At 36.7% G+C, this 72,089-nt stretch overlaps 1 protein-coding gene across 1 annotated transcript; it reads right to left on the reverse strand.

The window, feature by feature from the left end:
* Positions 1-297: 297 nt before the first annotated feature.
* TGM7 (transglutaminase 7) lies at positions 298-35,824 on the reverse strand. Its single transcript, XM_051973657.1, is given in 14 exon segments — positions 298-610; positions 1,410-1,543; positions 3,092-3,252; positions 4,620-4,856; positions 4,859-4,945; positions 10,117-10,359; positions 11,512-11,615; positions 14,144-14,282; positions 17,049-17,226; positions 17,335-17,463; positions 22,674-22,792; positions 23,569-23,814; positions 28,727-28,903; positions 35,722-35,824. Coding segments are annotated over 14 exon segments (2,217 nt in total). The 3' UTR covers positions 298-450.
* Between the last annotated feature and the right edge of the window lie 36,265 nt (positions 35,825-72,089).

Raw genomic sequence — 72,089 nt, forward strand, 5'->3', positions numbered from 1 at the left:
CTAGGCTACAGGCTGAATTGAATTAAAGTGAAATAAGACAGAAAGTTTGTCTCCCATAAGGAGACAGATAGAAAGTAGGAGGAAGATTTTTAAAAACTTATCTTACTTTGGCCAATGGAGGTGAAGAGTGAGGGGGTTGATAGAGAGGTGATTGTATTTTCTATGTTGTTGTTTTTTCTTTCTGCTGGGATCTTTGAGTGAATAGGAGAGTAGGGAGAGGCAGATTAGGTGGTTGGCATGGCCCCCAAATGATCAGCCAATAGCAACAGGCAAGTCATCAGCACACATGGGAAAGCATTTGGATTAAAAATAAATAAATCTTTATTGCCCACTCCCAAGAGAGCAGAGCGTCTGACAGGAATCTCATTCCATACCAGAGAAAAGAAAGGGGAGGGAGGACAGGGTGGGGCCAATGGGAGCAGACAAAAGGGACCCAGGGGAGAAGAGGGCTCAGGCTGAGCTGGCTGAGGCCACAAAGATGTCCTTGTAGCCTTTGATCTCCTTGACCTCGGTACAACTGACCAGCACTTGAAGTTGCCTGGCTCCCTCTTTGGTGGGGATTAGCTCTACTTCGGCTTGCATGGTATCTCCAGACTGTAAGGTGCCCAGCCTAAAATTCAGAAAGGGAAGCAGAGGCTGCCAGTTAGTGTTTTTTAAAAAAAATTCCTCGTCCCTGCTAGTGCTTTCCTTCTGGGATTACCTCCTATTTACTCTCTATCTTCCCTGGATATAATTGTTTGCATGTTGTCTCCCTCATTAGATTGGAAGCTCTCTGAGGAGGAACAGTTTTTGCCTTTTTTTATCTTCTTCCCTTAGCACAGTGCCTGATGTGCCTGATAAATATGTTTTGACTTGTTTAGTTATTTTTTTTTTCAACGAATGAGCATTTGTTTTCTTTCTTCTACCTTCCTCCCAGTTGGTGTCTTAAAGATAGGTAGAGCATGTAGTGTCCCCCTCTCTGAAGCTAGGAGAATCCCATTGGCTCCACCTGAAGTATATCTATAGTCTCAGATGTTGAGACTGAAAATAAAACAGTGGAGGAGGAACTATTCCAGAAAAAAAGCTAAAACACTTTCTCCATTTGAGAACAAAAGGAAAAAATCGCAGGGAGGAACCCAAGGAAAAATCCCAAGATAAATACCTGGATTGTCGAGCCTGCTGCTCTCTCTATTTATACATGAAGAAAGTGAAATGGGCAGATTTGAACCCAGGCCTTCTGACCACAAATTCCCATTCAGTTGTAAGCTCCTTGAGGACAAGTATTGTCTTTTGCCTCTTTTTGTACTCCCAGCATTCCACACAGTGCTTGGCACTTAATAAATGCTTAATAATTGATTGGTTGCTCTTTCCCCTTTAATCCACTGACTCCCAAAAGAAACCCAGCTGGCTTCCTGCCCAGCTTTACTTACTCAACTGTCTTTTGTCCTTCGATCAAGCCGCTCCCTTCCAGCATCAAAACACAATTCCTAAGTGGTTCATCCTGAGTATTGGTGAAGCTGATGGAGACTCTGAGTTTCTTGCCCACCGCTGCCTGCCCAAAAACCTATAGAAGTAGAATTTGGAATTGTTTGTGGCCATTTTTCTTTCTGCAAATCTTATACTTAACACACCATCTACCTCTCCTTACTTACACATCTTGCCACATCCAGGCTGTGTTACTTAAAAGAATAAATATTGACTTTAGGGAAAATCTGGAACTGAATGAATCTTTTTTTGTATTTAGAGTAAACAAATGTGTCCTCTTTGGGATACAAAAATAATGCTATGGCCCAGCACCAGTAGGACAAAAATCCAGGCAGAGGTGTACATTAAGTGTTCGTTTTTACTGGAATGGAAAAATCAAAGCCTTTTTTTGTGTACAAATGAGACAGAATCAGATCTAAAACCCCAAAGAACTTTTTGGAACCCAGAATCATCCACAAATCACCACAAATCACCCACAAAATGCCAAATGAATTGTTGACTGGAAGTAAAGGTTATTTGCATTATAATAAATATCTCATGATAAGGTTCTGTGGTTGTTGCATAATGGTCTTGGCGCTGGAGTTAGTGCTGAGGACCCTGCCCACTCTTCCTCAGATCATGATCATTTGGCCTGGTCACCTCATTCTGCCACATTAGAAATTGTATCAGGGCGGCCAAATGATTTAAAGTGCTGGGGAACTGTCCAAGTAAAAAATGTATGACCTCAGCGAAAGTGGAGACTTGACATGTGTTGAATGATTTGCTAATAAAAGAGCCAAGTTTGATTACATAAAGCTGAATTAGACAGTCTTATGAAATTTATAGAATGCAATGGCATGGAAAAAGCGAAGTAAGAAGGGTATTTTCAGGGGAAGAGAAGGAAAGAAAAATCTCCATAAAAAATAATATATGGAGTGCGAGTGAGAGATGATTTGTCTGGATTCTATTCCAATCAGTATTAATCAATATGATAGAATCACATCAAAGTTCTATGTAAGGCCCCAGATCTGTGAGTTGTAAATTCCAATTCATTTGCTTAACTACAGGAAATTAACTAAAGACCCTCCACCCTAGTTTGCCTTGTCATGGTGACCAAGCCCAATGTAACAAAGATCACAACTACGTGGAAATTCCCCCAAACATTTTTGTATCTCCAGACCAATCCCTTATCCACCAGGCACAGGCTGCCTTCTGATGACACTTGGGTCATTAGTGTGATAGCTTCTACCATTTCTTCCTGCCCAAATTAAAGAGAAGCCTGTCCATCTTGTGTGGAGATTTTCCTTACTTCACCCAACTTGTGATCCTGCTGAGAGTTTATTTTAGAAATGTCAGTCAAAGAAATTATTCTGTATTTGGTATAGTTGTTCCAGAATAATTGGAAATCTAGCCCTATAAAAGTAGGGCCCTGGAAAGAGGAAACATCTCAGATTGTGAGGAAGATCTGAGGTCCATTTCATTGGAGGGGATCGTGGACCCTTTAATAATAACCCTCTGAGCCATCTGCTCAGAGTTCTGCCTCAGTCTCTTTTATCGTACATAGGTGGGAAAATATTAATCTCCACAGAAGGAAGGGGGGGATCCCTGTTTTGCCTCAAGAGCTACCCCTCCAGGCCCTGAATCTCACCTCAATGGTCAAGTGGGGCAACTCCAAGGAGATATCTTTGATCACCAGCAGCTTCCTCCTGGTCTGCTCGATTTCCACAACCCCCGACAAGCGGATCAGTTTTTCGTCACTTATCTGGTCCTTGTAGTGGGTGAAGGGCAAGGTTATCGGCAACTCTTTCTCTGTATACAAGACCCAAAAGCCACAGTTGAGGAAAATCTTGAGACTTGGCAGTGTGTGTCTCAGCACAAATGAGCTGTGTGTTTATCTCGAGTTTGCCATAATATGCAGTTAACTAGATTGTAAGTGTGCTGAGGGAAAGAACCATGTTTTATTCATTTTTGCATCTCTCCTAGTAGTGCATTTCACATCATAAACACCTATTAAATGCTTATTGAATGAATGAATAGAACAGGCTATCTGTTTTAAACAGTTATACTTTATATACTCATACCACGTGTATACTGGCAATCCCATTTCTATCATATATAGACTAGCAACCTAAAATCAGAGAATTTTGGAGCTAAAAGAGACCTTAATGGCCATCTACTTTCAACCCATACTTGAAAAAGAACCCCCATCATTGCAAAGCAAGTGGTCATCCAACTTTTCCTTGAAGATTTCCAAGAAGGGCCTTCTATCTCCCAAGGCTGCTAATCCCACTTTTGGATAGCTCTAATGGATAGAAGTCTTGTTTGGTTTTTGTTTTTTTAACTCCAATCTTACATTTGCTTTTCTGCAACTTCCACTCTCCTGCTTTTACTCCTTGAAGTCAAACAGAACCAGGGCCATCCCTCTTATGGCAGCTCCTAAAATACTTGACCATCACTATCATGCATCCCAAGTCAAACATCCCTATTCCTCATAAGGTTTAGACATAGGGCACTGGGGATGGCTCAGTGGATAGAGTGCTGGGTTGGAGTCAGGAAACTCTGGGTTCAAATCTGGCCTCAGACACTAGAAGTATGACCCTGGCCAAGTCACTTAACCCTGTTTGCCTCAGTTTCCACATCTATAAAATGAGCTGAAGAAGGAAATGATCAACCAGTCCAAGAAAACTCCAAATGGGGAACTGGACACAACTCAACCATAATGACAACTGCAACAATTGTATCTTGGCTGCGCTTCAATGAAATATTTTCCAGTCAGAATCTTCCTATATTATGGAACCCAGAATTGAACAAATATTCTAGGTGTGTCTAATCTGGGTAGAAAACAGAAAAACTACCATTTCTTTATCCCTGAAACTAGGTTTCTCTTCGTGCAGCCTGAGGTAAAGTGGGGTGTTTTGGGTGTCACATCACATCCCTGGGGATATGTCAGAAAGCCTTTCTGCAGAAAGATCTGCAGATTCTGTATCTCTCATTTAGGTGCCTTTGTGCAAGTCCCCATATGTCACCTGTTCATATGGTTCCAGGGTACAACCATGTAGATTTGGGTATAACCTCCCAGGGGAAACAGTCACTCTTAGTTTTATCTTGGGAGCTCCACCTCTCAGACCCTTCTGTCCCACACAAGTGGACCCTTTCTGGGCTGTCCCCTTACTCACCCTCCCCTTGGACCAAACTGAAGCTCAACTGATCTCTCCAGAGTGGGGCTTGGGCATTGCCTCCGTGGAAAACCGCCTGGGCACTAAGCCACACGTGCAGCAGAAGCTGCTTAATTCCCATCTCTGAGCCCTGAAGTCTCCTGGCCCTCAGCAAAAATGCTAAGTCCTGACCCCACTCAGGGGTCTTGGCTAGCTTGAGCTGCAGCTTGACTGGTTTTTCCTGAACCAGGCCGTCCGCATCCGTTCCATGTAGGGATAAGAAGACCCAGTTGAGCCAAATAATATTCGAGAAGCCTTCATGAACACAGACCGTTCTTCTGCTGATCCTGTAAGAAAGAGAGAAAGAGGTTGTGATGGAAACTGTGCTAAGGACCCAAGAGTCTGGGTTCTCCCCTTCTTTCCCTATTATAGGACCCTAGTACCTCTCTTTCCTCCCCCCTGCCTCAGAGACTGTCTGAAACCCCAGTAGTCCCTGAAAATCTAGCACACGCCCAATCCTTTTCAACAGTCTTCCCATCTCAGAATTTGGGGACTTCAGAGAGTTGGGTGCCAGGGAATATTTAACAAACATCTCTTCAGGGAAAAATATATGTTTGACACACTTTCAAGTTTATTCTATATTATTAATATTTTCTTCATCACTCTCTTCAAGTCTAGATAATTAACAAAGAAATACCTTTTGCATGGCTATACGTGTATAAATATATCAAATTGCTTGCTTTCTCAATGAGAGAGGTGAAGAGTGGGAGTAAGGAAGAGAATTTAGAACTCAAAATTAAAATAAAAAGAATGTTAAGATTGTTTTGTTTGTAATTGGGGGAAATATTAAGTCATTGAAAAAACAAAACAATAAATCAAGCCTTGATTTGTAGAATTGGCCAATTTCCAAGATATAAATGCTCACGTGAGTGATTGGAAAGAGCTGGCTCCAATGTATTCTTAACTTCATCCTTTCTTCCTTGGGTTCATTCAGTATACAAATCCTAACCTCTAGTCACTTTCCTTGTATCCCTGGTATAAATCTAATTTAATTATAAGGAATGATTTAAAAAATAATTTACTATCGTCTATGAGAACTTCAACATTCATTTCTCTCTAATTTTGATGATTTCCTCTTTTCTTTTTACTTTGGCTTTCTTAATTGACATTCTAATTTTCTAAATGGTTATTCAAAAAATAAAAATTAAATAAGAGTGAGAGGAAAAACCCTGTTTATGTAGACGTTTCATTTAAAACAAATAAGAAATATAAACTATATGTCTAATGACTACAGAATAGTTGAATTAAATTTTGATTTATATTAATATAAGGGAATATTACAAGATTTATAATTCTACCTATTTCCTAAACTGACACATTTGCTTTCTTTGTGTTGCCATTGTGCCTCTCCCAAAAAAAAACTACAAACTAATCAAATTATGAATATGGGGTCTGTGATTTCCTCTTCAAAAACTGATTTTATATCAAGTTATAACCTTATAGAAAGGAGCTTGCCAGAATGCATTGTCAATTGCTGACTGGCACTGATAATGCCGTTCATATCAGTTCAAGCAACAAGAAAAAATAGCCCTAAAAAGAGATTTAATAACAAAATTTGAAATGATGAGTATATCAAAGAAGAAGTCTTAGAAATGATTAATAACTATATAAAAACAAATAACAGACACTAACAAAATTTCAGGGAAGCAGACAAAACAGTCTATAATGTAATAACTGTACGTCTTCTGTTACTAATGAAATAGAGGATTTATTCTGCAAAGAAGTACCAAACGCAACAGGAAGGAAGGACTGCATGGCTCCTTCCTCTCTTCCTCTTTTTTCCCTCCTCCTGAGACTTACTGAGTAGAACTGGGCAAATTTTAACTCAAGTGAAGCACCCTGAAAGGCCTCTAAGTTCAGCCTGGTGAGAGAGGCTGAGTCTGGATGGAAGCGAAGAAAAGTGAGAGGGGAGAATGTTGAACAAAACACTAGATGGTGTAGATAGGAGAGAACTAGCAGCCTCACAGTAAGAAGACCTAAATTCAGTTCTCACCTGTGAAATAGGGACTGTGTGACCCTCAATTTTAATCTGTCAGCCCCTGTCAAGTCCCTCAAAGATTCTGAACTGCAGAAAAGGTACTGATCTGCATTGATAAAGGTTCTTCATTAGAAAGTCCCTATATACAACTCTGGTGAAAAATTATAAATGATTATTTTATAAATATGATTATAAATATAATTATATATAATGTATGACAACTATAAGCCATCTATTATATAAAATTAATATATGATAAATATTATAATTGTACATTTTTATATCATAAATTACAAATATAAATTGCTCCATGTAGAATAACTTATATAGAAATCCTTTCTCACTCTATCCTGCCCCCCAAAAAATTCCATTTCTAGTTTCCAACCCCAATACTTTTAAAAAGAATTTAACAAGAAGTCCCTATTTTCCTTTAACCATGTTCTTCTTTCCATCTGATCATTATCAATGAACTATTTTAAAACTGAAAAATATGTTAAAGTCACAGTAGTAATTTGATAATAAGGATCATGGGATAATAGTGCTTTGTTCCAGTGCATTGGTAAATTCATCTCTGTTTGCCTCAGTTTCCTCAATTATATAATTAGGATAATAATAGCACCTACCTCCCAGATTGTTGTTAGGATCAAATAAAATCATATGAGATTTATAAAAGCATTTAGCATAGTGCCTGGAATTTGGTAGGAGTTTTATAAATAGTTATCCCTCTAATTCCCTTCCACATTTGTTTTCTTTCTTGAAAAGGGCAGGTCCTAGTTGGTTGACCACAGGTCTATTACTCTCCTTCAATCATTTCAAATATGTCTGCCTCTTTGTGAACCCATTTAGGATTTTCTTGACACAGATACTTAAGTGGTTTGCTACTTTCTTCTCCAATTATATCCTCTTTAACTAATATAAAAGAATTATTGGATGAACTGACAATTCTGAAATTGAACTTTGCCCAAAATGAAAAGAAGCTAGACCCACAAAATTTTGCAAGGTCAATCTATATTATAATTTCCAGAACAGAATGTGTCAGAATATGATCTAAATTGGCCCTAACAACTTCTCTTCTTCTGTATTCCATGCACCACTTTCACAGTATATTAGGCTGATCTTGAAGAAGATATCTGAGAGATCTTTAATAACATTTTATGCATTTGTCTAAATTGTATATGTAGATGTTATATTGGCAAGGACAGACTGAAAAAGGAAGAGACAAAAAAAAATCTTTTAAGATAGCTAGCTGGGAAAGTAAGGGGTGATAATGATATCTATTTATTTTTGTATATTGACCACTATCTATATCTAAGCATATACCTATATAGGTACTCATGTATGTATACAAAGACAAAAATAATGAAACAATCCTTACTCTCAAGAAATTTCTGTACACACACACACACACACACACACACACACACTCAGTTCTTCCTGTTCCAAGCATAACTGTAACTGTCTCATCACTAGCTGCCTATCAGAAGTTGTTAAAGGAAAGTTCCTAATACAAAATAATTATCTGCTTGAGCTTATTCTCATTGGAATGAACAATATTTGCTTTTGAGCTAAATAGTCCCCTGTGTACTTTCTCTATTTTAATTCTGTGTATTTACTTTTTTGAGGGGAAAGCTTTTTATTTTCAAAACATATGCATGGATAATTTTTCAACATTGATCCTTGCATAGCCTTTTGTTCCAATTTTTTCCCTTCATCTCCCCACCCCCTCCCTAGATGGCAAGCAATACAATACATGTTATACATGTCAAAATATATGTTAAATACAATCTATGTAAACATTTATACAATTATCTTGCTGCATAAGAAAAATCAGATCATAAAGGAAAGAAAATGAGTATGAAAACAAAATTCAAATGAACAACCACAAAAAACGTGAGAATGTTATGGTGTGTTTGTGTATTTACTGTCAAAGAAAGACCAGAAGGAAGCAAGTTATAACTTTTGGGTTTTATCTGCTCACACATTAATACCAAGTCAAAAAAAATCCCCAAGTTCAAAAGAGTCATGGAATAAATATGTAGAAAAGAAATGTATGTCCAGGAGGAGAGTTACAAACCCTGCTTAGGAAAGCAAGCAAATTTCCTGAATGAGGTATCTCTCTGCTCTTCTCTCCACGGTAAGAGGAAGCATTTAATAAATGTTTATTGACTAGACACATTTAACATTGTGACATTTAACAAATTCATTGTAACATTTAACAAATTTATCTGACTTCCAAATTTCTTAATTGGTTTCTAAATTCAAAGAAAATTTGTGGAGTTTTAAAGTAAACCTATCCTGACCCTGATTCCCTCCCATTTAATCTTTTCCAGTGGACTGCAATGCTCTCTCATTTTCTGAATATTAAAAGTTCACCTTCACTCCCAGCAGTGGTAAACCCTGTGGACAAAGTGACATCATTCTATCCACCATAAAACAATACCATAGATCTATAGCCGGTCTGACCAAGTCACTCATTTACTTAAAAAGCTCTAGGATTTCCCCATTGCCTCTAGAATAAAATAAATTCCTCTATTGGCATTTAAAGCCTCTCACATTCTGGCTCCAGTCTACCTTTGAAGACTTATTATTCCCTTTTATGTTTTCTATAACCCAGCCAGACTAACCCCTTGCTGCTCTTTACAAGTGACATTCCCTTTCCTACTTCTGGGGCTTTCCCCAGACATGAAATTCATTATCCTTGTTTGGAATGCCAGAGGAGTCACAGAGCTAGAGCTGGAGGGATCTCAGAGACCATCTAAACTGTACCCCAGTATTATTCTCCCAGCCTCTATTTATTAAAATCTTTTGCTTCCTTCAAAGCTCAGCTCAAGGATCAGCTCCTACCTGAGATGTTTCCTAATCCACCCCCTATCCAGTAGCTGGTGGTTACACCTCACTCAAATTACCTAACACTTATTTCGTGTTTTGTACTTATTTCTATGGGGTCTTGAAGAGTCAGATATGACTGAACAACTGAACAACAACAAATACTTGTGCTTTCCTACCAGCTGCCTTCAAGAAAATGTAAGCCTCTTACGGGCAGGAGCTCTCGGTTTTTTCCTTTGATAACTCAGGACTGAGCAGCACAGTGCTTCACACAACAGTAGACACTTAATAAATGCTTGCTGATTAACTGAGAAATCCCAACTTGTTGTTGTTCAGTCATTTTAGCCATGTACAACTCTTTGTGACCCATTAGGGATTTTCTTGGCAACTACTCCCACTCCTACTAGTAATGTAGTTTATCAATTCCCTCTCCAGCTCTTTTGACAGAAGAGAAAACTGAGATAAACAGAATTAAGTCACTGCCCAGGGTCATATAGCTAGCAACTGCCTGAGGCTGAACTTGAACTCAGATCTTCCTGACTCCAAGCCTCATTCTATCCACTGGGGTACACAGGTAAGGAATTCCATGAGGGATGGCATAAAGTAAGAGAGCTAAGTGAACCCACTTCCCCAGTTCCCAGGGGCCCCACATACCTTCAGGGTACTTGTAGAAGTTGGTGATGTCCTGGCGTTTGTCAGAGCCCACCATCTTGGTGCTTATTTTTTTCCCAATGGCGCTAGTGTTGTGGGAAAGGATCTCCGTCACTTGACCATAGTCTTGGAGCCAGATGACTTCATCCGCATTCACCTCAGCAAACACGAACGGTGTGTCATAGGCTAGTTGGATGTCCCCTTCTTTGATAGCTTTGACAGAGGCTGGTCCACAGCAGAATATTCCTAAGGAAGATTGGAGTTGGGGAGAGACACAGGAAAGGTGCCATGCTCTCCAACTGGGGGAAGTGAGTATGATAGAGGGAAAGAATAGAAAGAAAATGACCCCCAAAGAATTGGAAGAACAAACTGATAATGGGGCCATATGGGGGACTCAGTGATAGAGCCAGAGCTAGAGTGGGGGATCACAGCCTGAGGCAGGCATTTCAATTCTGTTTCCTCTGTTTTTTCCATCTGTAAAATGGGGGAAATACTTGTATTACCCACCTCATATCATTACAGCGAGGAAAACATTTTAAAATTATAGCTATTTATTTAGTTAAGTTTAAACATAAAGAAAATTTTCATATATAAATCAAAACATGCCTTCCCCAAATAGGAATTCTACTTCATACCACTTGCTTTAAATATATAATTCTACTTTTACCTCGAAGCAATTTTGCTTGTCATGTTACTAGCTGAATAAGTGAACTTTCCTTAGGCGAATTTAAAATATTACAATGGCCCTTTAAAACATCACCATCATCATCATCATATATTTTAAATTAACTCCACCTTCCATTAACTTCCCTTTCTTCTTCCCAATTAAAAACACAAAGGGTTAGGGGTTGAAGGAGTTTTACACAATTAAAATTAATCCACACAGTGACCATATTTGAAAATCTATGTTACCTTTGAGAAAAATATTTTATTAACTGTAAGGAACCACATAAATGGGAATCATCAGAAAAGTTGTATGTGGTTGAGGAGGTAGAATATTGGACTTGGGGTCAAAAAGGCTTGATGTTAAATTCCCTTTGTTATGTGACCACTGGACTAACCATTTCAGCATTTTAAGCTCTGAGTGACTCTGAAAATATAAATTAAGTGATCTTTTACTTTTACATGACTCTCCCTCCAAGATCTGCCACATAACTTTTACCTCAATTCCTCCCTCACTTTTCTAGCCACCTGCCTTGATGTCCTTCTCTGTTTTTCCATCAAGGAAAAAAAGTAGATATTGGTAGAGAGAGGTGAGGAGGGAAGGGGGATGAAGGAGTGAAGGAGAGAATGAAAGGGAGAGTTGGAGAAGCTGTTATTTTTTTTTCTGAAGAATCTTTTCTTTTGGTCCCAATGGGATTGACATTTGAGTTCCTCTTAGAGTGATACCTTACTTACCTCTACTAGTTTCCTGGGGAGTTGGATCTAGGACCTGCCATCCATCATATCCCGGTGGGAGATCTTTTCTGGTCATCCAGCATTCATTCCAAACATGGAAATTCCTGTGGAAGAATATTGATTCTTCAGGATTGAAATTCAACAAAATAAGAAGGTGGTTACAAAGACTCACATGGATCCATCAGGGCCCATTGTCTATGGAGAAGGAAGACATGCCAGGTGTATTTCCCACCATCACCTCACTGGGATGTTGATGACCATGGCTTGTGAGTAGGAAGAGGGCAAAGGGCTAATCTTGAATGTTATCAAGGAATAACAGCCAAGTTCAAAGTTTATTCTCTTTGACATAGAGTCATCAAGAAACTCCCTAGCATTGAAGTCTTAAAACCTGAGTTCAAATCTCAGCTCTGTTACTACTTGGGAGATTGAAGTCAAATCAGCCTTTTGGGGTCTCAGTTTTCTCATCTGTAAAATGAAGGGGTGAGAACTTGAAGATTCCTTCCAGCGCTAGATTTTTTTTTTATTCCAAATGTAGGATGGTGTCACAGAATAAGCAAGGGAACTTAGGCTTGAATCCTGCCTTTGCCCTGCATTATCTGCATGATACTGGGCAAGTTACTTTACCTTTCAACCTCAATTTTCTCAACTGTAGAATGGGGAGAGATGTACTAGATGGCTATGATTCTAAGAGGTCTCCTTTTACTATAATGGAACAAACCATAGGCTGATTTGGAAGCAAAGGAGATAGGAAATAGATCAAGTTAATGATAGGAATAAGGGAGAGGGACTAGAGTTGTGATTTCATCCATAGGAAACTCCCACGGGAAGAAACTCTCTCCATTATTCCAAGTTGACACCTTTTCTTCAACTTAACTCTTAGAGTATTTAGAAGTTAAATGACTTGGTAAGGTCACACAGAGATAGATATTGAACTCAGATCTTCCTTACTTCAAAGACAGCTTTCTATACATTAAGCTGCAAATTAGCAATAGACTAATAAATATTTGTTGAATTGAAATTGCTGCCTTAGGGGGTAGCTCGATGCCATGCAGTGGAAGACCAGAATTCAAATCCAGCCTTAGCTGTGTGACCCTTGGTCACACAAGTTATATATCTCTCATAGCTTTCCCCTCCCCAAGGAAAAAAGAAAGGAAGGAAGGAAGGAAGAAATTTTTGCCTTTTACTCAAGATTCAGAATAAGATGTACTTTTCAGATGTGGCCAATATGAGAACATGTTTTGTTTGACTATGCATATTTATTATAAGGATTTTGCTCTTCTTTTGTCTTCTTTTATTGGAATGGAGCAGTTGGAGAGAAAAAATATTATGGATATAATAAACTCATCCCCTCCAAAAAAGAGAAAAATAAAAGGAGGTCATTAAAACTTTTAAAAAAATGTACAGAAGGTAGCATAGAAAGAATTATAGGCAAGAAAATCAGCTCGGAAAGTTCTATGTTGAATTTATTAACTATTATTATTATGGCACTGTACCTGGAGTCAAGAGAAATGTGGCCTCCCAGTGGGCAAGTCACTTAACTTTTGTTTTCCTCAGTTTTGTCAGTAATAAAATAGGGCTAATAATAACACCTGCTTCTCAGGATTATTGGGAAGATAATTCCTGCAAAGCAGTTTGCAAATCTTTAAGATATCTATCTGTGTATGTATCTGACTACCTTTCTTTATATCTATCTATGTATACACACACACACACACACACACACACACACACACACACACACTTTTTTTTTTAATTGGGAAAAATAAGCAAAAGCATATAATATTTAGGCTTCACGTACAATCTTTTTTTTCTGTTCTTCCATGTGTATAGAAATGCTAATTTTGCTTGACATTTGTTATTCAGAATTTTTTCAGAAAGAAATTCAATTTTAAAAGAAATTGCTGCTTTATAATGCTGTGGGACATCTATCCTGACCCTATCCTATTAAATGGTTTAGAACGTGAACCAACACCGCCCTCTGCTGCCAAACAAAGAGAATTGTTTCTTCCGGCACAATAAATTCATCTAGAAACGATCTATATTCTTAGTTTACCCAATATTCTTTATCTTCGTTTCCTCTGGAATATAAATGAATATCGCTTCATCCAAAGATTCATTATTGTCAATGTATTTTTATTCTAAGAAAAAAGCCAAAAAGGCGCTTATGTCTCTGGCTATTAATCCTTGTCTAAGAGAAAAACAACCAAAAGAAAGGATTGAACAAAAAGTCAATCAAACAAGATATTTACAGATATCACACTAAAGAAAACTATTCTGATAATGCAAAATAAGATTATAAATTTAGAGTTGGAGGGGACTATAAAGGCCACTGAGGCAGCCCTCTTATTTTAAATATGAAGAAACTGAGGCTGGGAGAAGTTGTGACTTTCCAATGTCACTCAGCTAGTAGGTTTTGCTTCTCATTTATAACTTTATTCTTTTGGAATTAATTATGGGTCATAATCTCAACAGGGATTTCCAGTAATTTTTATGAAGGCATCCCCACATGCTGGACCAATTCCATAGTCCAATCAAGAAATTAAAGTAAAAAAAACAACAACCAAAAGCCAGGGATAGAATTTGGTCCTGAACAATCTTTAACCCCCTTCCTAGGCAGAATACAAAGGTTTACCATATTTTATCTCTTCTCTCCCATGGCATCATTTCTGCATGTTTATCGTAGAACATGTCAATGGTCAGGTTGCCATCTGTATTATGTGCGGATCGAAAATTGGTAATTACTCGGGTTGGAACTCCCAGGCATCTCATCACTGGAAAGAAAGAAGAGTTGATAGGAACTGATTTCATTTAAAGTTTATTATTATGATTAATTATAAAATTAAAGATTATTTGGTTCAGAGTCTAATTCTCAGATTATAAGGAGGGTAAAAATCAGATAATAAGCATTCAGATTGGCCCTTGCTGGGATACCTATTCACGCTCTCTCCTGCCTCCAGATGCTGGCAGCAAAGGGTAGGGGGATTTTCCCATCCCAACCCTAAGGCATGGGATTTCAGAAGCCAACTTCTCTGCTGGATGTGAAAGATCAAAAAGAGTAGGGGGAACATTTTTCTGCCAAAGGTCATTGTCCCAGAGAAAATAATCAACTCTCCTCCCCCCAAAATCCCCACTCAAATGTATGACTCTATATCACTGACAATTCAAATGCCAGCTAAAATCCCACCTTCAACAAGTTTTTCTTAATTTTAGTGCCTTTCCTCTGAGACTATCTCTAATTTATCCTGAATCTAGCTAGTTCGCACATAGTTTTTATGTTGTCTCCCCCATTAACTGTGGGCTTTTTGAGGTCAGGGGACTGTTTTGTGGCTCCTCAGAGGCACTCCACACTTCTCCCCACTGGTTTCTCCTCTCTCTCCTAGACTAACCCTTATTTTACAGATGAGGAAATGGAGAACCATAGGGGTTGGGTCATTTGCCCAAAGTCACACAAACAGTAAATAGACCTTCAGTGTGTTCATTTGTTCCAATATCTTTCCATTTCCCCCTGGCACCTTTGGGAAGGGGGTTCCTGTCTGCACTGTGAGTACACAGTGACTTAGCATATGGCACTGGAAATCATGTCCCTTCTCTCTCATCCTCTGTCTATACTGCAGTAGATTCCTAGGACTCACAGGTTGAGAGCTGCCATCTTGCAGTTTCCCAGCTTCGGTTTCACCACTTGTTTACATATCAAGCCCTTCTACTCAAAGCAAATTCTGCTTGTTTGAACAAGGTTACAAAAGAACTCCTCAAATCCATTTCTCCTGGGACACAAAGGCTGTTGTTGGGTGGACTGCGGTAATGATTGGAGAACATAGGGCAAGGGCTAGATTGAGAAGTTCCCCTGGGGTTTGGCCATGGGAGAAACACCATCTGGCTGCTTCCTATTTTAACTAATTAGTCTTGCTAACTAAGTACTAAGCACAGTTGTTTTTATGCTGCAAGTGCTATCAATGTCCTCTAAATGTCAGGGTCCTGGGGAAAAGCCAATCTCTCTGTCCTAGAAACAGCATTGCTCGCTACCAGGAGAGAAGGGAGCCCATCTGTGTCCCAAATTTCTGTGTCCCCAGAGAAACAGAAAGATAGACGCTGATGAATCATCTTTCTGGATTGATTTCATATTACTCCCCCTTATACACTTTATGTTCCATCCAAGCTACTTGCTCTTCCAAAAAGAAGCACGTTCTTCATGGAAATTGTGCTTAAAATCTAAAAGATCACTTGGAAGTAGTGAACTGGTCAAAGGAAGCACTTCCTTTCAACTCAGGGGGTAGCTTTTGTAAGTGCATGGTGGAGAGGGAACTTTACCCTTTACATTTCAGAGTATAAGCAAATTGTTTTCTTAGCAAACATATTGGACCAACTTGTCATTTCCTTCTTCAGTAAATCCTCATTTTATAGATGAGGAACTGATACAAATGGGGATTAAGGGTCACACAGCTACTAAGTGTCTGAAGTCACATTTGAACTCAGACCTTCCTGACTCCAGAACTGGTGCAAGTAATCCCTTACTATTTCCTAAAAGTTTACTGCTTATAGGAAAAATTGGCTGTTGAGCTAGCATGAAAGAACATACAGAAGGCCTAAGCTGGGGAAATCTCTCTCTTTCTTCCTTTCTCTCTTCCTCTCTCTGTCTCTGTCTCTCTCTGTCTCTCTTTCTCTGTCTCTCTGTCTCTCTGTGTCTGTCTCTCTCTGTCTCTGTTTCACTCTTTCTCTCTCTCTCTCTCTCTCTCTCTCACACACACACACACACACACACACACACACACACACACACACAGCAAGAACTGTTTTGGTAGGGAAAGAGGCAATAATAACTATGGCATGATTTCCTTATCTCCCCAGTGGACATACATGTGGCCATCAAACCATGGCCATTTCTATTCTCTTTTTTTATGTCTAATATTCCCTGCCCTTGGGTGAATGGGTATTAGAGATTACCACTGTGCCCTCTGAAGCAGAGAAGTAAATAGCCACTTTTCCATTACTCATTTCTAGGAACAGAACTCCAGTGGAGTTAATGTTAAAAGGCAGAGTTTGCTGCACATACTTCAAGAATTGAGCCCTACTTTGGCCAGGAAACTGCCCCCAATGATTAAGAAAGCTAGAAATGCTAAGCAACATGAGTTCACAAAGTAAAGAAAGAATAATGAAGGTCCTCTACAGGGGAATTTCAAGACTATGTGAGTTGGGAGAGGTGGCTATCATCATCAGGCAAAATAATATCGCAACAAAACCTCAGTGTATATATTCAAGTTGCTTCCTAATTGTAATTAGCACAATGCTTAAGAACATCACCAGAGTACTTTGGATATAGTTATTACATTTCCCTGGGGGGAAAAATGTAAAATTTTGTCAGATGAATGGAGGAATAAATAAATGAATGAAAGAACAAAAAGCTAACATTTTAAACATATCACTTCATGAAAATAATTCAATCATTCTAAAATTAACTGATACTTACACATACCTAGCCCTGTAGTATGGGAAGTGACAGTCAAGGACATTTAACCCTTTAGAGGGTTGAAGATTCCTACCTGTGCACATCACTGCTGCAAAGACCCAGCATTGCCCGTATTTCACAGGCTGGCCTCTGGTGGCGTGCCACTGTCTCAAGATGGCAACACTCCCATTCCATTCCAAAGGGTTGACTCCTCTGGAGTAATCCTCACTCCAGTTCCCCTGTAACACCCCACTGTCATCATTGCTGTTGATCTGAAAAGGACACATTTGGCTTTTGAATGATGGTGGGAAAATTTAGACAATTCTGCAAGAGAGGAAGGACAAAGGACTATTGAAGAGAATAATTGATTTCTTCCTTACCATAGCACTCACCACCCTACAGACATACATAACGCTGTTTCTCTGGGAATAGTCCTTTGAGGGATTTCTTAAGAAATTCAGGTTTCTGTCCAGAATCTCAAAGCAGATGTCTATAATGTCATCTTCAAACTTTCCGGTGATTGCAAGGAAAAAAAAAAGAAGAAATAAGGGGAGGAAAAGGCTAGCTCTTATCCTTAAACTCATTGGCACAGGCTCTTAGAGATATATTTTCATTTCAGTAAATAACCAATAAGACAGACCTGCTAAATTGATATTGAATGAGTGAATAAAAAGCATTTATTAATACTTAGTATGTGCAAGGTACTGGAGATACAAATAGAAAAACAAGATTTTCTAAGTTCTCAAAGGGATTGATATGCTATATTATTCCCTTCTTCAAGAAGCCTCAGATGCTCTCTGTTGCTTCTAAAATACAAATTCTTCTGCTTTACAAAGTCTATCTTTCTAGACTGAGTTCACCTTTTTCTCATTTATACACTCTATGTTCCATCCAAACTGGTCCACTTGCTCTTCCTAATACAGAAGATTGCATCTGACACAGCCTGGCACAAATCTCTACCTGACTAGAATGTTTTCCTTCCTCACCTCTGCTTCTTGGAATCCTTAGGTCCTCCAAGCCTCAGTTCAAGGGTCATTTACTACACAAGACCTTTCTTGATCTCCATCCACCCAGTTATTACTATTCTCTGCCTACAAAATTGCTTTGTATTTAAATGCATATATTTCATGTTTCCTTAATCTATGTATAGTCTGACTTTCCCATAGAACATATGCTCCCTGAGGCAGGGACTATTTTTGTCTTTGTATTTCCAGGTTCCAATTCCTACAGTTTCCCTGAATGTGGTAGGAGATTAATAAATGTTTGTTGAATGAAGAAATACAGCATTATATATGTCAACTGATCAAAAATTATTTAGGATCATGGAATCATAGATGAGCTAGAGCTCAAAAGCAACTCAGAAGCCATCTACTTCAACTAATGAACACTTTTTATGTATTAACATTATGTTTGGCATTCTGGGGAGTACAAAAAGGCATTTGATGTAGACCTTCCCTGCAAGGAGCTTGTAGAGTCCAGATAGGAAGCCAAAACTAATGCACAAAACACTTAGAAGAAAATTAAATGTTGGTACATGGAGTACTGACAATAATTCAAGATACTATAATAGAAAAGAGTATTGCAGTCTTGTAGCCACGAGTTATTATTAATATTGTTTGGTCATGAATGACTCTTTGTAGCTCCTTTTGAGGTTTTCTTGGTAGAGATACTGGAATAGTTTGCTATTATTTTCTCCATCTCATTTTTCAGATGAGGAAACTGAGGCAAACATGATTAAGTGATTTGCCCAGCTAGTAACTGTCTGAGGCCAGATTTAAACTCAGTCCTGAATCATGACTTGGCATTCTATCCGCTGCGCCAGCTAGATGCAACAACAACAACATTAACACCTGATCTTTGAGTTGAGACTTAAGTTGAAACCTCAGAATGACTGTGACTCAGAATATGTCACATTGTTTTCTGAATTTCTGTTTCTTATTTGTTAAATGGCAATATTTAAATTCTTACTTCATGTGATTGCTGTAATGAAGCCATTTTACAAACTTAAAGTCCTCTAAAAACAAGAGCTATTATTATAAAAGTCATAGGAGTAACACTGTGTTTGACAAATATAAAGATTGAAGTTTGGGGGATAAGAATTCATTATTTGATAAAAATTGTTGGGAAAGCTAAAAACAATCTGGCAGAAATTGGGTATAGGCCAGTATCTTAAACAATGGACCAAGATAAAATGAACAATGATCTAGAGATATAAAGAGAGATATCACAAGAAAATTAAGTATGGAACATAATACCTATTAGACTAATGGGTAAGAGAATAATTTATGAAGGAACAAAAGATAACATTTGGGATATAAAATGGATAATTTTTATAATGTTAAATTTTAAAATTCTTGCACAATTAAAACCTAGGTAGCCAAGATTAGAGGGAAAGCAGAAAATTGTGGGGAAAAAAACTTTCATAGACAATCTCTCAGATAAAGATCTTAATTTCTCAAACCTATAAGGAATTTCATCAAATTTATAAGAATAGAAGTCATTCTTCAAAATGGTCAAAGATATGAACAAGCAGTTTTTTAATGAAGAAATCAAAATTATATACAGTGAAAAACTGCTCTAAATCATTATTGATGAGAAAAATGCAGAATAAAACAATTTTGAGAAATCATCTTACATCTATCACATTGATAGATGATAGATGCCCTTCAATCAGAGAGTGACGAAACAAGTTGTGGTATATGATTGTGATGGAAAACTACTGTGATATAAGAAATGATGAGTTAGTTGATTGTGGAAAAACATGGAAAGATTTGGACCTGTGAAAGAAGATGCTGTCTACCTCCAGAAAAGAACTGACACATAGAAATATGTACAGTATGATCTTACATATATATGTGTGTGTATGTACATACGTATGTAATATATAATAATTAAACACAGATGTATATTCATGTTTAATTGTAGCCTTCTTTAGGGCAGACTGGGAAGGGAGAAAGAAGAAAATATTAAATTAAAAATATGGCAGAGAACAAAAGAAAACTTAAAAGGAAGCTCAGAAAAGCTAACTAGCTTTGAAAATGTATTATATTTATTATATAGGTTTTCAAAAAAAAAGCTTAAAATATAAATTTATTTTTTTATATTGAATCCCCTCTTGATATTCTGCTGTATATATGGAAATGTTTTTTTCTTGTTTTGTATTTAAGTTCAAAATGAATGAAAGAATTTTTAAAATAAAAGCAATAAGAGTTTAAATAAGGAAAAGACCCATGTGACTTAGAGTAGTTTGTATAGGAATAGGTCTTGAATGAGGCTTTGACCAATGGAGAGTATTTGAAGAGTTAGAGGGAGGAGGGAGAGTAACCCGGACAGGGAAAGCAGCTTGAGAATGAATGGAGTGTGTTTGGGGGGAAGAGGATAAGTAGAACATTATGACTAGAGCCCAAAACATATATTTAATGATAAAAAGAGACATTTAAATAAGACTACAGATGTTGGAGGACTAAGGAAGATGGAGAAAAGTTACAGGGAAACTTCAAGATCCCAAAAGGGAGCTACGGGAGTCATTGAAGATCCTAAATCTATGTTTATGACAAGCTGCAAAATCTTTGATTTTAGGTATTGTGCAATTCATTACTCAGAAGTCACTACATCTTCAACTTCTTCCCTTCTAGTGCTTGTGTATAATCAATCAATAAACATTCACTAAGCACCTAATATGTGATAGGTGGGACAGCTGGGTGGGACAGGGGATAGAGCACTGGGCTTGGAGTCAAGTTCTGAATTGAAATCTAGGTACTTATTGGCTATGCAATGCTGGGAAAGTTATTTAAGCCTTATTTGCCTCAGTTCCTCATCTGTAAAATGGGAACACAACTGGCCAAGAAAATCCCATAGATGAACAATTCATGACCCTGGCTAAACAACAATGTGATAGAAGAATTTGGAACTATGCCCAAAGGATAATAATACTATGCATAGTCTTTGGTCCAGCAGTAATACTACTAAGTCTGTATCCCAAAGATATCATAAATAAAGGGAAAAGGAGTTAAATGCACAATCATATTTATAGCAGCTCTTTTTGTAGTGGCAAAAAAAAATTGGAAATTGAGGAAATGTCTATCAATTGGGGAATGGCTGAACAAATTGTGGTATATGATTGTGATAGAATACTATTGCATAAGAAATAATGATCAGGTAGATTTCAGAAAAACCTGGAAAGATTTACATGAGCTGATGCTGAGTGAAGTGAGCAGAATGAGGAGAACATTGTACAAGGTAACTACATGATTATGTGATGATCAACCATGATAGACTCGGCTCTTCTCAGAAATACAATGATCCAAGATGATTCCAAGAGACTCATGATGGAAAATTCTATCCACATTCATAGAAAGAACTATGAAGTTTGAATGCAGATTGAAGCATACTATGTTCACTTTTTTGTTTTTCTTGGTTTTCACAGTTTTTCTCATTTGTGTTGTTTCTTCACTACATAACTAATATGGAAATATATTTAAGGTGATTGCACATATATAACCTATATCAGATTGCTTGCCACCTAAGGGAAGAGGGAAGCAGGAAGAAAAATCTGAAACTCAAAATCTTATAAAAAATAAATATTGAAAGCTATCTTTACATGTAATTGTAAAAAATAAAATATGACCTCCCCCCAAAAGAAGTTGTCACATTAGTTCAGGTAGATGGCATCCAGAATATATCTTAAAATAATGGTAGTGGGAACAAACATAAGAACAGACTTAATGTATATGAGAAATGGTGGTACCATTTATGGGACTTAGTAATTAGCTGGCCATTGGTGGTAAAGAAAAATTTAAAAAGATTAAATAGTCTCAAATGTGAATGGGTGGATGATGGTTAGTCCACAAATAGACATAATGAAGGTAAAAGGAAGAATAGCATTTCATGACTTTCCCCAGTGAAATTCAGCATCCTGGGAGCATACTCAGAAATTCTTCATTGTGGAAAGCTACACAGGAGGTGATATCCAGAGGGGAGAGCCAGTTTTTAATGAAATAGATATAAACCACTACAACTAGACCAGATTTTTGTGGTGATTCTAGTTTTACTTTGCTTTTGTTTATTGCCTTCTGGCCCTTCCCTGATCCCAATTTATGTCTCATAGATCTAAAGTTAGGAAGTACATTAGAGATTACCCAGTCCTCCCAATATAATTCATAAAGAAAAAATTGTATTTTAAAAAATTCCATTCCCTTCATTTTACAAATGAAAAAACTGAAGCTCAGAGAGGCTTAGCAACTGTCCATTGTTACATGGATAATAAAAGCCAAAGGCAGAATTTAAACTCAGTTCTTCTGCCTCCAAAACTAGTTGTCTTTCTACTGTAGCATACTACAATTCAAAACCCAAGTTTTTGATCTTAGACTTGTTTGAAAGACATTTCTGCCTATAACTACATAAGATATTTCTACCTTTGAACTTATAAACTCCTTTCCATTCCTCAGCGTGAGAAAGCTTAAGTCAACACCATGAAATGTGCCTGGTTGAGACTCATGACAAAGGTATATATAAAACATACATCATACATATATATATTTTGTATGTGTATGTATATATATATGTATATATGCACATATACATATATTACTATATATCCTACACTTACATTTTAAGCCAGGTTATGGTCCATCTGGAAGACTCTCCTTGTTTCCCAGGAGTCTTAAAACTATGCCTGGAAAACTCCTGGATTAGATGCCAATGCACATTATAATATTACCTGTCCATAGTTCCAAGGCCATGGAGTAATCCAGTTTTCATGTCCCTTAAAAATGAATCCATAGTCCATCATAATATATTCCTGCAATTGGGTTTGACTAGGTAAGTAGACTTCATCCTCTGAAAAATGAAGAGTAGAAAGGAGAGTCAGGGAAGGTCCTTCTGTCTGAATTAATCTAACAATCAACAAGCATTTATTAAGCACTTTTTATGTTCCAGGTACAGTGCCAAGAGCTGGGAACACAAAGAAAGGTTAAAAAAAAAAAGACTCCCTGTTTAAAGAAGTTTACATTTTAATTGGGGAGATATCATGTACATAAAGAAAAATATGCAAGATGTATACATAGTAGAAGGGAAATAAGACTTCTAATAGCCGGTTTGGGGTAGGGCATGAGGGGAAGGAATGGGGAACCGGGCAACCTTCCAGCAGGAGGGTTATCTGAATACAAGGCTTTCAATGGGGAAAAAAAGTAATGGGTTGCTAAAGTTATTCCAGTATTGGGAATCAGGTATATGTAGACAGGACATCTATGTCACCTTAACTTCTATATTCTCAGGTTTCTCGTCTATAAAATTGGAACAAATGACCTTAGTGGCCTTTTCCAGCTTTAAATATATGATCTTATGGTACCTAAAGGCAATTGGGGATTTTTCTTCAAGAGTCTATGATATAAAATATATTTTCTGTATTTTTGTGTGAAAAGGAATAACAGTGACCTTCTCCTTCTAAATCTAACAGTTTAGAACCAGGAGAAGTGGCCTAGCCCATTTCTGGTACCCCCTCACAAGAGTCTTTGCTTAGGTTAATAAGAAATCCCCAGGATTTTTCACACTTTCTTGGGTAACGCATTCACAGTGGATCTAGTAGCCATTAAATCTTGGTAAACAAGTCCTACCTGAACTCCAAGGGTTAAAAAGTAGGATGAACTCCCCAAGCAGATAAGATTCAGGCTGGCCTGATAGATGAGCGATCTCTACTTTCAAAAGATAGCGACCAACGATGGCATTAGCTGGAGAAGACAGGGACACCTGGAGTGTGTTCTCATATGTGCTAAGATCAAAAGCACTCCAGTGGTTCCCATTTCTGGCCTTGGTTGGGACAAATCTCACTTTGGTTCCCAGTGACTCCGTGGGCTGTGGACCTAGAGTAGAGAAAAGAGGGAAGACAAAGTCTCAGAGTTTATTAAATCCCAAATCTTCACCTAAATCTGTGGTGTGAGGGAAAGTGTTGGCTCAGTTGTTTTTCGGACATGTCAGATACTCCATGACCCCATTTGGGGTTTTCTTGGCAGAAATATTAGAGTGACTTGCCATTTCCTTCTCATTTTAATAGATAAGGAAACTGAGACAAATATTAAATTACCCTGTAACATTGTTACGCTGCCAGTAAGTGTCTGAGGTCTCAGGTCTTTCTGACTCTTGTCCTGGTACTCTATCCCCTGCACCAACTAGTAGCCAGAAGAGGATAGAACTTGTAGGCAGAGAAGATGGTCAGCTTTCTGCCTTGGATCCACAGGTCTTAGGAATACTGTCCCGGTCCACCTACTCCACTATTAGCTTCCAAATTCTACAATACATTTATTTACCTTTTTATATTATATTATATATTAATATCATATTATATAGATATTATACATTTATTATTTATTATAATTAAATGATTATAATGTTATAATTAAATATATATTATATATTTAGACTTATAAAGAACCTTAGAGAACATATGTTTCAACTGCCTCTGGCAACTAGGTGGCAGAGTGGAAAGATTAGAGTCAAGAAAACCTGAGTTCAAATTTGGTCTCAGATACTAGTTGTGTGATTCTGGGCAAATCATTCTACCCTGTTTGCCTCAGTTTCCTCATCTGTAAAATGAGCTAGAGAAGGAAATGGCAAACCACTCTAATACCTTTGCCAAGAAGATACTAGATAACTCCAAATGGAGTTAATACCAGGCCTGAACTCAGGAGCCCTGAGTTCAAATCTGTCCTCAGACACTTAACATGTCCTAGCTGTGGGATCCTGGGCAAGTCACTTAACCTCAAGTGTGTGTGTGTGTGTGTGTGTGTGTGTGTGAGAGAGAGAGAGAGAGACAGAGAGAGAGAGAGAGAGAGAGAGAGAGAGAGAGAGAGAGAGAGAGAGAGAGATTGAGAAGTTATGGGCCTTGCTAGAACCATCTCAGAATTGGAAGGGCCCTTACAGGTCCATATGTAAAGAACTCTACAGCATTTTGGACAAGTGGCCATCCAGCTCCTCACTAAAAACCTCTAGGAAGGATCTACTACATCTAGCCAACAAGGGGACTCTTTGTTATTTTAAAGGGTAAGTCCAAATCCAAGCAAAAGACAGTGTATTGTAGTGGATAGAATATTAGTCTCAGTTCAAGAAATTCTGCATTTGATTTCCATCTCAGAGATTTGCTACCTATGTGACCCTGGATAAATTATATAATCTTATTGGGCCTCTTTTGTATCCAGGTCCTCCAACTCCAAATCTATTTTTTTTTCTGCTATATTCTGTTTTCCTCTTATTGAAATGCAAAGTGCCTTGGGAAATGATAGCCAACATTTTGTGTAAACTGGTTGGATTAGTCTCCTTCTCACTAAAGAAAGAGGGATAACATAGAGACATGTAGATAGAAACAAATGGAATTGATGAGGGCAGCTCCTGATATGAAAAGAATTCCACTGAATCTTGTGTTTTTTCTTATCTAATCCACGTGCTTTCATTCATTCATTCATTCAGTTCAATTCTGAATGTAACAATCACCAAAATGGGGGGAGAGGCACACTCATATACATAATATATGAAGAGAGTTCATGCCACATGAAGCAGTAGATTCTATTATATTCTTGCTTTTCTTTTAAATTTATTTTATAGATATATTTAAGAACATGAAAAATTCAGTATGTAGAAAGCTATCCTAATTGTCCAAGGTTTTTTTTTTTTTTTTTTTTTTTTTTTTTTCTGGCCTTCCTTCTATTCTCTTCATTTTTTTAATGTCTCAATGACCCTCTTTTTTCCCCTTTTCTTTTCCTTCCTCTCCTTTCCTTTCTTTTTCTTTTTGGCTTTCATTTCCACTATCACCTTATGTTTCTTCTGGCTAATCTTTTTGAAAAAGCCCTTTACAACCATTTCTTATCCTCTCATTCTTTTCTTAACTAACCCCTTACAATTTGGCATCCAACCTCACCATTCCACTGAAACTGATCTGTCCAGTTAGCAATGATCTCTTAATAGGCAATTCCAAAAATAAATAAAAATTTTAAAAATTAATTGTCAATTCCAGTGGTCTTTTCTCAATTCATACTCCTCTTGATTTCTCTGCAATTTTTGATACATTATCATCTTCCTCTTCTTGATACTCTTTTCTCTGTGGGTCTTTGACTCTGCACTTTCCTGGTTTTTCTTCCAAACATCTAACTCCTCTGTCTCTTTTTCTGGACCCTTTACCCAAACACAACCTTTAACTGTGGGACTCTGTCCTGGGCTTTTTTTTTTCTTCTCCTATTATACTACTTCACTCGGTAATCTCATTCTCTCCAATCCACCCACCCTTCCCCATCCTCTCTACTGACTTCCAATTTCACTGCCTTTCAGATGTCTTAAACTGGATGCCCAATAAACATCTTAAACTCAACATATTCAAAGCTGAATTAATTATATTTTTCCCTAAACCTTCTTTCCAAACTTTCCTATTATTGTCAAGGGTACCACCATCTTCCTAGACTTGCAAGCTCTCAATCTCAGTTTCCTCCCCAATTTCTCACTATCTCTCTCATTTCTTGTATTCAGACTTTGCCAAGGCCTGTCTATTTCACTTTTGCAGCACCTCTCATATCAGCCCCCTTCTCTCCTCCGACAATGTCACCACTCCAGGACAATTCCTTAGTAAATGGCAACTCTACCTCTAGTCTCCTCTTCCTCCCATTCCCATCCCTAATTAGAAAAAGAAAAGAAATGAAAAACCTTTATAACAAATATGTGTGTGTGTATATATTTATAGGTTATATAATTATTATGTAGTTGTATAGTTATATATTTGATTATTATATGCTTATAATTATATTATTTAACCTATTATGTAATTATATTTATCTGTACATATATGTGTGTATGCATATATAAATTATATATATTTAAACAAAACAGATTTCTATATTGGACAAATTTGAAAATACATAACTTTCTCTTCCTCTTGGATGTATTGTTTCTCTATGAGTAAGTTGATAGCCTGTTTCATTATGCGTCCTCTGGAATCTAAGTTATCTAGCATCTTTTCAAAGATAGCTAAGATCAGCTTTTCCTAGGTTGAAATATTTGTTCTTTCAATAAAACTATCTATTCAGCCTATTCTCTTCAAATTACTCTTATTAGCCTACAAATTACTAATTATTAGCTGGATTGGTTTCCTAGGATCATTGTTTGAGTAGTATATCCTTATATATTTTTGAGTGTTTAACACAGATCATTTTGTATTATTGTTGTTCAGTGGCCCTTCAGGACCCTTTTTGGAGGGTTTTCTTGGAAATGATACTGAAGTAATTTGCCATTTCCTTCTCCAGATCATTTTATAGATGAGGAAACTGAGGCAAACAGGGTTAAATGACTTGTCCAGGGTCATATAGTAAGTTCTGAGGCCAGATTTTCAGTGTATTTTGAGAAATCCATGCTTCATTGTTTTGTTTATTGTCTAGACTTAAGAATGTGAAGAAAATGTCCATAATGCAAATGAAACTTTAAAGTGTATTATACTGACCAAGAAAACATTGTACACAGTAATGGCAATATTATATGATGGTGAATTGTGAATGACTTATCTATTCTCAGCAAAAAATGATTCAAGACAGTTCCAAAGGACTGAATGTTATCTGCCTACAGAGAACGAACTGATGTCTGAATACAGACTGAAACACATTATTTCTCTGTGTGTGTGTCTCTGTGTCTCTCTCTTCATTTCCCTCCCTCCCTTCCTCTTTTCTCTCTTTCTTCTTCCTTCCTTCCTCTTTCTTTCTTTTTGTCTTTCTTTTTGCTTCCTTGTTTTTTGAGTTTTCTTGTATAAAGTGATTAATATTGAAATGTTTTACATGATTGCACATGTACAAACCTATGTCAAATTGCTTAGCATCTTGGTGGAAGGGAAGGGTAAAGGAAGGATAGAATTTGGAATGCAAAACTTTTAAAAATGTTAAAAATTGTTTAAATATGTAGCTGGGGAAAATATTACTTTAAAAAGTGTATCATGCTGGTTGTTAAACATTTATCAACATACCTCTGAATAGCTCTAGACGCGAAAGGGACCTTAGAGTTCATCTGCTCTATCCCCTCAATCCCATCCTCTTCCACTTTCTGCAGGAGTTTTTCCTCACTATCATTCCCTGCTCTTTCTCTCTAATCATCAATTTCTCCCTGTCTCCCTGGTTCCTTCTCTGTTGCCTACAAATAATCATAAGTCTTTTCAATACTATCAGTGCTTATTCTCATTCGATCTTTCTACCATCTCCACTAGCTATTATCTTTCTTCCTTTTCTTAGCCAAACTCTGAAAAAGCCATTTATATTTGTTGGCTCCATTTTCTGCCTTCTCACTCCCTTCTAACTCCTCTGGCAATCAGGAAATCCAGCTTGGATAGAGGTACTTGGAGAAGAGATTAAGAGAGTATTGGGCAGATGGCTGAATAGAGAGTGAGAAGAGAGTGCTGTGAAAACTGGGAGAAAGCTCAGAAATAGGAGGTTCAGGCCCTGGAGATTGAAAGGGAAGAAACATTTATTAAGTGCCTACTATATACCAAACATTTAAACAAATGTCATTTCATTTGATCCTCATAACAACCCTGTGAGTTAGGTGCTACTATTATCCCCATTTTACAATTGAGGCAACTGAGGCAAAGAGGTTAAGTGATTTGCTCAAATCACACAGCTAGTGATTATTTATCTGAGGCTGGATTTGAATTCAGGTCTTCCTGACTTCAATCCCAGGATCTCTGGAACTGTTCACTCCACAGGTACCACCGAGAGGCTTTGTAGCTGATTGCAGGAAGAGAAGGGCAGGAATTACCTGTCTCAACAATGAAGATGATCCTGTCTGTGTCTGCATGGAAGGATCTGTCAAACTCCAGGGTGATGGCAAAAGCCTGAGCCCTTCGCACAAACAATCTCTGGGAACCAATCTCAGAAGTGTGATGCTCCTTATTGTTCTTTGGGCTCTGCAGGTTTGAAGATCTCAGCCCTAAGACTGAAAATGGGGGAAAATGATTAAAAATAATAACAATAATAATGATACCCAAAATAGATGTAGCACTTTATAGAGCAAGAGTTTTCACATTTATTGAGTTCAGACCTAAAGCATGAGGTCTAATGATGTCTTTTCCAGGCTCAAAACCTTTCAGTGGTTCCCTATTGTCTCTTCCTTATTTAAATCTCACAGTCTGACTCTAGTTTATTTTTCCAAGCTTATTTCATATTAATTCCTCTACTTTGCAAGTCAAACTACTAGCTGTTCCCCAAACTCTACTGCTGTGCCTTTATAAAAGTTGTTGTTGTCCCTGTCTACAGCTCCTAATCACCTCCATCTTGGCTCCCTTCCAGGTTCAACTCAGATGCCATCCCTCTGTAAGTCTCTCCCAGAATCCATTGATCATTGGTACATTTTCCTCTCAGGCAATCAATAAGCATTTCTAAAGCTCCTGCAATATGCCAAACTCTTTGCAATTCATCTAAGGATTGCTTTTTATTTTTGTCTTTATAACTCTCAGTCCGAGTCCAATACGCTGCATATAGTAGGTCTTTAATAAATTTTTGTTATATTATTTTCAATTTTATTTAGACCTTTTTAAAAGGGCTTAATTCATATTCTTTGTTTTTATATCACTTTCTTGAAAAACCCTTCCTTGTTACAAAGAAAAGCACCCAAGTAAAACTGTTCAACAGAATGTTTGTTCCTAGCAGCATATGCAATACTCAACACTCCTACTAAGAAGAGGACCAATAAAAAGATGAAAATCTTTTCTCTGAGTTCAAGATTGGTCATTCCATTTAACCTGTGGTCAGCTAATCCTTAGAGTTATTCTCATATACATTATGATAATCACTGTACATGTTGTTCTCCTGATTCTGCTTTCCTCACTTTGTATCACTTTATATGGGTCTTCCCATAATCTTTGAATTCCTCATTTTTTGTTTCAAAAATGAAATAATATTTATATTATACATATTACATATGCATATATACATATAATATATGCATATTATAAATAACATTTATAATCAATCAGAATCACTCAGATCAGCCTAATAACAGTCATAGGAAAGACCTCTTGTTCAGACTATGATACTAAATTAAATAGACATCTCATTGATTTAATCCATCAGAACCTGTATCCTGCACAATTAGCTGGGTCCAGAATTGAATGAGAAGAAAATAGGCATCATTATCTTTGGGTAACTATATGGTTCTTTCAATGATCTTAAGCTTCTCTCTCAAAGTCATATCTTTTTACATCAGTGTTCTTCAAGGTTATTTTATGGCTGCAAATCACAAAATGCCACAATATCTAAAGAATGATCATTGTTAATTCTACTTCAGCAACATCTCTTGGAAGTATAGTCTATTCACAAAGCTACCATTCTAATTCAGACCCTTGTCATCATCTCTTTTGTAGACCAAGGCTTCTTAAACTTTTTTCATTCCTGATCCTTTTAAAATCAAGAAATTTTTATTCTAGATAATATAACCACTATATATATATATATAAACCCCAGCTACCTAGTTATATAAAATAAGCATACAAATCAAACATTTGCTGATGATAAATCATAATTTCATTTCTACCATATTCAATTACATGACTCACAGTGATACAACTATTACAAGAGCCTCCAGTTTTGTATCCTTGTTTCCAATTTCTCCTGTCTTAAATCTATCCTCCATTGCAAGTGCCAACTAATATTCCAGAGCTGCTGGTCTAAATCAGGAGAACACTGTACACAGTAAGAGCAATATTCTAATGATGATCGACTGTGAAAGACTTACTCTGATCAATATAACGATCTAAGACAATTCCAAAGGATTCATTATTTTAAAAAATGCTATCTGTTTTCAGAGAGATAACTGATGAACTCTGAGTGCAGATTGAAGTGTGCTTTTTTCACTTTATTTTTCTTCCTTTTTTTCCAACATAATTAACATAAAAATGTGTTGGAATCCTTACAAAGTGCTAATTTAGCATGGTACTTAGCAAATCCTCCAGCTCACTAATGTATTTAAGTACTCATTGGAGTTCACACTTTTGGGAGATTTCAGGGTTTTAGTATGAGATATCCAAATTCACACCTCCCTTAATCCCTGCCTCCAGAAGGAGGAGTCAACCTTTGGGAGATCATATATAAAGAGGCCCTTGGTTTAGGGTTAGAGAGTTGCTTTGGAACATTCCCAGAGGTTGGAGAGGAGAAGAGCTTCCTCCGAATGTCTCCAAATCCAAACGTTTGTCCTTCAGCCTCCAGCCAGCACAAAGGTAGAAAATGAAATGAATCTCTCTTGCCTCCAAGAGAGGGCTTGTGGGCTTCCTCCCAGAGTGCTCCTCTCCAAACCCTGGGAATGTTCCAAAGCAACTCTCTAACCCTAATCCAAGGGCCTCTTTATATATGATCTCCCAAAGGTTGACTCCTCCTTCTGGAGGCAGGGATTAAGGGAGGTGTGAATTCGGATATCTCATACTAAAACCCTAAAATCTCCCAAACGTGTGAACTCCAATGAGTACTTAAATGCATTAGTGAGCTGGAGGATTTGCTAAGTACCATGCTAAATTAGCACTTTCGTAAGGATTCCAACAAAAATGTGCCTTGCATAACTTTACAAGTATAAGTTTTTGTTTCCCTTCTCAGTGAAGGAACAGAATTTGGGACTCAGAATTTAAAAACATTTTTAAAAACGTTGAAAACAAAAAATGGAGAAATATTTTTTAAAGGAGATAGGGAGAAAAATAAAATGCAGGTATGAATATATCATTCTCTTACTCAAAAAAGCTTTGGTGGTCCCTAATTCCCTCTAGGATAAACCACAAACTCTTCTTTCCAGGTGAAAACTGAGAAAATCAAATTGATTCTGTTCTGTGATTGATTTCATTTTGTACCATTACTGACATTTTGTGTAATATTTGAATCATGATTTATTTGTCTCTGAATTAAGTTTGGAAGCTTAATTTTCCTGTAAGTCACTCACTGTCTCTGAGTTAAGTTTAGAAGTTCAGTTTTCCTGTTAACCACTGTTTTATTCTTGTGTCAAAGAAATCTGTGATCTTTAAAGGATACGGGGGATGCTACAGAATCTGGTCTGTTATCTTGGTAACACTGGCTGTCCTTCAGGAAAGTCTGGTCTCTTATTAATGTAACACTAGCTAGCTATATAGATAGATACCACCAATGGAGCTTTCTATAGCAACAAAATGGAAGGAGTGATTGTTGCTAGCTTTCAATTCCAAATTTCCAGTCAATCATATTATTCCCCACATGTTTTCCCCATTTATGATATTTCAGACTTGCAACCAATCATATCGTTTTCCCATTTATGATGATGCTGTCGTCTAGTTTTTGGATGCTCCTTTTATTCATAAAAATTATCTGTCAGCTTTTTGTGCAAGAATGTTTGTGGAAACTTCTTGGGGGAACACATGGTTCAGGTAGGGTGGATACCCTTGCTTCCTACCCTTGCACCTAACTTGTAAATAGCTTGTAGTCTTAGTCCTGGTGCTCCCAGTTTATAACTAAGGGAAGGTGTCCCTCTGGATGGAATGGGAGGCAGGCAAACGTAGTTTTCTAGATACTCAATGGGAAAGACCATGATGGCAGCAAGTAGGCAGTAATGTGTCAATCACACTTTAAGAATTTCAGAGGCAACTGGTCCTGGGAGGCATAGGGCAGTGTTCTTCTGGTCTTACAAACTTTGGGTAATATTAAAGAGATGCTGACAAGACCGCCACACACCTCTAACATTGAATTGAGCATTACGGAGGACATAAACAGAGAACACAAAGACTAGGATGGATTATAGTCTTCACCACTGGAGGGAGCATCTATATTGATGAGCTCTGAAATCCACTGATGGGTTGAAGAAATCTATTTGCGTCCATATTTATTAATGGTATCAGTCTATGGTTTTCTTCCTCAGTTTTTTCTTCGATGTAGTGATCCAAATCTTACTGTTGTTGTTCAGTTGGGTCTTACTCTTATTTACAGCAGAGATACTGGAGTGATTTGCCATTTTCTTTTCCAGTTCATTTTATAGATGAGGAAACTGAAGCAAACAGGTTAAGTGGCTCAGTGTCTGAATTTGAATTTGAACTCGGGTCTTCCTGATTTCAGTCCTGAAGCTCTATCCATTTAGCTGTCCCCAAATGTTACTTTCATAGAAAGAAATGAACGGCATAGTATCATACTCTGTGTTTTGAGCCTATATATAGCACATCAAATAGTTGCCAGTCAGTATGCATTTATTAAGCATTTTTTACATGCCAGCTTTGGCCTGAGCATTTATATTTTAAAAGTGACACTGGCCTCCTTGCTGTTCTTCTAAGATTCCCAATCCATATCCCAACTCCAGGCCCTCCCTCCTGTATCACGCATCTTTGATCTCTATTCTAACAATTACTTCTTATTTTCTGTTTGTGTGAATATGATGGGTTTTTTTTTAGTTATTTAATTACAAACAATTATTTAATTTTCTCTCTTACTGAAGTAGACATTTCACACTGCACATTTTTCTTTGAATAGCGTCTGACCACATCTTGTAAGTTTTTATGTATAGTTTCTGTATTGCCATTATTTTTGTTCTGCTATTCTTTTTATAATTTCCTCTTTTATCCAATCATTCATTTCTTGTTTTCCACATGGACTGGCACCTTTTAATCATTGTACCAATATTTGTGATAAATTTTCATAGACTCACAGGCTCATTGGTTGGAACCAGGGAACTTAAAGACTAACTTGTTCAAATGTCTCATTTTCCAGAGGGTACTAAGGGTCTTGGGAAATGACAATAGCCTTTTCTAGGTCACATGAGTGGTAAATAGAGGAGCTAGGATTTTAACTCAAATTCATTTTTCTAGCTGCTATACTCTATTGTCTCCTGTTATTGTTCCATGGTCTGAAAATTCCTCCTTTTCAATATTTCCCTGGATTATGGTCCTGGAGTGATGGTGATGTATCTATCACCAATTTTTACAGTGTAAGTATACTAGAATTCAATTCAATATATATTCATTAAGTACTAATATTAGATAGTGGGAATAAAAGACAAAAGGAAGATAATCCCTCTATTCAAGAATTTTCCTTCTTCTAGAGAAGAATAATAGTTATAGCAACAACAAAATCAACCATCAAAGTTGAATTGAAAAATTATAATGAAAAGCATGGCTTCTGATAAAGAAACAGGAAAGAGAAAGGGAATAAGCATTTATTATGCACTTGCTATGTACCAGACTCTATGCTAGGTGCTTTAAAAATAATAGTACAGTGGATAGGGAACATAGCATAATGTCCAGTTTTTTCTACATGTTGATTTGTTTTCATAACTTTTTAAAAATTCTATATTATATAGGATAGCTCTCTGGAAAAGGGGAAAGAGAATTACAATAGAAAATGTCGATGATATAAAAATACAAGCAACAAAATGTAATTTTAAAAAATTATCTGTCCCAAATGTCTTCATTTCCTTAGCATGTACTCTCTTCAGGTACAATGCCTTTTGTTTTGTTTTGTTTTGTCTGCATCTTCTTTGCTTCTTCTCAACATTCAATACTATTTGACCACCCTTCCTTCTATTCTACACTGAATAATTTCTCCTTCAAAAAAAATCATATTTTCCTATCTCTACTTCCCTCACTTTAGTTATTCCTCTAACTTTTCCTTCTCTTGGTCTTTTAAACTAGTTCTTCCCTGACCTTGACTTTCTTCTCTTTTCTCTCTTCCTTCCTTCTCTTCCTTCTTATTCATGCTTATATATTAAAATACATGGAAGCTGTTGGAATACTCCAGAGCCACCTGACAATTGCTGCTGGAGTTCCAACCCAGATCTGCAGAATGGATCTCCTCTTGTGAGAGGATGATACAAGGAGACTGAGAGGCAGTTGCTGCTCTCTGACTGAGAGGCCATTGTGTCTGACCTCTCTCCTCTTCCCTCTGCCTCCAATTTTTCTCATTCCCAGTCTACAAGCAACACCTGTGTCAGCAAAGGCTGCCTGCAACTCTTTCAGATGTTATGATTCCCAGCTGTGAAGGCTCTCGGAGAATTGACCTAAATCTTAACACCTATAGTTTTAAATATTGTCTTTATACAGATGACTCCTGAGCTATATTTCTTAGTCTTTCTAAGACATGTCGTGTAAGAGTCAGAAATGGAGCTTAGAAGGACTAAAAAATATAGATTCAGGAGTTGTCTACATAAAGACTGTAAGCTCATTATATTTTCCTCTTCCCTTCTTCTGGATACCAAGATTCCATTCTGGACCTTCCCACCCCTCTCACTTTAGGCAGAAGGTCCTAGCCCCTAAAAGAAGACCAAGATCTGGACAGTCTACTAGTCCAACATCCTTTTTCTTGAGTTTGTCGGTCATTTTCTCATGGGAGAAGGATTTTCCCTACAGAAACTTGATTCATTAGCACTTATGTCTAACTCTATGACCCTATTTGGGGTTTTCTTGGCAAAGATCCTGCAATTATTCACCATTTCCTTCTCCAGCTGATTTTATGGATGAGGAAACTGAGACAAACAAGGTTACATGACTTGCTCAGAGTCACATAGCTAGTGTGTGAATTTAGGAAGATGAGCCTTCTAGCAGCAAGATAGATATAATACTGATACTATATCATGAAGAAGATTCATCTTCCCGAGTTCAAATCTAAACTCAAGTACTTACCAGCTGTATGACCCTAGGCAAGTCCCTTAACCCTGCTTGCCTTAGTTTGCTCATTTGTAAAATGAGCTGGAAAAGGACATGGGAAACCACTCCAGTATCTGTAGAAATTACATCTCTGTGGAGGGAGTAGCAGTAAAGGCACCTTTAATCTGGAGGCTGCATTCAGTTGGACTGATGGCAACCAGCTCATTCCTCCTCCTTGCATCCAGGAAAAACCACATCCGTACTGCGTTCTTCCCTGCCATGCTTGAGAGAGCAGAGTGAAAGGATAGATTGAGCTCTTTCTCTTGAGATTTGTGCTGTATTTTTTAGTTCCACTTAATGTAATTACCCATTAGGCTCACTGAAGTGCCTATCACATTAAATTGACAGTGTATTTAAGGAAGAGAAAGGGTGGAGCTGTGAGAAGAGAAAAGAAAGCCAATAGGATACTAAAAAGAGAGAACAAAGTAGGAAGTCAAGCAAGACTAATCAGAGGAAATATGCAGACAGCCAGGGGCCATCCTCCACAGGCAATGATACACCCTGAGTTGCTTGGAAAGGCATAGTAAAAAAAAAAAAGCAATACTCCCAGACCAGAGATGCCATCTGATCCCTGAGAAGCATGAGAGTAAAAGGAATAATAAATGGACAAAGGTAGGAATTAAATCAGTATTTTACACTTGGTATCGGAGGAGTGAGGAACTTTCCTTACCAATGCAGATTTGCACTTTCTTTGCCAGTTATTGTCTCAGAGAACACTGAAAGATTGTGCATACCATTTGAACCAGGAGTGTCACTATTGGATCTGTATATCAAAGTGATCATAAAAGAGGGTAAAGATTCACATGTGGAAAAATGTTTGTAGCAGCCTTTTTGTAGTGACAAGAAACTGAAAACTGATAATGTTCTATTTTATTTATATCCCACAACTTATTCAGTCATTCCCTAACTGATGGGCATCCATTCAGTTTCCAGGTCCTTGTCACTACAAGAACTACTGCAAGCATTTTTGCACATGTGGGTCCTTTCCCCTCTTTTATGATCACTTTGGTATACACACCCAGTGGTGACATTGCTGGAATAAAAGAATATGCACAGTTTTATTGCCTTTTGGGTACAATCCCAAATTGCTATCCAGAATGGCTGGATCAGTTCATAATTCTTGTCTTGGGGAGGGGAGGTAAGGAAGAAAGGAGAAAAATTTGGAACACAAAGTCTTACAAAAAATAAATACTGAAAACTATCTTTACATGTATTTGGAAAAATAAAATGCTATTAAAAATTAAAAAAAAAAAAAAGACTGAGTGATTTGCCCAGGATCATAAAGTCAATATATGTCAGTGGCTGTGTGAATGCAAATGTGTGCTATTCATCATCATCATCACTACCATTACCATAAAGGCTATATTAACCACTTTGTACATGGTAAAATACTAAGCACTCTAGGTAAGGTATTAGAGTTTTATGGGGCTGACCTCTGGGAATCTAAGATTAAAGACAACCTAACCTTTGGGAATGCTCTTTCATTTGCCATTTCTAGATCAACCAAAGAATAATTGAGAAAATATGACATTCACCATGATGTGTGCTATAATTAAATAAAATAATTATCTGTTAGGTGCAGCTGGAGATGTAACTCCCCCAAAAGATATCATATCTACCCTTTGAGAAGCTTTCAGTTTAGTTAGGTGGTAGTGATGATGGGAAAGATAAGTCATTTCTTAAAAACGGACAAAATCATATCTAGCCATCAATTCCCACACTCTTTTTAAAAATTCAGAAATGACTTATTCAGCCACTGATTCAGCCACTCCCCAGTTGATGGCATCCACTCCATTTTCAATTCCTTGCCATCATTAAAAAAAAAAAAAAAAAAAGCTACTACAAACATTTTTGCACATGTGGGTTCTTTTCTTTCTTTTACGATCACTTTGTTATACATACCCAGTGGTGACACTGATGGAACAAAGAATATGCACAGTTTTATTGCCTTTTGGGTATAATCCCAAACTCCTCTCCAGAATGGCTGGATCTGTTCACAATTCCACCAACAATGCATCAGTGTCCCAGTTTTCCCACATCCCCTCCAACATTTGTCATCTTTTTCTATCATCTTAGCCAATCTGAGATGTGTTAGATAATACCTGAGAATTGTTTTTATTTGCATTTCTCCAATCAATAGTGATTTAGAGCATTTTTAAAATATGGCTTTAATTTCTTCATCTGATAATTGTCTATTCATATTATTTGGCCATTTATCAACTGGGGAATGACTGACAAGTTATGGTATATGAAGGTAATGGAATATTATTGTTCTATAAGAATGACCAAGCTGATTTCAGAAAAGTCTGAAAAGACTTACAGGAACTGATGTTGAGTGAAATGAGAAGAACCAAGAGAATGTTGTATATACAGCAAGATTATGTTTCAATCCAACTATGATAGACTTAGCTCTTCTCAGCAGTGAGTGAGGTGATCCAAGCCAGTGTCAATTAACTTGGGATGGAAATTCCATCTACACCCAGGAGGAGAACTATGGAAATCAGATGCAGATTGAAGTATACTATTTCCACCTCTTTTGTTTGTTTGTTTGTTTGTTTTTTATTTTTGGTCTTTTTCCCTTTTGTTCTGATTATTCTTTCACAATGTGATTAATATGGAAATATATTAAAAATAAACATACATGTATAACTATATTAGATTGGTTGGTGTCTTGGAGAGGAGGAAGATAAATAAGGAAAGGAGGGAGAAGAAAATTACAAGATCTTACAAAAATTAATGTTGAAAACTCTCTTTAAATGCAATTTGAAAAATAAAATACTATTTAAAACTAAATAAAAATAAAAATTCAGAACTGAACAAATATTAAACAAAACAGTATTTTCATATACATAAAATAAAAGAAAAAGGATATTATACATAAAACTTATAGCTTGTTTATCTTGTAAATGTGCAATATATTCAACATATCATTTCAAAGTTATCCTATTTACTATTATTTTTACAATTTATTATATTCTTTTCTGTATATTCTAAAATATATAAAATATATATATTTTTAAAACCTATAGCCTATACTCACAGGAACTGTCATAAAAGACAAATTGAAATATGAATAAATATTGGGGAAATGTGTAAACTAAATAGGTCATTAATAGCACAAGTAATCAAATAAACAAGTACATAGCTTTGAGAAGGCAGTTTGAGAGATGGAGGTAGCAGGAAGACATAGGAGTCACTTGTCTGAACAGGTAAAGTCAGCATCTAATTATTTGCCACCTTATACAAACAGTGACTTTGCTCTTCCTGCTTGTTAATCAGACTAATTGGGGTGGGGGTGGAGGCTTGGGAAGAAGCAGAGGGAGTCCAGGTTAGGACTGGCAGTGTGGGGAACATTGGTCAGGCCTGGGATGGGGGAGGTGATGGGTGGTAGATGACACCTGGTGGAAGTACAAGAAGGATAGAAGCGAGGAGTAGATAACAATCTTTCCCATTGGGCAGGGGGCCTTAAACTTTTAAAATAGGGGGCCAGTTCACTGTCCCTCAGACTATTGGAGGGTCAGACTATAGTAAAAACAAAAACTTTGTTCTGTGGACCTTTAAATAAAGAAACTTCATAGCCCTGGGTGAGGGGGATAATCATCCTCAGCTGCCACATCTGGCCTGTGGGCCATAGTTTGAGGACCCCTGGGAGGATAAGCAGAGAGAATTCCAGGCATAGAGGATAGCCAATGAGGGAGTGCTGTGGGCAAGGAACAGGAAAAAGGCCAGTGATACTGGATCAAAGATTACCTGGAGAAGGGTAAGATAGAAGATGAGAAAGATAGGAAGGGGCCAGTTATGAAGGGGTGTGTATGTCAAAAGGCAGCTTGGTAGTACAAGGGATACTGTTGTGCCACAGTTCCCTTTTAGTGTCCTGACTCGGTTTCCCTAATTGTCCTGACTCAGTTTGTCTAAATTATCCTGCCTGGGTTTCCCTGAATTGTTCTGCCTCAGTTCCTAATTGTTTTGCAACACTACCACTTCCTCCTAATCATGATGATCCAGATAAGGAAAAAGACCTTCTTATCTTAGACATCCTCAGAATGTCAGGTGCCTCTCCCCATCCCCACTTATCAGAATGTCCCCCCCCCCCCCGACCTGTCAGAATCGGATTGATAGTCCGTTCCCACTGTCAGTGATCTGACTCCCCCCTGCCTCAGTCTATCTCTAGCTGAGCCACGTATGTATATATACTTCCTGGGAAGCACATATTAGGTGCTGGATACTTTGGACATCAGCATGCCCCCAGCACAATCTCTCCCTTTCAAATAAAATATTAAAAACTCTCTAATCTCTATCTTGCCTCAGTTTCTCTAGCAATACAACACAACACTGGACTTGGAGTCAGGAAAACCTACAAATCCAGCCTCAGATACTTACTAACTGTGGGGCTCTGAACAAGCCTCTTAACATTTTGTTTCAGTCTCTTCAGACATAAAATAAGTTGGAGAAGGAAATGGAAACCATTTCAAGATCTTTGCCAAGAAAGCTCCACAATCAGGTTATGAAGAGTCAGGTACAACTGATCAACAATAAAACACTTATTCAGCAAACAACAAGCATGTATCAACACTTGCTACGTGCAAGGTCCCAGACTGATGCAAAGATAAAATGCCACAGGACCTGTCCCCCAAAAAATTACATTCTGCCGTTGGCAGGAATGGTGGGTGGGAGAGAGACTATGGCATACTTACCAACCAACAGGGCAAGGATGAGAAGAGACATAAAAGATCTAGACAAAGTATTTTAAATATTTGAGAAGGGAGAAAACACTTTCAGCCAGAGAGATTGGGAAAGTCTATACAGGAAAACAGATATACAGAGGAAGTAGAAGAAAGTTTTTGTTGTTGTTGTTCATGACTTCATTTGGTGCTTTCTTGGCAACGATACTGGAGCGGTTTGCCATTTCCTTCTCCAGCTCATTTTGCAGAGGAGGAAACTGAGGCAAACAGGATTATATGATTTGCCCAGTAAGGGTCTAAGCTAGTAATTGTCTAAGACCAGAATTGGATTCAGGAAATTGATTCTTCCAGACTCCAGACCAGAGCTCTGTACAATATAGTGCCACATAGTTGTCCCAGCTAGGAAGAAATTCAAGAAATGTGAAATGAGGAGGAAGTGAAATGTTAGCTCCTTGAAACCAGGACTGTTTTCATTTTGTCTTTGTATTCCCAGCACTTGGTACAGTGCCTGGCACAGAGTAAGTGATTAATAAATGCTTGTTGATTGATGGAACAAATTCCAAACACTGGAGACAGATTATAACAACCTTATTACTATTTCTACTTAACTATTATACCTGTCATTCTATCTACCCAAATCCTACTGTATAAAATAATTGTCATATAGAAGTTTGACATATGCCAGGGAATTCCTAATTTCTTGGTGACATTTTCTCCAGTGAGGACCACTGCCAATCATCTTGACCTAAGTTTTGCCACCAGACTGTGGTGACTCTGGAAGAGAGAATGAGGCATGATTTTGCACAGTTCTGTCTCATTTAAATCCAATTCATTTATAATCCAAGATACCAATCTCTTGAAGTTGTTCAGGACAACTGAACTACTGTTCAGAAGAACAAAGGATGAAAAACAAAACATCAAACTTTTAATCTAATTCTTTTCCTGCTCATCACAATCTATGTACTTTCTCAACTATCTTTTTATACTTTTTAAGAATTCAATAGTATTATATTTTTTCCAATTACATAAAAAGATATTTTTCAACATTGAGTTTTGTAAGATTTTGAGTTCCAAATTTTTTCTCCCTTCTTCCTTTACCTCCCCCCTCCACAAGACAGTAAGCAATCTGATATAGATTATACATAAACACTTATTTTAAACATATTTCCATATTAGTTATGCTATGAAAGAGAAATCAAAACTATAAAGAAAAAAAAGAAAAAGTAAACAAAAATATATATTTTTCTGTCTTCTTTCACTTTTTAATTATTCACCCTTTTGTTCTCTTTTTTATTGTATACTAGCCCTCTTAATTTATTGATATTTTTGTTTTCTACATTGTTTAGATATCCCTCTAGATCATTCCTTCTCTCTTCTCCCAGAGATCCATCCTTTATAAATAACCTTTAAAAAAGAGTAGAAAAAATTCAGCAAAGCCAATCAGCATATCAAAAAATAATCTAATATTACCTACTATGTTCCCATTGTCCTTTAAAGGTCCTTCTTCCAAATTTTCATTCAAGGTTTATTCATTATTCTAGTAAATGCTTATTAACCAAACAATAGCTCTTCTGGATTTTTTTCTTTCTCTTTTTATTCCTACTCTTTGTTGAACCTCATTCAATTTGAAAACTTTTCATTACCCCCTTCCTTTTTAATCTCACTTCTTCAAAAATGTGGGCTTGTGAGGGATGATGTATATAGAAATGTGTATATGTGAATTACATGCATAAATTTGTGTATGTGAATATGCGTGACTAAGGATGTTTATGTCTGGGCATATGGCATGATGGCTTTCTCCTTATTTATAGCATAAAACCCCAAATCCTTAGCTTAACATTCAAGGCCTTTTACAATCTAATATCAGCCCACCTTTCTAACATTATCTTCAGCTTGACTGGCTTTCTTATTTTCCCCAAATATAGCATGCACATCCTTTTCTCTATGCTCTAGTTCATTCCCTTCCCCTTCCTATCCACTTATGCAAATCCTATCCAAGGGCCAGTTCAGTTTCAAAATCATTCTGGCTTTGAATTGAGTGTCTATACTACATATTTGGCAGTTTAGTGGTGTAATGGATAGAGCTCTAAGTGCAGAGACAATAAAAATCTTCCTGAGTTCAGATCTAGCCTCAGACACTCATTAGCTGTGTGACCCGGGACAAGTCACTTAACCCTGTTTACTTCAGGTTCCTCATCTGTCAAATGACCTGGAGAAGGAAATGGCAAACCAACCAAATATATTTGCCAAGAAAACCCCACATAGGGTCATGATGAGTCATTCACAACTGCAAAATGACTGAACAACAACACACATTTGGCACTCTTGGCATTAAAACAAACAAACTTCTCCTTTACTGTTCTAGACATGCCCTTTTTTCTGCCTTGTACCCCTACTTTTCTCTTTTCTAGAACCCCACATCTGGAACTTTCTTACATAGAAACTCCCAGTTTTCTAACTAATTGTGACATCTTACCTGTGATCTCAAAGATGAGAAACACTGTCCAGTCCATACTCTTGACCCTCTCTGTATTAGAGTACAGCTTTGTTGTAAGGATTAGACCCCAACCCAAACTAAACTGGAAGGAGTGGCATTCAAATAATCTAGGGGCTAGATCCAAAGAGAATGTCTTAATGGGTCATCTCTATTCTTTTTCAAAATTGTTTTGATTTGCATTTCACTTATTATTTATCATTTGGAGCTTTCTTTCATTTGGTTACTAATAGTTAATTCTTCTTTTGAGAACTGTTTATATCCTTTGATCATTTCTTTATTAGGGAACAGTTTTTAGTCATAGATTTCTCTTAGTTGTCTACATATCTTACAATCCAAACTGTTCTCCAAGAAATTTAATGCAAAGATATTTTTTCCCCAGTCAGGAGCTTCCTTGTCCTCAACCCAAAAATTTTGTTTGTACAAAAGCTTTTGAACTTCATATAACCAAAATTATCTATTTGGCATTTTATAATTGCCTTTGTTCCTGATTTGGTTAAGAATTCATATGCTAAGAGGTACCTATGGGAATATCGTGGATACCCAGCACTGAAGTCAGAAGGACCTGAGTTCAAATCCAACTTCAGATACTTGTTAGCTGTGTGACCCTAGACAAGGCACTTAACCCCAAATGCCTCCCAAAAAAATAAAAGGATTCATCTCCTACCCACTGATGCATAAGTTACATGATTTGCTTTTCTTCTACTATTTTTATGGTACAATCTTTAATATTCAAGTCATTATTCCATTTTGAATTTATTGTGGAATATGATATAGAATATTAATCTAATGCTAACATTTGCAAGGCTGTTGTTTAGTTGTTTCAGTCATGTCCAACTCATCATAACCTCATTTAGGGTTGTCTTAGCAAAGATACTGGAATGGTTTGCCATTTCCTTGTCCAGCTCATTTTACAGATGAGGAAATTGAGGCAAACAGGATTAATAAGTGACTTGCCCAGGATCACATAGTAAGTGTCTGAGGTTGAATTTGAACTCAGTTCCCACCACTTCATCCATTGTGCTATCTAGTTGACCTCTACACGAATATAACCCTCTCATTTTACAAATGAGCTAAGGGCTAAAGATATAAAATGACTTTCCAATCACTTTATAGATAGCAAATAGCAAAAGGAATTGTAATTGAGAACCTCTTAGTCCAAATGTAGTAATGTTTCCTCTATACCACCATGGACTTTTAACTTGTTTTCCCTAATATTTGGACCTTATATTTGCTCTGTCCACTTCAGCCTACTCTAGTCTCTTCAAGGTTTTGGAAAAGTCCACAATTGTAAAGTGTCTCTTCACAAGTAATCAGATTATTTTGCTTCCTTGGTGCCCTAATTCAGAGCAAGCTGGTAGTACACAAAGAAACTAGGAATTTCAAATTCCATCTCTGATCCTTATTGGCTTTATAACCCTGGACATATAAAGATACAGATGTACATTGGTAGAACAGAAGGGAAGAGAACAAACATTTATTAAACCCCTACTATGTGCCATACTCTTTACAAATATTATCCCATTTGATTCTTCCTAATAACCTTAGGAGGCAAGTGCTATTATCCCCATTTTACAGTTGAGGAAACTGAGGCAGAAAGTGGTTAGGTGACTTGCCCAGGATCACACAGCTTGGAAGTATCTGAGGTCAGATTTGAATTTAGATTTTCCTGACTCTGGAACTTTATCTACTACCTGTGAAGGGCATTTCCTCGCCACAAATTCTCTATACCAATAAAATCCTAAGTTGAACAAGAATAGTGTTCTTATAAACTCTGAAGCAGCCGATCTTTCCCTCCAGGGGAAACCCATTTTTCCACTTAATATAGATTTTTCTGAACAAGATGGATTGATTCTAAAATAGCCCTCAAGTTTTCTCTCTTATGCTTCCTTGTGTACAAAGCAAAAACACACTAAGTTCTATACCCCCAAGTTTACTTACTGGACTTGTATCAAATTCTATGATAGCTACCTTCAAATCAGAAAAATATATCTTAGGTGATCATATTTCTAATCATTCATTTCAATCCCTTATTTTTCCTTCTCAAAGCTTTATTAAAGAAAAATTTTGATCATCTTTATTATATTATTTTCATTCCTCAATATTTGTTTCTCTTTTAACTAACCCAGTAAACCATGCTTTATATAGCAAAGAATAAAAACAAGAAAGGAAAAAAACCGTCATCAAAATGCACTTAAACCAAGCATAGGTCATGTTTCACATGCATAATTTCCCACCTCTGCAAGAAGGGAGGGAAGTGATCTTACTTGGTTTATATGAAATAGTTGTCTTGCTGAACTATACAGCTTCTGCACTTTTTTTTTCAGTTTATTTCTTAAATCTAGCTTTCTGAAAAACAACTTAAAAAGACAACCCTTTTTTCTCAACATCCTTTAAGCAACAGAAATTTCTAGAGGTACATAGTAGCTTTGTCATATCTTCTTTCATTGCTTGACTTACGTTTTTCATGTGTATTCAGTTGCTTGAATTGTTTTTCACATGTATTCAGTTGCCTGAATTGTTGTTCTGATGTTTAATAAAGAGTTAGTCACTCCTATATTGCTGACTTCAAAAACCCAAGTCAATTAGGTGATGTCAAATGTGACAGAACACAAATGATGTCATCAGGTAGTGTGTGATTAAGAACTAACTAAAAGGTACCAGTGACAGATGCATTAGGTGAGAGGACTGAGAACTCCTGTGGCTTGTAATGGTCACAGAAGGCTTCATGGGAGAACCAGAATGAGAGCTAAGTCTTGAAGGACATAGAAAATTTGAACAGGCAGAAAGGAGGAACATATAAGAAGCAAAAGTATAGATGGAGAAATGTGTGTGATATATTTGGTGAAAAGACCAGCAAGAATGGAGTTGAGTGTATAAGATACAGGAACAGTAGGGCATAAAATTGGGAAGGCAGGTTAAGATCAGACCATAGAACACCTAATTAGATTTAAATAACTATTAGATTTAAAAATTCCTTGGAAGAATGATCATGTGCCATGGTGCTATGAGAATAATGGGCATTTAGTTACATTTTTGAGTATATGGATGGAAAACAAAGGAGTTGCTGAAGAATTTAAGCCATGAGAAAAGTTTGCAGGTCCCTGGTTCCTTCCTGTCCCCACATAACCCTACAATCCCCTTTGCAGCGAATCTAAGGGGATGATTTCCAAGCAATAAATGGCATCCAACAGCCTAAAATAGTAACTCTATTCCCCACATATCTAGATAGAGATGTCTAAGGGATGTAAGCAGTACTTCTAGGTTCCTCTTAAGGCAGCTAGGTATCGCCATAGTGCACAGAGTGCACTCTGATTCAGAACCAGAGTCAGGAATCCACATCTTGAGTTCAAATCTGTCCTCAGCTGTATGACCCTGGCTAAGTCACTTACTCTGCCTCACTTTCCCCATCTCTAAATGGGCTGGAAAAGGAAATAACGAACTAATATTTTTGCCAAGAAATCCCCAAATGATGGATGTTTCATGACTGAAAGAATACAACAAGGCTACCCTAGTTTTGTCTGGGATGGCTGTGTTCACACCTAATTCACTCATTCATTCTTTCTTCCTTTTAAGGAATTTATTAAGTGCTAATTATTGTATTAGGTTTTAGAGTTTCCATTCCACTGGCTTACTATTGCATCTCAGATGATACAAAGTCTTGAGTATTTAAGATACTTCTCAATCAGGCTCCTATCTACTTTTCTCATCTTATTTCATATTACTGTCCTTCATGAACTCTATATGTCACATATTGCTCCATGAAGCAGCAACTCCTCAAATGGTCTATCTCCCATTTTTATGCATTTCTACAAATTGTCTATCATATATTTCTTCCTCATCTCCATATCACAGAATTTTTATTTTCCTTCAAAATTGACTTAAGATACTGCCTCCTCACTAGAGTCTCACCTGATTCCACTCCCACCCCCAACCCTTTTTTGTTCTAAGTGATTCAGTCAATAAAAGTGTTGAAGTTAGAGTCAGGAAGACTTGAGTTCGAATTCTACCCTGAAATATTTACTAGCTATGTGACTATGGACAAGTCACCAAACTTTTCTCAGTCACAGTTTCTCCACTTGTAAAGTAAGGATAATATAGCTCCTATTGACAGGGTTGTCATGAGAATCAAATCAGATAAAATATGTATAGTGTTTTGTAAAACATTAGGCTTCATATAAATGCTAGTTATTTTACTTAGTTATTTATACTCCACCCCCAATGGAATGTAAATTCTTAGAAGACAGGAACTGCTTCTTTTCTTTATTTTTGCATTCTTAGCACATAATAGGCACTTAATAGATATTTGTCAAAATGAATTACCATTTTTTGCTATGCTTAACACTAGAACAGCTAAATAGCCCAAGAAGGCAAAGGGGAAGTTCTCTAGGACTCAAGCAGCAGGAATATATTCAATCACATTGAATCAAGACTTATAAAGTGTGATTATGGTCAATAGTGACCATATTTCAGAGTGACTAGGAAAGGAAGTCAAGTCAACAGAATAGGATGGGATTTTTTGTTAGAGATTGAAGAGTTAGCAGAAAGGCAGCAGAAGCTTTTCTACTTCACTTATGTGACACTGGTACTGGTTACTGGAAGAAAAGCCTAGAAATGACTTTCTGGGCAACCTGGCAAAATGGCTACTGCAGTTAAACATGGCTGGCAATAAAGTCATGCTAGATGACTTCTCAAAGTGTTTTCTAGCCCAATGAATTGCTAAAAGACACTTTTAGCAAAGAAAAACATCTATCTTTTATATACCTCATTTGTTCCCTAGTCAGAACATAAATTGGGAAAATAGACACAGAGATTCCAATTGTGCAAGTCACAGTTTTCTAATTCCTAGAAAATTTATGATGTATTAGGAGAGATAATATTTGTCCACAAATAAATATAATTCAGGCAGTATGAGAAAAATACTGCATAACTAGGACAAAGGAAGTATCATGTGAGTCCGATGGAGGGAGGAAAGGATCACTTTCAGCTCTGGTGATCAATCAATCAGTCAGTCAATAAACATATAGTCATTAACAAATAGTCATTAAATGCCTATTTTAAAATTTACTAGGCTCTGGGAATTTTGAGACAGAACAAAACAAGACAGATCCTTCTCTCCAAGAGATTACATTCTACTTAATAAATTAAGCCAGACATAACAAGCCTGTGCTTCTACTATTCCTATGTCTACTATTATACTCATTGAGTTTCTCCCTTCTCTTGACATTCATAATAATTAAAATTAATTAGGTCAGTAGATTCCCAATACATACCCTGATCCATTTCTTTCCGTCTTCCTTCTCTATGGGGAGCACTTCAACTATTCTACAGGTAGCTTCCAGATCTGCTCATTTCTCAGCATTTATAGTCAACATCATAGAACCTACCCTTCCATCCTCCCCACAGATGGGTGGTGCTGCCATTTCCTCCTCCTCCTTCTAGTCCTCCTCTTAAGTTTCCCGTTGTTCTGGGTGGACCTTGTTTAGAGAAAAGGAAGTTCCTACCTAAAGCTTTTAAAAATTGCTGAGGGATTTATTTCAGTGGCCTCCTTTTCAAGTCATAAAAGTTTTGAGTGGCCTGAAGAGGAAACTTGGTGTTTGGTGGGGGTTGTTTGATACGCCTCTCCACAACTTTTGTTATCTTATGGGAAAAGTCTATTCAGGACCAAAGGGTTATGAAATCAAGTTCAAATTCTAGTTCATGATGACCTGGAGAACTTTATACCAAAAGAAAGTCAAAGAAAAGTCAGGGGGATTGTGGCTAGAGATTAAGGTAACACAACTTTGTATACAGTCACCAATAGCTGAGAGAAGAGAAGCTAAAAGAAGCTGAGAGAAGTGACATAGGAGCAGCATTCACAAAAGAGTGAAGTTCATTTGGCAATTTAAAAAAGCTATTTACATGTTTACTGATTATTGTCAGAGGTATGTAAGAGGCGGTTAATTCCCTCAGTTAATCTGGATGATTCATAATAAATTTCTATGGCTATTATAACAAATGTTTGACTTCATTCCTTTTTTTTTCTTGGTCAGGTATGAATAGGAAAGGATCTATAGTCAGATTCAATTCAGTAAACATTTGCTCAATGCCTTTTCTATACAAGATCTAGCATGGCAAGGTAGAGGAAATAAAAAAGGTGATTAAGATATATTTCTTGTTCCTAGAGAGTTTATAATGTATTAGGGGAGATAATACTTGTTGACAAATAATTATAATTCAAGGCAGTGTGAGACAAATACTGTATAATTAGTTCAAAGGAAGTATCATAGGAGTCCAGATGGAGAGAGGAAAAGAACACTTTCAACTCTGGTGATCAAACCAATCAGTCACTCAGTCAATAAATATCTATTAAGCACCTACTTTGTGCCATGTATTGTGCTAAGCACTGGGGATATTAAAAAAATGTTTTTGAAACTTTGAGTTCCAAATTCTCTCCCTTCCTTTTCACTACCCCCATTGAGAAGGTACATGTAAGTTATGCAAAACATTTCCATAAAACTCATGTTGCAAAAAAAAAAAAAAAATGCAGACCCTGCCCTCTAGGATCTTATAATCTAATGCGAGAGACAAAAAGCAAACAAATATGTACTAAAAAAAAAAAAACCAAACTATATAGAATAAATAGGGAATAATTAACAAAGAGAAGGCACGAGAATTAAGAGGAGTTTGGGCAAGATTTCCTATAAAAGCTGGCGTTTAATATTGGGATCTAAAGGAAGTCAGAGAAATCAATAGGTAGAAATGAAGAGGAAGAATCTCCCAGGGATGGGGAACAGCCAGAAAAAATGCCCAAATAAATTTCTTGTTCAAAGAACAGAAAAGAAGTCGGTCACTGGACAGAAAAGTACATGATAGGGAATAAGATATAAGAAGTCTAGAAATCTAGAAGAGAATTAAGTTATGAAGGGCTTTGAACATCAGAGGAGTTTGAATTTGATCTTGGAAGTAATAGGGAGCCATTGGGGTTTTTTGAGTAGGGCAGAGGAAGGGGATAACATGATTGGAACTGCATTCTAGGAAACTCGCTTTGATGACTGAATGGAAGATGGATTGCAATGAGAAGAGACTTGAAGTGGGTAGACTCACCAAAAGGCTGTTACAATAGTCCAGGTAAGAAAAGATGAGGGTCTGTATTAGAGACATGTTGGTTTCAGGAGAGAAAAGGATATAGAGATGTTAAAAAGGTGAAACTGAGATCTGGGCAACAGATTGGGTGTTGTAGGAGTGGAGGAAACGGTGAGAAATCCAGGATGACTCCTAGGCTGTAAGCCTCAGGGACTGGGAGGATGGTGTTGTCCTCTACAATAATAGGTAAGGTAGGAAGAGAGTTTGAGGAAAAGATAATGGTGTGGGTTTCAGGCACATTGAATTTAAGATATCTACTAGACATCCAGTTCAAGGCATCTGAGAGGCCGTAGCAGTTTTAAGAGTAGAGGTCAGCAGAAATATTAGTGCAGGATAAGTCGATTAGAAAATTCTCAGCATAAAAATGGTAATTAAAGCCACAGGAGTTGATGAGATCACCAAGTGAAGTAATATTAGAAGGAGTAGAGAGAGAGAGACCACAACTGAACCCTGTGGGACACTTGCAGTTAGAGGGAATGATATGGATAGAGATCTAGTAAAAGAGTCCAAAAAAGAGAGGTCAGATGAATAGAAGGAAAACCAAGAGAGAGAGTGGTATCCTGAAAACTTAGAGTGAATATCAAGGAGAAGAGGGTGATCAGCATTGTCAAAAACTGCAGAGAGAATAAGAAGAATGAGGATTGAAAAAAGGCCATTGAATTTGGAAATTAAGAGGTCTTTGGTAATTTTGTAAGGAGTTGAAAGTGAGAAAAGAGAAAATGGAGCTGGTTATTAGAAATGACTTCTTCAAGGTTTAGCCACAAAGGACAGAAAAGATATAGGATTTTAGAAGGGATGGTAGAATCAAGTGAGTTTTGAGGATGGGAGAAGTATGGGCATGTTTTAAGGTAGTGGGGAAGCAATCAATATAAAGGGAAAAATTGAAAATGAGTAACAAGGGGAATCTATTGTAGGAGTCAAGTTAGAGTAGGTTCAACAAGCATTTATTACACATCTCCTTTGTTCCAAATACTGTGCTGAAAACAAGGAATACACATACAAAAAAGGAAACCATCCTGGAAAAAAGTTATTATGATGCAGGTAGCATTTGAACTGGATTTTTAAAGATGGATGGAGATAGGGACACATAAGGGGGGAAAGAATTCTAGGCGAAGGGAGTAGCATAAATAAAGATGGGGGTGCAGTAAATTATAATGTGTATTTATTCTGAAAAAAGTAATAAATAATTCAGTACAGCAGAAGTATAGGACTTGTATGGGAAACCTCTGAGACTTGAGATTATAAAGGAGGCTAAGACTTTGAATAGCTGGCTATGATGTTTGAGCTTTGTTTGCTGGGCAAAGTGTAGGCAAAATTTCTCAGTGGAAGACAAAGGTTAGGGAAGAAAAAAGTTTGCATAGAAGTCAAACCTGGCTGCCTGGAAAAAAAAGTAGTCTTATTAACAAAATTGAATAAGTCAAAAAGATGAATTAGTTTGAGAAGGAATTAACAGTTAGGTTTGAGAAATCGTGTTTGCCCAAAGAAAGAACACTGGGAAATGAATATAAACTGCTTGCATTTTTGTTTTTCTTCCCGGGTTATTTCTACCTTCTGAATTCACTTCTCCCTGTGCAACAAGAAAACTGTTCGGTTCTGCATACATATATTGTATCTAGGATATACTGTAACCTATTCAACATGTAAAGGACTGCTTGCCATCTAGGGGAGGGGGTGGAGGGAGGGAGGGGAAAAATGGGAATAGAAGTGAATGCAAGGAATAATGCTGTAAAAAAAAATTACCCTGGCATGGGTTCTATCAATAAAAAGTTATAAAAAAAAAAAGAGAGAGATTGTGTTTGATTTACCAAATGAGATAATTGGTTTTTTTAAGTGCTTAGCACATAGTAAATTTATTCCCTGTCCTTTCCCTACTAGTAGCACATTTAGGTCAAGCTTTCCAGTAGGAAATTGAAAATGTAGGGCTAGAGTTTTAGGGATATATAATGAAGATTATATTTAGGGAATATAATGGTGGAGATGTATATTTGGGATTAATTGCACAAGATGGTATTTGCATCCTAAGAGATTAGGGAGTTTGAGGACTAAGAAATGGCCACTGGATTTGGTGATTAAAAAGTCAACATTGACTCTTTAGAAAATGCTGTTTTGTATGATTGTACATGTATCATTTAATCAAATTATAGAGACAGGGAAAGAAAAAATTTGGAACTCAAAAATGTTTTAAAATGAATGTTAAAAATTGTCTATAACTGGGGAGAAAAGAAAGTTAGTTTGATGAAATGGTGTCGAAGTCAGGTTGCAAAGAATTAAAGGGGGAATATATGGTGAAAGTATAGATTAATATTTTAGATTTTGATGATGAAAACACAAAATGTTGTCTTGAAGATGAAATGGGATCAAAGGAAGATTGCTTTAGGTCAGGGAAAAAGTAAGCATGTCCAATGGTAGCCAGTGGTACAGGGAAATACTGAAGACTCAAGAAAGGGAGCTATAATTAATTAAATAAAATTCCAGAATAGAGAGGGTGTAGAGATGAATGTAGGTTGGAGAATTATTCTTTTTTTTTAAATATTTTTATTTTCCCCAGTTATGTATAAAACATTTTTTATATTTGTTTTTAAAACTTTGAGTTCCAAATTCTCTCCCTTCCTTTTCACTACCCCCATTGAGAAGATAATGTAAGTTATGCAAAACATTTCCATAAAACTCATGTTGCAAAACATAGATTTCCCCCTTCAAAAAAATCCTCAAGAAAAATAAAGTTAAAAAAAAAAATTCTGTCTGTATTCAAACACAATCAGTTCTTTCTCTGGATATGGATAGCATTTTCCATTGTAAATCCTTCAGAGTAGTCTTGAATAATTGTATTCCTGAGAATAGCAAAGTCATTCACAGCTGATCATCTCACAACACTGCGATTACTTTGTATAGAATACATTTCAACTTTGCTTGAATTCATAGGAGACTTTCCAGGTTTTTTTCTAAGAGCATCCTGCTCATTATTTTCCATAGAATAAAAATAGGGAATTAGTCTTAAAAAGAAGGACCCTATAATGATAGTTTTTGTTTAGTCTCTTTATGATCTGATGAATAATGACGATATTGTCCTTGGCAAAGACACTGGAGAAGTTTGCCATTTCTTTCTCCAGTGAATTAAAGCAAACTGAAGTTAAGTGACTTGCCTGAGAGATCACACAGCTAGTAACTATATGTAATGAAATTAGATTTGAACTCAGGTCTTTCTGATTCCAGGCACAGCTCTCTACCGACTGATACATAATAACTGCCTCCAAGGAGATCAAGGCTCATAGAGTTCTGAGTGACAGTGTGGTTAAAGTTAGTTGGCTGTTTGCACTAAGTTCAGCACTAATAAAGTGAGCACCTGGAAGGAGGAAGGGATGTCAGGTTGCCTAGGGAAGGTGCAAACTGTCCCATGAAAGAAGAAAAAAAGGAGCTGGGGAAGAGGGAAGAAGGAAAGGAAGGATTGAAGGAAATGAATCTAAAATATTTAAAATAGGAGACAAACAAGAGGAGAATGGATGAAGTTAGAAAAATTCTGAAATTATAAAGAGGGTGTGGAGAAAGTAAAAAAGAGAAGAAAAAAGATAAGAGGCAGCATAGTATTAGGGGGAAAGTGCTGGATTTAGATTTAGGAAGACTTGGGTATGAACCCTGCTGCTGATACTTATTAACTATGGGACTATGGGCAAATTGAGCTCCCTGAGCCTGCTTTATCCAAATGAGGCTAATGATGCCAGGAGTATCTATCTCAATATTGTTTTGAGGCTGAAATAATTTATGTAAAGTACAACATAAATGTCAGCTGTTGTGCCATAGCTGTGATTCACCCAACTCACATTTGTAAGGTCGGTTGGTTTGTTTGGTTTTGTTTTTCTAATAGAATGTAAGTTCCTAGAGGACAAGGAGTATTGTTTTGTTTTTGCACTGCTCTGTCCTTATATAACACTGCACATTGTAGGCACTTAATAAATGCTTGTACTGTTGTACCGGAAGTTGAAATTGAGTTCAGTAAATTCAATGAGATCTGAGAAATATGGAAACTTTTTGGAATAACTGCTATGAGTAATGTATTAAGCAATCAATGGCATATGAAGAAAAGGCCTGCTGAGCAGTGATGACCACCTAGATGAGGCTTTTTTATTCATATTGGCTTCCTGCCTAGCTTTATCTTCCCCACTTATTCAAATCCTATTAAACTAGAATTTTTAGGGCTTATCTCAAGCCATCTTTCTCTGGTTACTCTAGCCTGTACTAGAACTTCTTTTCCTAAACTTTGACCTCAGAATCACACTTTTTAAAAAAAATTTAAATGTTTTTCAGATGCTTATTGTGTGACCCGGAAAAGTCAAACAATCTCTCTATCCCTCCATTTACTCATCTGTGAAATGAGGAAATTGGAATCAGTGACTTTTAAAATCCTTTACTGCTCTAAACTTATGATCTTATATGGCTACCTTGTAGATTTGTGGGGCAGCTAATGGGAGCACCGGGACTGGAGTCAGGAAGACTTATCTGAGTTCAAATCTGTCCTCAGACACTTACTAATTCTGTGACTTACTAATTCTTCACTCTTTTGCCTCAGCTTCCTCATCTGTAAAATGAGCAGGAGAAGGAAATGACAAAACACGCCAGTAGTTTTGCCAAGAAAACCTCAAATGGGGTCATGAAGAATCAGATACAACTGAACACCATTAACTTTGTATCCTCAACTAGATTGTAAGCTTCTTGATGACAAGGATCATGCCTTATACTTCTGTTATATTTCATGTATAGTAAGATTCTGAGAACATAATAGGCACTCAGCAAATACTTGAATTAAAATCTGTGTATATTATTAGAGGGTTTAGGCATGAAAGCTAAATATCCTCAGATATGACACTTGGTTATTATATGTGACATTTTATGTATATACCACAAATCACATGTTACACCAAAGAAGTGTCAGTCCCTCAGATTAATACTGCCTCCATTAAGCTAACAGAAAAGCAATATGTTACTATATAGAGGCATTTAGATGACATTTGTGGATAAGCATATTGGACTTGAAATCTGGAAAAGCTGAGTAAATCCTACCTCAGACACTAGCTGTGTGATACTGGGCAAGTCACCTCACCTCTGTCTACTTTTTTCTTACCGCAAAATGGGGATAATAATATCCCTTTACTTCCCAAAATTTTTATGAAACTCAAGTAAGATAACATGCATAATGCTTTGGAAACTCTAAAATACTATATAAATGCCATTTTTATTGTTGTTCTTGTTATATTAATTAGCCAGTGATAGAGTACAATATCTGATTTGCTTACAAGGTAGTGTTTTATTTGATCTACCAATCAAATGGTTTTACTAGATTATCTCCAGAATATATGATAGCTCCTCAAAGGTTGGAGAACTTCTGGTTACCAAGTTGTCAGTCTGAAAATATCTAGGTAACTTCTCTTTGACACAGTGGTACAACTGGAATATATTCTTTTTTTTGTTTTAATTTTTAAAAATATTATAATTGTTCTCCAGTTGCATTTAAAACATTTTTTATATTTGTTTTTAAAACTTTGTGTTCCAATTTTCTTCCTTATCCCTACTCCTAGTGCTCATTAAATAAGCATATGTGAAGTTATGCAAAACATTTCCAAAAAAATCATGTTATGAAAGAAAATATATATCTCCCCCCCATAAAAAAAACCCTCAAGAAAAATAAAGTAAAAAGAGACAGACAGACAGACAGACATATATTCAAAGAGAGGAAGTGAGTATGCTTCAATCTGTATTCAAACACTCAGTTCTTTCTGTGAGTATGGATAATATTTTTCATTCTAAGTTCTTCAGAGTAGCCTTGGATTGTTGTATTGCTGAGAATAGCTAAGTCATTCACAAATGATCATCCCAAAATATTGCTATTACTTTGTACACAGTAAATTTCACCTTGCTTGAGTTTATGGAGGACTTTCCAGGTTTTTCTGAGAGCATTCTGTTCATTTCCCATGGAACAATAATATTCTACCATAATCACATACCACAGTTTTTTCAGCCATTATCCAATTGATGGACATCCCCTCAATTGGAATACAGGACCCACCTATAATAACAGGAAGAAGTCACTCAACATTCTAAAATTACATAATTTTATTAAATCGGTGTAAATTAAAGGAAACAAATTGAGCTCTCTTATTCAGAACTTTCAAATCTTTATAACAAATCGTATTTCCCATCATCTCTCTCAATTTCAAACCTGTTTTGAATGCATATTCTTGTCCAAAAGTTTCATTGATGGCAGGGCAGGAAGGCCTCTTAAGAGAAGAAAGAAATGTTCACCTTCTGGTTCTCTTTATTCCTGAGTCATCATCTCCTTGGGCCTCAAGGCAAAGAATAATTTAAAAGATAAGAAAACTGGTTCAGGGTGTGGGTTACATCAGCATTATTAATGATTTTCACCTTCATGCTGGCTTAGGAAGATTCAAGAATGAGCCATAGAGAAGAAAAAATAATTTTATTGCTTAACTTCTGGCTTCTCTGAGGCAACTGACATCAGTCTTATGACTTCAGACTTATGTTTGGTCTTAGTTTGTACTAAAGAATCTTTATCACTTCATTACTTCAAAAGTTGAGAATAAAAAGGGATCTCCTTAGAAATAATGTGGGTGCTATCAGTCCTGAGATGGCCAATAATAATAATAATGATCATAATAATCTAATGTAACATGTGGCTATCTCAATATGTGGCTTGCTGAGAGGCAAAAATAAATTTTTAGGGTCCCTTTTCTTCCACTTTTCTCTAAGGTAGACTCTAATTCTTGCCAGGAAGGGAAGCAGGAAATTAAGGTCAAAAACTAGCTATTCTGGGGTACTAGGCTACAATTATATCTATTCCCTTAAAGATCATTAGTCTAAAAGATATAATTTTAAAGTTTAAACTAAACTTTTGATCACTATTTCACTTCTTTTTTTTTTAAAAAAAAAAGAAAAGATAAATCCTTTTAATTTTATTGTTCAATTCTTTAACATTTTTATTTAAAGTTTTGAGTTCCAAATTCTATCCCTTCCTCTCTCTTTCTCCTCCCCACTCCCTGCGATAGTAAGCAATAAGATATAGATTACACATGGGCAACTAGATAAAACCTTTCCAAATTATTCCAAATCAATTATTCCAAATCATTTTGTACAAGAAAATGTAATAAAAGGAAAAAATGAAAGAAAGAAAGTGAAGAATAGTATGCTTCATTCTGTCTTTAATCAATATTAATTCTTTCTCTGTAAGTGGATCGTATACTTCATCATTAGTCCTTTAGGATTGTCTTGGATCATGGTATTGTTGAGAATAGCTAAGTCATTCACAATTCTTCACTGAATGATATTGCAGTCTTTCCAGGTAAGTCAAGGTAAGGAAGAGAAGGCACTAGCAATTGGGAGGATCAGGTAAGACTTCTTGTAGACAATACAATTTGAAGGAATAAAGTGATTCTGTGAGGCTGAGAAAAAGGAAGAGCATTCCAGAAATGGAATAAGGCTGCTTCAAAGGCAAAGGGATGGAAGATGGAGTGCTATTTATAAGAAATAGCACAAAAGCCAATTTTGCTAGAAGTCAGAACATAGGATTTAACAATAGATAATGAGGCTAGAAAGGGAAGTTTAAGCCAAATTGTGAAGGTATCTAAAAGGCAAACAGAAAAGTTTATATTGTATCCTAGAGGTAATAGAGAACTATGGGAATTTATTAAGTAGGGAAACAGTCAGACCTGCACTTAGAGAAAATGGTTTTGACATTGTGTGCAAGGATCTGAGAATGGAGGAAAGACTTGAGGAAAGGAAGGCATATTGCATATACTCTACCAATCCCTTGGAGGTGTTACCAATGATCTGGTAATTCCTAAAAATCCAGTGACTTTTCTTATTCCCATAAAAGGGAAAATATATTCCCTTCTTAACTGTCCTGAAATCTGACTTCCACACCCATCAAACTGCCATCTCAAAGGTTACTAGTGACCTTCTTGACAAAGTCTTCAAAGCTTTTTCTTATTCATATTCTTGATTTATTTAAGGTATCTGGTAACTAATGAATGTCCACGCCTTGAAACTAACCCCTCTCTTGTTTTCTGTGAGTGACACTAAACTTTCCTGAATCCCTTACCTCTTTGATTACTACTTTCTTATTTCTCTTTCTTCTCTTATTTTCCCTTTCTCTTTGTCCTTCCTATCCTGGAAGCACAGTTGTCCTTCAAGGTCCTGTGATTAGTTTGGTAAGGGGATAAGAGGTCAGGAGAATAAGTTGCCCAAGCATCAAGTGTGTAGATTCTAGAAGTCAAGTCCATGTTAGAGTCTGTGGCCAGGCCAGCATCAATGGCCCAAGGAGTAAGGAGTAACGTTTGGATTCAGCCCAAGTGTATCCAAAATGATGACATATCCAGCGGTGATATAGTATCACTGTACTAGTAACAATGTAGTAACATTTTGATATAAATTTAGTGGGACCAATGTACAGTAGAAACTGTACTAAGTCTAGCTTATTCTCCTGAAGACTGAAGTGGTATAAGCCCTGAGATGTTGAGAGGAAATGATTATATTTTTGCTATTTCTTTTGCTATAGCTATGTCTTTTGAAATATAACTATCTTTCTGTAAAAATTGATGTTAATTGTTTTAATGGAAGCAGAGTGCCAATTATTCCCTGGGGATGATAGAGGGAACATGGGGGCTTAAGTCAATTGAATTAGAGAAAAACATCCTAATCATCCCTCAAGGTACCCTCATACCCTGAGGAAGAGATGTGATAGCATGATTCTGGAATAGTGTGCACAGGGTGTGCTCACTGAATGTCTTTTAAAATTTTTATCAATTCCATTTCATTCTTGCTATTTCCATTCTTATTGCTCTGGCCCAGGCTTCGATATCATATGCCTGGACTATTTTTTTTTATTAAAGCTTTTAATTTTCAAAGCATATGCATGGGTAATTTTTCAATATTGACCCCTACAAAACGTTCTGTTCCAAATTTTCCCCTCCTTCCCCCCACACCCTCCCCTAGATGCCAGGTAGTCCAATACATGTTAAATACGTTAAAATATATGTTAAATCCAATATATGTATTCATATTTATACAATTATCTTTCTGCACAAGGAAAATTGGATCAAGAAGGAAAAAAAAACCTGAGAAAGAAAATAAAATGCAAGCAAACATCAATAGAAAGAGTGAAAATGCTATGTTGTGGTCCACACTCAGTTCCCACTATCCTCTCTCTGGGTGTAGGTGGCTCTCTTCATCACTGAACAATTGGAATTGGTCTGAATCATCTCATTATTAAAAAAAGCCATGTCCATCAGAATTGATCATCATATAGTCTTCTTGTTGCCATGTATAATGATCTCCTGATTCTGCTCATTTCACTTAGCATCAGTTCCTATAAGTCTCTCCAGGCCTCGCTGAAATCATTCTGTTGGTTGTTTCTTACAGAACAATAATATTCCATAACATTCATATACCATCATTTACTCGGTTATTCTCCAATTGATGGGCATGCACTCAGTTTCCAGTTTCTAGCCACTACGAAAAGGGCTGCCACAAACATTTTGGCACATACAGGTCCTTTTGGGATGTAAGCCCAGTAGTAACACTGCTGGAGGGTATGCACAGTTTGATAACTTTTTGAGCATAGTTCCAAACTGCTTGCCAGAATGCTTAGATCCATTCACAAGTCTATCGATAATATGCCTGGACTATTGAAAAAACTTTCTGATTGGGTTCTCTGTGGATAATCTCTATCCTCTTTAATCCAGCCTATAATCAATATCAAAGGAATAATATCAACAATAACCACAGAATAATCTTTCTAAAACATAAATCTCATCATGTTACCTGCTCAAAAACTTCAGTTGATGCTTTCTGGTCCACTGGAATCATCTTTCTAATGCTCTGCTTTAATCATGTCACTCGTCACCTCCCCCCAAAAAAACCTTTAGTGGTTCCTTGTTTTCTTAACCAATAAAATATAAACTACTACTCATGGAATTTGGGAAGATATATAATCTGGCTCCAATCCACATTGTATGGTTTCTGTATTTTAGGTCAATATTTCTCATGATCCTTTTATACTTCTAAAAATTGAGGACTCCTCAAAGAGTTTTTGTTTATGTGGATTATCTATCAGTATTATGTTAGAAATTAAAAACTCTTAGAATCATTCTGAAAATAGTTTTGAATTTACAAGTCTATAAGAATTATTGTTTATGCAAATTGAACTTCTTTTCATCCCTCATTTTCATTCTCCAGGTCACTTTTGAATCTTTACATCAGGGAATCTCTCACTTTTTTTCAAGAATCCATTGAAATATTACTGTCTACACAAATCTTTTCTGATTCTTCTCAATCTCTAATGCCCTTTCCTTCCTTTCTTGTTGCTATTGTTCAGTTGTATATAAGTCTACATGGCCCGTGTCCAGGGGATTTTCTTGGCAAAGATACTCGAATAGATTGTCACACAGAAGCTTGACCCCAAGGGAGATAAAAGAAACATCTTACCACTCCTTTTTAAAGGCAAGGTCCAATGGAGGGAAATACTACATATGACATCACATTTTTTGGTGTGTTAGTTTGTTTTGCTAATTTGTTTTCTTATTTTACTTCAAAAAAATTATTCTAAAGGAAAAGTCTCTAAATAGTATAAAAGAGAAAGATGCTAGGGGAAAAGAATAGATAATATATATTTTTTAAAGATAACTAAGTGGACATGTGCAAAAATGTTTGTGGCAGCCTTTTTAGTAGTGGCAAGAAACTGGAAACTGAGTGGATGCCCATCAGTTGGAGAATGGTTGAATAAGTTATGACATATGAATGCTATGAAATATTATTGTTCTATAAGAAACAATAAGCAGGATGATTTCAGAGAGACCAGGAGAGACTTGTATGAACTGGTGCTAAGTGAAATGAGCAGAAATAGGAGATCATTGTACACAGCAACAGCAATATTATACAATGATCAATTCTGATGGATGTGGCTTTCTTCAACAATGAGATGATTCAGACCACTTCCAATGGTCTTGTGATGAAGAATGCCATCTACACCCAGAAAATAGACTGTGGGAACTGATGTGATTCACAACATAGCATTCTCACTCTTTTTGTTGTTGTTTGCTTGCATTTTATTTTCTTGATCATTTTCTTTTCCGGTTTGATTTGATTTTTTTTTTGTACAGCAAGATAATTGTATAAATGTGTATACATATATTGGATTTAACATATATTTTTACCATATTTAACATATATTGGGAGACTTCCGGTTAAGATGGCGGAGAGGAGGCTCACAGTTGCATAAGCTCCGCGCTTTCTCTCACTATCCACTTCATTACAAGCCTCTGAATCAATGCTTGACTGAAAAAAACCCACAAATAGTTACCAAGAGAAGCCATCCTTGAGATCCGCCAAGAAAGGTCTGTCTTTACTGGAGGGCTGGGGCGGTTTTAGATCGGGCGCAGGCGGCGGGCAGCGGCAGTGAGAGCACGGGAGCAGAGCTGAGAGGGGGTGGGGAGTGATAGTAGCCGTCTCTGCGGGGAGAGCTTCGCTATAGGTTTGGAACCTGCAGCAAGTCAACAGCCCAGCAGAGAAGCTAAAAACACCGGGGCTGAAGAATACAACCGCAAACAGCTGGAGTCTCTCAGGACCTGGCCGCCCCCCCCTTCCCCCCCCTCAGTGACTCAGCACGCTTTGGGATCTCAGAGCGCAGGCGCAGCACAGTCCTGCTAGTGCCTCACTGCTGCCCCCTGCAGTCTGTAGAGGAAGCTCGATAACACACCCAGCCCCCCCCCAAAGAAAGACTCCAGTTTTTTCTGTTTTTCTTTGGTAGTTTGTCTCTGATTAATAGACAGAATGAGCAAGAAGCTGAAGAGGACTTTAACCCTTGACAGCTTCTATACAGATAGAGAGCAGACTCTAAATCCTGAGGAGACTAAAAACAGGCAGTCCCCAGGTGATTCCCCAAAGGAGGAGATCGTCTGTTCCTCAGCACAGATGAACCTCATAGAAGTGATTAAAAAGGCTCTCACAAGGGAGCTAGAAGAAAAATGGGAAAAGAGCCTGGAGAAGTCAGTTAAAGAGAGAGTGGATAAAGAAGTAAAATCCTTGAAAAATAGGATTAGTGAACTGGAAACAGAAAACAGCTCTCTAAAAAACAAAATTGGCGAAATGGAAAAAAATTCCACAGAACAAAAGAACTCAATTGGACAATTAGAAAAAGATTTTAAAAAAGTGAGTGAAGAGAATACTTCACTGAAAATCAGAATTGAACAAGTGGAATTGAATGACTCGAGGAGACAAGAAGAATCAGTCAAGCAAATCCAAAAAAATCAAACAATGGAGAAAAATGTGAAATACCTTCTGGGGAAGACAACAGACCTGGAAAACAGATCCAGGAGAGACAATCTGAGAATCATTGGACTCCCAGAAAAACATGATGAAAAAAAGAGCCTGGACACTGTCTTCCAGGAAATTATCAAAGAGAACTGCCCAGAAGTCATAGGAACAGAGGAAAAAATAAACATTGAAAGGATTCATCGATCACCCACTGAAAGGGATCCTAAAATCAAAACACCAAGGAATATAGTGGCCAAATGCCAGAACCCTCAGATGAAAGAAAAAATATTGCAAGCGGCTAGAAAAACCCAATTCAAGTATCAAGGAGCCACAATAAGGATCACCCAGGATCTGGCAGCATCCACATTAAAAGATCGAAGGGCCTGGAATATGATATTCCGAAAGGCTAAGGAACTTGGTATGCAACCAAAAATAACTTACCCAGCGAGAATGAGCATCTTTTTCCAGGGAAGAAGATGGACATTCAACGAAGTAAGCGAATTTCATCTATTTCTGATGAAAAAACCAGAACTTAACAAAAAGTTTGATCTACAAATATAGAACTCAAGAGAAATCTAAAAAGGTAAAGATTAATCTTGGAAACTATATTTTGACTATATAGATGTATAAAGAATACATGTATACCTTGTTCTAGAAATTGATGTGGAAAGGACATTGTACCAGAAAAAGGGTAAAGTGGGGGTAGTACATCTCATGAAGAGGCATAGGAAACCTATTATATCTGAGAGAAAGAATGGAGGGGGATGAATATAGTGGGTATCTTACTGCCTTCAGAATTGGCTTTAAGTGAAAAATCTTAAGACATATTCAATCTATGGTGAAACTTCTCCCATCTCATTGAAAAGTGAGAAGGGAAAAGTGGAAAGGGAAGGAATAAGCTAAGAGGAAGGGAATACGGGAACTGGGAGGGAAAGGGTAAGATAGGGGGAGGAACTCTAAGGTGGGGGGAGGGACACTAAAAAGGGAGGGCTGTGAGAAGCAAGGGGTGCTCACAAGCTTAATACTTGGAAGGGGGGAAAGGGGAAAGAAGGGAGGAAAGCATAAACCGGGGTTAACAAGATGGCAAGTAATACAGAATTGGTCATTCTAACCATAAACGTGAACGGGGTAAACTCCCCCATAAAGAGGAAGCGGTTAGCAGAATGGATTAAAAGCCAGAATCCTACAATATGTTGTTTACAGGAAACACACCTGAAGCGGGGAGATACATGCAGGTTAAAGGTAAAAGGTTGGAGCAAAATCTACTATGCTTCAGGTGAAGTCAAAAAAGCAGGGGTAGCCATCCTGATCTCAGATCAAGCTAAAGCAAAAATTGACCTAATTAAAAGAGATAAGGAAGGACACTATATCTTGCTAAAGGGTAGCATGGATAATGAAGCACTATCTATATTAAACATATATGCACCAAGTGGGGTAGCATCTAAATTCTTAAAAGAGAAACTAAGAGAGCTGCAAGAAGAAATAGACAGTAAAACTATAATAGTGGGAGATCTTAACCTTGCACTCTCAGAATTAGATAAATCAAACCAGAAAATAAATAAGAAAGAAGTCAAAGAGGTAAACAGAATACTAGAAAAGCTAGATATGATAGATCTCTGGAGAAAATGTAATGGAGACAGAAAGGAATACACTTTCTTTTCAGCAGTTCATGGAACCTATACAAAAATTGACCATATATTAGGACATAAAAACCTCAAACTCAAATGCAGTAAGGCAGAAATAGTAAATGCATCCTTTTCAGACCACGATGCAATGAAAATTACATTCAACAAAAAAGCAGGGGGAAGTAGACCAAAAAATAATTGGAAACTAAATAATCTCATACTAAAGAATGATTGGGTAAAACAGCAAATCATAGACATAATTAATAACTTCACCCAAGAAAACGATAATAATGAGACATCATACCAAAATGTATGGGATGCAGCCAAAGCGGTAATAAGGGGAAATTTCATATCTCTAGAGGCCTATTTGTATAAAATAGAGAAAGAGAAGGTCAATGAATTGGGTTTGCAATTAAAAATGCTAGAAAAGGAACAAATTAAAAACCCCCAGTCAAACACTAAACTTGAAATTCTAAAAGTAAAAGGTGAGATCAATAAAATTGAAAGTAAAAAAACTATTGAATTGATTAATAAAACTAAGAGTTGGTTCTATGAAAAAACCAACAAAATAGACAAACCCTTAGTAAATCTGATTTAAAAAAGGAAAGAGGAAAATCAAATTGTTAGTCTTAAAAATGAAAAGGGAGAACTCACCACTAACGAAGAGGAAATTAGAGCAATAATTAGGAGTTACTTTGCCCAACTTTATGCCAATAAATTCGACAACTTAAATGAAATAGAAAAATACCTCCAAAAATACAGCTTGCCCAAACCAACAGAGGAAGAAGTAAATATCCTAAACAGTCCCATCTCAGAAAAAGAAATAGAACAAACTATCAATCAACTCCCTAAGAAAAAATCCCCAGGACCAGATGGATTTACATGTGAATTCTACCAAACATTTAAAGAACAATTAACTCCAATGTTATATAAACTATTTGAAAAAATAGGGATTGAAGGAGTCCTACCAAACTCCTTTTATGACACAGATATGGTACTGATACCTAAACCAGGTAGGCTGAAAACAGAGAAAGAAAATTATAGACCAATCTCCCTAATGAATATTGATGCTAAAATCTTAAATAAAATATTAGCAAAAAGATTACAGAAAATTGTCACCAGGATAATACACTATGACCAAGTAGGATTTATACCAGGAATGCAGGGCTGGTTCAATATTAGGAAAACTATTAGCATAACTGACTATATCAATAACCAAACAAACAAAAACCACATGATCATCTCAATAGATGCAGAAAAAGCATTTGATAAAATCCAACATCCATTCCTAATAAAAACACTTGAGAGCATAGGAATAAATGGACTTTTCCTTAAAATAGTCAGGAGCATATATTTAAAACCATCAGTAAGCATCATATGCAATGGGGAAAAACTGGAACCTTTCCCAGTAAGATCTGGAGTGAAGCAAGGTTGCCCACTATCACCATTATTATTTAATATCGTATTAGAAACACTAGCCTCGGCAATAAGAGTCGAGAAAGATATAAAAGGAATTAGAGTAGGCAATGAGGAAACCAAACTATCACTCTTTGCAGATGATATGATGGTATACCTAGAGAACCCCAGAGATTCTACCAAAAAGCTATTGGAAATAATTCATAATTTTAGCAAAGTAGCTGGCTACAAAATAAATCCCCATAAATCTTCAGCATTTTTATACATCACCAACAAAACCCAACAGCAAGAGATACAAAGAGAAATTCCATTCAGAATAACTGTTGATACCATAAAATATTTGGGAATCTATCTACCAAAGGAAAGTCAGGAATTATATGAGCAAAATTATAAAAAAGTCTCCACACAAATAAAGTCAGACTTAAATAATTGGAAAAATATTAAGTGCTCTTGGATCGGCCGAGCGAACATAATAAAGATGACAATACTCCCTAAACTAATCTATTTATTTAGTGCTATACCAATCAGACTTCCAAGAAAATATTTTATTGATCTAGAAAAAATAACAACAAAATTCATATGGAACAATAAAAAGTCGAGAATCTCAAGGGAATTAATGAAAAAAAAAATCAAATGAAGGTGGCCTAGCCGTACCTGATCTAAAATTATATTATAAAGCAGCAGTCACCAAAACCATTTGGTATTGGCTAAGAAATAGATTAGTGGATCAGTGGAAAAGGCTAGGCTCACAAGACAGAATAGTCAATTATAGCAATCTAGTGTTTGACAAACCCAAAGCCCCTAACTTCTGGGAAAAGAATTCATTATTTGATAAAAACTGGTGGGATAATTGGAAATTAGTATGGCAGAAATTAGGCATGGACCCACACTTAACACCATATACCAAGATAAGATCAAAATGGGTCTATGACCTAGGCATAAAGAACGAGATTATAAATAAATTAGAGGAACATAGAATAGTTTATCTCTCAGACTTGTGGAGGAGAAAGAAATTTGTGACCAAAGATGAACTAGAGACCATTACTGATCACAGAATAGAAAATTTCGATTACATCAAATTAAAAAGCCTTTGTACAAATAAAACTAATGCAAACAAGATTAGAAGGGAAGCAACAAACTGGGAAAACATTTTCACAGTTAAAGGTTCTGATAAAGGCCTCATTTCCAAAATATATAGAGAACTGACTCAAATTTATAAGAAATCAAGCCATTCTCCAATTGATAAATGGTCAAAGGATATGAACAGACAATTTTCAGAGGATGAGATTGAAACTATTACCACTCATATGAAAGAGTGTTCCAAATCATTATTGATCAGAGAAATGCAAATTAAGACAACTCTGAGATACCACTACACACCTGTCAGATTGGCTAAGATGACAGGAAAAAATAATGATGAATGTTGGAGGGGATGCGGGAAAACTGGGACACTAATGCATTGTTGGTGGAGTTGTGAACGAATCCAACCATTCTGGAGAGCAATCTGGAATTATGCCCAAAAAATTATCAAAATGTGCATATCCTTTGATCCAGCAGTGTTCCTATTGGGCTTATATCCCAAAGAAATACTAAAGAAGGGAAAGGGACCTGTATGTGCCAAAATGTTTGTAGCAGCCCTGTTTGTAGTGGCTAGAAACTGGAAAATGAATGGATGCCCATCAATTGGAGAATGGCTGGGTAAATTGTGGTATATGAATGTTATGGAATATTATTGTTCTGTAAGAAATGACCAGCAGGATGAATACAGAGAGGCTTGGAGAGACCTACATGAACTGATGCTAAGTGAAATGAGCAGAACCAGGAGATCATTATACACTTCGACAACGATATTGTATGAGGACATATTTTGATGGAAGTGGATTTCTTTGACAAAGAGACCTGAGTTTCAATTGATAAATGATGGACAAAAGCAGCTACACCCAAAGAAAGAACACTGGGAAACGAATGTGAACTATCTGCATTTTTGTTTTTCTTCCCGGATTATTTATACCTTCTGAACCCAATTCTCCCTACGCAACAAGAGAACTGTTCGGTTCTGCAAACATATATTGTATCTAGGATATACTGCAACATATCCAACATATAAAGGACTGCTTGCCATCTAGGGGAGGGGGTGGAGGGAGGGAGGGGAAAAAAAAATCGGAACAGAAATGAGTGTCAATATAATGTAATTATTAAATAAAAAATTAAAAAAAAAAAAAAACATATATTGGACTAGTTGCCATCTTGGGGGGGTACAGAATAATAGCACTTACCCACGCAAGATTGCTATAAAGATAAAATGAGACCATTTTTGTAAAGTGCTTAACACAATGATGGCACATAGTAGGTACTTAATAAATACTTGTTTCTTTCCTTTGTTCAGTTCTTAATCTGTATTATACTTACCTGTGTACATTGCATCATCTCAATATAATAAAAAGGCATTTGGGTGTGCCACAGATAGATCACCAACCCTGGAGTCAGGAAGAATCATCTTTGTGAGTTCAAATGTTGCTTCAGATATTTACTAGCTGTGTGACCCTGGGCAAGTCATTTGATCCTAGTTTGCCTCAGTTCCTTTAACTGTAAAATGAGCTGAAGAAGGAAATGACAGAACAATATCTTTGCCAAGAAAATCTCCAAATGGGGTCATAGAGCATCAGCCATAACTAAAATGAATGAATGACACTATTATATCATTAAAAAGAGTGTTTTCTCCTCTTTTTGTCCCAGCACCTAATTCCAGCATGGTGCATAATCTATTTTTGGCTAAACAATGGAAGACATGCAAGACAGTGGTATGAGAAAAGCTGGAAAGATAACAGGATGTCAGATCTTAGAAGATTTTACATGACAAGCTAAGGAGTTTGATATTTAAACAGAAGATAGTATGAAGCCACTGTAAAATTTTTAACAAATGAAGTGTGATATACAAAGATGAATTTAGCTGTAGAAAAGTGGAAAGCAACGATGAAGAGAACAAAGGAGTGTTAGAGGGACAAGTGATAGTGAGAAGATTAGTTAGGATGTGATTATAATAGTCTAAGAAAGTGTCCTGGATATTTGTACTGCAATAGTAGAAGTGGAAATAGCAAGAAGGGAAAAGATGCCAGGAATATAATGAGGTAAAAATGGATGTTCTTAGTAACAGTTTGGATGTGGGAAATATTGAAGAGAAAAGAATCAAAGATGGGGCTAAAAGAATGGTAGTAAAAATCATCAAAACATATCAGAAAAATCATCTGAAAAATAAAATTTGGATCTCTTTTACCCCATTATGTATATAATATAGATATTATTTATCTTATGTATTTATGTGCAGGTCATATTTTACAACTTTTGAAGTTGCAAATTCCTTGAAAGCATTCTTTATTTTTGTTCACTCACTTCTAGACTAGTGCTTTGAACATGGTAGATATTCAATAATAACTTTAAAATTAGATTAAAATTAGATTTAAGTCAGAAGAAGCAAGTGTGAGATCAGGGAGAGAAGATTAACTTTAATTTGGACATGTTGAGTTTGAGAGAACAACAGGTGACATCTTTTAGGCAGTTGGATATACAAAAGTAGAGTTCTATAGAAATATAAATTTGGAAATCATTTACATAGGGGTGGTAATTGAAATTGGGGAAGTAACTGAGATGACCAAATGAGAAAGTATAAAGAGATTAAGAGAAAGAGAGGGAACAGAATATTTGGAAACATCAATATTTAGGGATTAGGAAAAAGAATGCAATTGAGATAGAGAAGGTAAGAGATAGAGAGAGGTAGGAAGATAGCCAGGAAAAGGTGTTAAATCAAAAGAGAAGATTGGCTAGAAGATCTAGAAGAATGAGAAGCCCATGGTGTCAAATACTACAGAGAGATCAAGAAGAATGAGGAATGCCTTGGTGATTTAATGGAAAGGGACACTAGTTTTGGACTCGGAGAACCTGAATTTGAGTTTTAAGGGCCAACATCTGCTAGCTATGTGATTCTGAGTAAATTACTTAATTTTTTTGTGCTTCAGTTTCCTCATTTGTAAAGTGTGAAAAAAAATATGGATACATCACGTGGCTTTAGTGAGGAAAAGGTTTGAAGCACTAGATATGTGTAATAAGCTATTATTATTAGAAATAAACTCACATGATCAAGCATCTAATTGTTGTATGTTATCTGGTTTTCTTTTTGTTTTTTTGAGTATTTTTTTAATATCTGACTTCTATTGCTAGGTTTATAATCATGATACAAAATTTAATCTTGTTGCCTGACAAGATAAATAAATTCTTTTTGGCCTGATCAGCAATCAGTTCCTTTTCCTTAACAAGAGAGATCTGTCAACCCTTCTGTGTGTATTTTGTATAATCTAACTTTATCTACGTTGAATAGAGAAGAGAAAAAAATCTCTTACACTCAGGTCCCAACACCCTCCTATGGTCACGTATTACTCCTACCTACTATTTCTGTCGGACATGTGATTGAAGGCAGGGTTAGTCTTACATGTGGAATGAACACTGACAACTCCCCTAATAGCTTTTAAGCCAACAGAGGAACAGTCAGAGTAAATTACAGAAGGGGGTGTATCCAGAACTGAGCAGGAAACTGAGTTACCAGGATGCCGTGTCAGACCTTCAGGTCTTAATGATTATTCTGACTCGGACTTTCATGGGTTAGGACAGATGTTAGTCAAAAATCATTAAGGTGGGGTGTGGTTGGCCTCCAGCCCTGACTGATGAAATCTTGCATCAGGGCAGGTGGCCAAGCCAGCATTTAAGGAAGGCACCAGCATTAAGCCAGTGTTTCAACACTTTCACCCAGAAGCCTTGCATGATGGATGGTTTCATTTCCCGAGAAATGTTGTTTCTATGTAGGATAAAAACATAATTACTGGAAATAGACTAATTTTTCATTGTCATTGTGACTTCTGCCTCTGGCACTTTCTAGATAAAAGGTTCAGTGGGCTTTCCTCCTACTCCTATTGGTTTGAAACACAGACCAAGCCACATAATTGTCTTAGGGCTAAATATGACACTAGACTTTAAAAGCTTAATAAATCACAACTATAAACACAAATGTTCCTTAGGTAGTACAAGGTCAGCTTTTATCATTCAGTGTGTAATACATATTTATTGAGCATAAGCACCACAGGAAAACAGTTGATAAGGCATTCCAGCCTCCCTGGGCCCTTATCAGAGCCTTATTAGCTTGTAGGGAAGATTAGACATACACAAATGACTCTACTTAGTAGGTATTACATGTGACATTTAAAATGATACAGTAAGTAGAAGCAGCCCACCTAAGCTTGCATCTTGCCTTCTATAAGCCCACAAGAAGACAAAGTCACATTTCACAATTAACCAGTAAGGGCGTGCAGTTTATAATTTGTCTACCAGGAAGGTGCTATATTCAAAGCACCAACTTTATAGACTCATAAAAGTCCCTCTAGTAATCCACTCAAAAAAGCAGTTTCAAAATCCATGAACTACAGGGGGTTCCTGAGATCTTTTCAAGGAATCTTCAAGGTAAAAAGTATTTTACTTAGTTAACAAGTAGTCATTTGCTATAATACTAAGATATTTAAATTTCTGATACAGTAAATAGTAATAGATATAACTGATATAAACAAAAGCTCTAATTTTTAATAGTATAAAGAGATCCTGAGACCAAAAAGTTTGAGAAAACTTAATTCTATCACATTTGTAGGTGATTTGTTTATTTTCCTACCTTCCTATCTCACATCTCTTACCTTCCCAATGAATATACAGAAATGGAAAGTCACAAAGTAGAGATTTAAAGGAGATCATAAAGTGGATTTTGAATGCACTGAATTTTAGAAGCTATTTGGAGAAAGCAATAGAGAGCTAGATATATAGAAAAAGGGTCAGAGGAGGAGATACAATTTTAGATCAGTTACATAAAAGTGGTAATTGAAGCTGTAGGAGGGAACAAGATAGAAAAATTAGAGATGTAAAGAGAGAAGTGAAGAATGCTAAACACAATGTCTGGAGAATGCTAACCCTTAGGTATCAGAAGCAAGGAACTGAAAGAAATAGAGTTATAATTAGAAAAGTGGTAAGATAATCAAGGAAATGCAGCATAATATAATTTTCAAGCTGGAAAAAGGTGCCAACACTACAGAGCCAATGCTAAAGAGAAAAAGCTGCTGGTTTTGACCATAAGAGAATCATTGATGAGCTCTGAAACATTTCCAATATAATGGTAGGAACAGAAGTCAAAGTGCATGTAAAACCTGAGAAGTCAGAAGACAAATGAAGAAATTAAGATAATGAATGTAGACTATTGTTCTGAGATGTTTGGCAATGAAAAAGAAAGGGCAAAAGGAAATATCAGAGTTTAAAGGAAGGTTGGTCTATTTGAATCTAGTCAACAAAATGTTTATTAAGTGCCTATTATGTACCAACCACTGTGCTAAGCACTGAGGATATAAAAAGAGAAAAAAAGACAAGGAACTCAATCTAATGATATAAGAATTTTTCAAATAATTTTATTATCACTTATTACAATTTCTTCAATCTGTGCAAATATACTTTAAATGCAAATAATTACAAATAGATATTTATTTTGAATTTTTATCCTACTATCTTTAAAATGTGCAAATGTGTCACATCACAGATACAAGTTCTTTGACTTCAAAATATCATAGCTCAATCCTTAGAGATATTCTTCAATTCTAGTCCTTCTAGTAAGAATATCAGGGGTAGCTAGATGGCACGGTGGATAGAGCACCAGCCCTGAAGTCAAGAGGACCTGAGTTCAAATCTAGTCTCAAACACTTAACATTTCTTAGCTGTGTGATTCTGGCCAAGTCACTTAACCCCAATT

This window comes from Antechinus flavipes, chromosome 2 (genome assembly GCF_016432865.1).
Source record: "Antechinus flavipes isolate AdamAnt ecotype Samford, QLD, Australia chromosome 2, AdamAnt_v2, whole genome shotgun sequence".
Taxonomy (NCBI): Eukaryota; Metazoa; Chordata; class Mammalia; order Dasyuromorphia; family Dasyuridae; genus Antechinus; species Antechinus flavipes.